At 31.4% G+C, this 72,089-nt stretch overlaps 1 protein-coding gene across 1 annotated transcript; it reads left to right on the plus strand.

Moving 5' to 3' along the window:
• Nucleotides 1-25,730: 25,730 nt before the first annotated feature.
• Nucleotides 25,731-57,179, plus strand: LOC148271196 (uncharacterized). The gene is made up of 2 exons (XM_088241718.1): nucleotides 25,731-26,848; nucleotides 55,577-57,179. The coding sequence occupies exons 1-2, from the start codon at nucleotides 26,337-26,339 to the stop codon at nucleotides 55,578-55,580; spliced, it is 516 nt and encodes a 171-aa protein (XP_088097844.1). The 5' UTR covers nucleotides 25,731-26,336; the 3' UTR covers nucleotides 55,581-57,179.
• The last annotated feature ends 14,910 nt before the right edge of the window (nucleotides 57,180-72,089 follow it).

The following is a 72,089-nucleotide window of genomic DNA, read 5'->3' on the forward strand; positions in this document are numbered from 1 at the left end:
TAAATTTGTAAAATATAAATAAAATAAATGTAAATAAACCAGTCATAAAAAAAATGTGTCCCACTGAAAAGTCTTGAGACTTAGTGGGTAACAAATTCTTATATGTATATTTTAATTATAAAATAAACGCTGCTCTGCAGCACTGAAACTGAAAAAAAAAAATTAAAATTATAAAATAGAGAAGAGAATAATAAATAAATACGGTGAAGTTAAAGAATAAACATGTACATTTATTATTGTTTTAATGCTTTTAGAAAGACAAATGATAGGTGCTCATAAATGCAACCAAAATAAGATTAAAAAAATAATGAAATTAAAATAAAGCAAAATAAACTAAAAATACCAAATTAATTTTATTTCAAACTATTTTTTTCTGTTACAAATTAAAAGTACCTATTAAGGTTTCAAACTATGTAAATAAAAAAGAGAGATAAAAGAAAAAAAACTAATTTAATTTTACAAACGAAGTATAAAAATATTGTATTTTTTCAAATTAAAGTTACACGTAAATAATAAATCACTAGTGAAACAGCCTGTCTTCTTCGATTTTTATCTCAACAGAGACGAAGAAATTGTCATCAGTATAGCCGTAAAAATATATAGCTTCCAAAAACGATAAAGGAAATCCATTCTGTTCTACACTTCTAGAGTTAAGAAGCGTTTAAAAGTTTTTAAATAAATAAACGTTACTATAATATTAAGGAATATTTAGACTTAACGGATTAAATGTAAATCTTGTGAGCATTATGTATCATTAATATTATAATATTTTTATTTTCTCAACTGTTAATATTTTTTTAATGTTTTTGTTTTGTTCGACTTGAAGAGATTTCAGTGGCAATAAGTCCGCTAATTAATCATATATGTGCCTTTGTTTTCCTATTTTGTATGTAAATATCACAAGATAGACATCATGATTAATAAAAACATTATTATTATCATTTTAGAAATCTCAACTGATGTGAAATAAAAATTCATCATCATTTTTTGTTTTTTTTTTAAATATTTTTTTTTCACAAAATTGTTTTGTTTCAATTATTCTTTTATTTTTCATAATTTGTTCCTACTACATAATTATTGTTTACTGCTATGATTATTTCTGTAAAACAATTTTTGTAAAAGGTTCTTTGAACCGTTGATGTATAAATAAATAAATAATAATTACCCTATCTGTACCAAGTATTGTATAGGGTACTGTGTCGATTGTACTCAATATTTGCTCTATCTTAGATGCAGATAGTATCTATAATAATAATGAGTCTGCTATGTACTCGTTTGTAGGTAAATGTTTTTTTAAATATATTTTACATGATTTTATGAAATCAATTACAAATATATTTTTGATTTTTACTAAACATAATTTAATAAATGATACTGACTGTGATTTTAATTGATTAATGTTCTAGCAATATAAAAGTCATTAATTGAGTTAGACGCAGACAAGAAGTTTAGTTAAGTTTGACCTCTGGTATTCACTGGTCTATACGGAGTAATAATAATTATTAACGGTTTCTTATATAATAATATTTTCAACAGGCATTTCCTTTCAAACTGGACAGATGTTCATAACTACATGTCAGACGCATCAACACTTCAACATGTTTTTATACTCGTATCTTGGGTCGAGATGAAATGAATCACTATAATCAAAAACGAATATGATAGTCAGTAAAAGATTAAACAAAATTCATTTTTATCCTTTTTAATTGTGTGCTAACCTCTAAAAGGATCATTCAGTGAAAGTACATTCCTCCACATACCCGAAATCGTTTTGAAGACCGCAGGTCTTCCTACCGGATTCACTCATACAAAAAAGCAATATTTTTTTGTCAATAAACTGATTTTTTGAAATTTTCAATTTCAAATATTGTTATTTAAACTGAATTTAACTCAACTACTTTCACTGCCCCTTTCACTATGAGTTTGGATATTATATAAGGGGCCCTTTTCGGATATAGTCATTCATCCTATGACCATATTGCAAACACAAATAGTGGCTAAAACTGTGTTTACTTGTATCACAATAGCCTATGTTCTATATTAAAAAAATATTAATTTAATAACGTCAGTAGATTATAGTTATCATTATTTTTTAATTTCCTCACTCAGGCGCCTTTCGAAGTGAGTGAAAGGATTGTTAGTAGATAGGTACTACGTTTGACAATTTCAATATCAAAGGTTAGCAACACTTTTTTCCTTCGATGAGAGACAGCGTCAAATATTAGTTCAGTATGTAGAGTCATTCAAAAGATCATACAAAAGAAAAGTACATTATTAAAAGTATAATCTTTATAAACTATAAACTATAAAAAGTATAAACTTTGTTTTTACTATGTTTTTGCTTCGTTTTTTTACTACTTTTTTACTATGTTTTTACTACATTATGTTTTTACTACATTTTTACTACGTTTTTACTACATTTTTTACCATGTTTTTACTCCATTTTTTACTTTGTTTTTCGCTTTGTCCTCTATCTTTATAACTGTTTCTATATATTGATTACTGTTTTTTATATTTTTTTGACTGTCTTAGAACGGGGTAAATAATCCTAGTTAGGCAGTCAAAGCAACTTTTTATAAATCATAATTTTGTGTATGTAATATAATATGATAATAAATAATAATAAATAAAGAAATAAATAACCAAACAAATCGTCACGCTGTTTTCCCGTAGAGGTAGACAGGGAGGATGAAACGCCATATCACTCTGTCTTTGCATGCACACATCGCTTCTTCACCATTTATACATTTTCTCACGCACGCGCTCTGATCGTTCCGAATTTTCAGTGCCCATCTTCAAGTATTTGTTGAATTTGGTCGTGCCATGTCTTTCTCGGTCTTCCTCGATTTTCGAATTTATCAAAATTTTTATTTTTAACAAACTTTATTGTACCAGCAGCTCAATCACAATGGTCTCACTTTTCAGTAATTACTGATACGATATTTTTTTTTATGGATAAGTGTAGGTTGAGGACTTTTAATCGACGTGCTAAATATCGTGATAAACATTTGTGATCGAGCACATGTAGCTCAATCACAAATAACTATCGACGAGCTAATAAGCAGCGTGATAACGATTTCTCACCATGGTTGTTTATCGTATTCGCGATCATAATGGAACATCCGTGAACACCTAATATTAAATGTCAAAATATTTACGTTTCGCGACTTATAATCCTGCTATGCAATCACATATTTGAATTTCACCGGTGTAAATATGGAAAATATTCCAAAACTGCTATTTTTATTTATAATTTACCATGCTATTTATTGCATTCAGCAGGCGGTTGGCAAGCCAAATGTCAAGAAAAGCAGTCGCCATAGTAATTGTAATTAAATTTTCACTTTTTTGTATTACACTGCTTACTATTTTGCAAATGCAATATATTATTTTTTTAAATAGTATACGCCGATTTTTCGTCAGTGAACTGTTTTTATTTAAGAGTAAAACAAACCGACACGAGCGTTGACTTAGAGATTACACACGCGTTGACGTATGACTGCGATAACTTGATCATGTTCATTATTGTTCATTGTGATCGCTCAAATGCTTAGCATGTTTTTAAGCACTTCGATAGTTATTTTTGATTGAGCTACTGGTAAACTGATGAAAAAAAAAAATAGTTTTTGATAAGCTTATTTTGTCCAACTTCATAGAATTATGTGCCTTATGAGGCGGAAAATGCTCGAGTGAACAGCACCATACGATTGGAATTCCCTTGACTGATTTCTCTCAACTTCTTGGAATTTGTATTCAGAGAACAACGTATAAGGAGTTGTGAGGGACATCGCGCAACTTACAAAACCATTTGACAGCGTTGAATCCACGATCTGATATCACAAATATAACAGATAATGTGCTGTTTTTTTGGGACTTCACGCCAACGAGGCTTTTGCAATTAATTAATTTTAAATCCATTTTTTGTTAGCTGCTGACGGACGTCTTAATGCTTAAGCATAGAGGATAAAACACAGGAGTCCACTTTTTGCCGTTTTAAAAGTTAAAAATGCAGAAATTATGACAAGAAGCTATTTTATTCGTGAATAAAACACTGAAGTCCACTTTCGTCATAAAAAAGTATTTATATGAGAATTCAGATACCTAAGTTTATTCTACATTAAAAAACTAAAAGTAAATACATTTTAGCTATATAAAAGTTTTAAGTATATATTTGATAAAAATACCTTGAAAAGTTATTGTGTTTATCTAATTTATAATTTTTTATTTTTGGGCGATTTTTATAAAACATTCGTTTTAAAATGGCAAAATCGTATGAGTTCCTCCTTTTGCGTGCGTTTTACCCCGACTACAGCCTTAAGTTGAAATAAAAATTTAAAATCTGCTTTGTTTTGATGCAAAAAACATCAGTAGTCCCAAATATACTATTTCAATATGTACTATTATTATCAAAAAAAATATTATGTTATGTAAAAAGTTATTCATAGATTAAAATTATCTGATTTGGTTCAAGAGTTACGATGTTTTGGAAATCGCAAGATCTTGTTTCCTGAATATATCGTTCAATGTGACTCCTGTGGTTTATCCTTTATGATACAGATGTTATCTAGTTCTCTCTTATATCGACAAACATCGATAAATTTCTTACCGTCTTTACGTTAAACAAAAATACAACTTCTGCGAGTAGACTACACATAGACACAAATATTACACTAAACTAATAAAATTGTTCACATTACGAACATAAAAACGACAATGGTCGTTTTCTCACTACCGTAAGAATCGACCCGGCAAGATAAAAAATAACATCGGGTGGCTGAATTTTAATCGTTTTAAAATTATTTTGTTTATTTAATGGCCAGGTAACGCATAAATTAGAACACCACGAGATCGACTAATCTCCACTTAATTTCCTTTTGCATTTTTTTTACCTCAGAGTAAAAACGAAATTAATAAAACGGATATAAAATAAGTGTCTACCCACCCTAATTTAACCGTGCTGTGTGGTTTTCAACGATACGTGTGAAATGGGCCAAACACACTTAGGATTTTTTTAACAGATTACCATCAAATACGTCGGTAGTCTGGTAGCAAAAGACTATATCGGTCACTGTTTCCAAAACAGACATTTTTACATTAAAAATGCTCAAATATGACACTCTTTCATATTACAAAAGGATATATCTGAGCTTCTTTCACAGTGGCCACACTAAACCATGGGGTCGTCTGTTCTTTTCACATTTTAAGAGAAAACGTGGTCTGACCATTTCTTTATACAAACATATTCTTGTATTTTCCTCCTGGATTATGCCACTAGAGCATTGATTTTTTACCCACTATAGAAATTTATCATTGACATTTGGGGTGCAAAAATCGTGAATACGAGACCTCAATTTTTTCGAATTAAGTTAAGGCGTAATCAGTCCGATGTGTAGTTGTCTTTTTCGCATAGTATCGGAGATGCGTCTGCGCAAGAGCGACAGAAAAACTATTTTCAAATACCTTTTGTGCAAACTACTCTCATACCGCAAATCCTCTTTACCAACTGGGTGCTTTTAAGGGGTTTTGAATGGTTCTAACTATCATAAAATAAAATAAAATGTTAAAACGGCAACGATGGGACACGCCTAAATATCTATAGTGTGCAAAACAATCTTTGATCTAGTGCCATAATCCAAGGAGAAAATATGGTAATACTTTTGTATGGAGAAAAGCCAGACCCCAGTACATGCAGTCTATTCAAATTTTTAATGGCCTTTGTTGATGTGTGCGTAACATAAAGTTTTTACATAAAATATTCTAGTGTGCCTACTAACACAAACAAAATTTGTTCGTTTACTTGGTTCACCGACAGGCCCTTACACATTGATTATTTATCATAGGATTATTGAACACTCGAACGCACTGTACTTATTTTGTATGCAGAAGTAGGAATAGGTACTTTAACTTATTTTTAACACTCGAACGCACTGTACTTATGAAGAAGAAGAAATTTAACTCATTTTTACCATCGAACGCACTGTACTTATTTTGTATGAACAAGTAGGAATTCAACTCATTTTTAACACTCGAACGCACTGTACTTATTTTGTATGAACAAGTAGGAATTCAACTCATTTTTAACACTCGAACGCACTGTACTTATTTTGTATAAAGAAGTAGGAATTTAACTCATTTTTAACACTCGAACACATTGTACTTATTTTGTATGAAAAAGTAGGGATTTAATTCATTTTTAACACTCGAACGCACTGACTTATTTTTTATGAAGAAGTAGGAATTTAACTCATTTTTAACACCAGAACGCATTGTACTTATTTTGTATGCATAAGTAGGAATACGACTTTAACTCATTTATATGGCTTTGTGGATATCAGATCGGTTGGGCGACGCCTCCGCTGTAGAATCTCGGGATCGATACCCACGCACTCACACCAGGAGCTCAATCACAGATGGCTATCGACATGCTAAAAAACGTGCTAAGTATTTGAGCAATCACCACGAACAATCATGAACACGCTGAAGTTATCGCGGTCGCGTTGCAAAACGAAATTCAACTTCGGTCAGTTCAAGAGGATTGGTTGAATCTCGCACACGCCTTCTTTCAATTTTTCTCGATGCATTTAGCCGGCGGTCGGCAAGCCAAATGTTAAGAAAAGCAGTCGCCATAGTAATTGTTTGTAACTTGAAAACGAAATAACAAACCGGCACGAGATTACACGCGTGTTGACTTTTTTGATTTGACGTTTGACCACGGACTACGGATACGGAACTTATCTATGGCGTTTTGCAACGCGACCGCGATAACTTCAGCGTGTTCATGATTGTTCGTGGTGATTGCTCAAATACTTGGCACGTTTTTTAGCATGTCGATAGCCATCTGTGATTGAGCTCCAGGTCTACTAAACCTACCTGAGAAAGTTGAAAGACCTTTGTTACACACACTTAATGTTGATTGTAAAACCGTATAAACTCAATCAAGACTGGTGATATTTAACTAAAATGTTTTATAGCCTCTAGATTGACACCAAAGCCCGTGTTTAGCGGATAAGGAACATAGTTCTGTGTGTGAAATAGACCCAGAACCTTGACGATGGCCGCTCATGTAAAAGCCCTGGATAAGGGAACCGAGTAGAGATAAAAAAACGGCAATGTTTGTATACAAATAAAAAACAACCAATTGAAAGTGTAAATATTAAATATAATTTAAAAAAAATCATAAATATGAGGGTATAAGAAGTTAACTTAAAAATCTCCATTGAAGGAGTTACTAAGATATTTGCGAAAAACATATAAAAATGAATCGTGAGATTTCTAATTATGCTTCACAAATTCAATGAAGAAAGCCAAGTTTGCGGTGTCAAGTAGTATAATTGAACGTAGTTATGTAGAAAGCAGCCAGTCTACAATAACGAAAAAATGAGATATTGGTGTTATCTGGTGCAGAAGGGTCAATTCAATGTTTTGCTAAACACAGCCAGACCGCTTTCATACGAAAAACTGTAATGATAACCTTCTAAAAAATAGTGTATCACAAAAACGGGATTTCTCAATTTACAGAAACACCCACAGCACTAGAAAAAATTAACGGTACTTTAAAAATCATTAAAACTGGTCAAATATATAATTAGACTCTTGTTTGTCATTTGTCAAAGTCAAAAATATTCCTACTGTTGTTTAGATTTGATTATTCACCATTTTCACAAAGGTGCTATTATCTCAGTTTCACTTTTCAATAGATGGCTGCTTTCTGCGTAACTACATTTAATTGAAATCTGTTTTTGCAAGATTTAGAGACGGTTTTGAATTACGCTATTTTAGGTAGGTAGGTATTTGTACATAGTTTGTTTTGGCATCGATAGTTAATTTTCCGTTTTTAGTTGAGATTTTTAAGTTAGCTTCTAATACGTCTTGACTAAATAGAATTTTCATATTACGAAAATGTCGCTATACACATAAGTTATCTATAAAATTAAATTTATAAAAAACATGTTATTGTCCATATTATTGAGGATATTTTTTTTTTGAAATGGCAAAATAAATAATAGCAAATAAAAGATACATCAATGTTAATATACAAATACACAGATACATTACTGATTGAAAATGTAAAATGTTATTATTACATTTAAGATAATTTTCAAATAAAAAAAACACAAATAGAAAAAAGACCTGATTAAAATATGTATGTGGTTACGTGTTCGCGAGCGTATATTTGATAGTAATTATAAATATGTTTAAAACTTCAAAAATGATACACATATTTTTTTTAATTCTATTTAATGTTATTGTACTTTTCCAATCTGACGTTTAAACGGTATTTTATTACAAATTAGAGCAAAATTATTATTTTTAAAACAAGTTATTCGACATGTTCTGACTTTTGACAGTTCCATTTCTGCGTTATGTTTGAAGTTATGAGCGAGAAATTTAAACTCTTCCCTCACACAAAACGTATTTTCTCGTTACGTTAAAATGAAAAATAAATGCATACTGCAAATAAATCATGTTTTCGTAATATCAGCATATGGTAATTTGGTTTTTCTTTTCTTTTTCTTTTCTTTTCTTTTCATGGTCATGTCATACCATAGTTATATGCTATAAACTTTTTGATAATTAAAAAAAAGAATGGCCTACGCTCAGACGCTGAAGTCTTTGTGGGCATTTTTTCCAATTTATGTTATAGCTTAATTTTAAGATGTATTTATCTAAAGTGTATTTTAGTTATTATATTTATATGTTAATAATATGTGTATGGAAAAAACAATATTTTTTTTTAAAAAAAAGTTCAGCGAAAAAATTTCAACAGACGAAAATGACTGATTTGCAACGATACTAAGGCTCGAATTAATGTGCTCGAGTATAGCTGTTTTCACAACACAACAAAAATCCATCTAGGGTGGATTGATAAATAGTTTTTGCTTTAAATTATTTCATTTATTAACTGGCAGGTAAACACACAAACCAGTACACCATCAGGCCGACTAATCTTCACTTGATTTTTCTAAGTAAAATTTTTACCCGCGAGTAGAGACTGCAAAAGTAAAACGAAAAAATAACATTTGGTTCAGCCGGATGAATCTCACCCACATGATAAACGTTTCAGCTTCTTTACTTCACAAAAGTCGGCAGATGGAAAGGAAGAGTTGAGGAACTGTGGATGTTTAAACATGTTAAGATTGGGGAATGTTACATAGTGTGTAAAGTGTTCACTTAAACCAGCCAATGACAGGTCATAAGCCCTTAAAATGCCTAGACTTCCACATTCCCCACGCTGAAACGATTTCTCTCTGTTGCCACAAATTTAGAAAAAATAAAACATTAAATAATTATCCACCCATCCTCATTTTACCGTGGCGAATGGATTTGCACGGTTCATGAGTGACAAACGCGATCAATCGTTTTTGGAGTATTCATTTTATAGATTATGCCTTATTATATGTCTAGGTATATCACTGATAAAAAACTTGTTCATGTTAAAACTTTGTTTTATTTTCTAGTGATTCCGGTTATCCGAAAATTCGTTAAACCGAACTGGATCGGTTTTTATTGTAATTAATTTAAAGAGTGACAGGTTTACATAAGATAACGCCATCTTGGTGTTGATATCTCTCACTTCTGTTCAATGTACTTCATAGTCCTAACGCTCCTATATACCTGCGTGAAAATTTTTATCGCTTATTAGTTCGTGGTTAACCTCTTCGTTCTAATTCTCAAAGCACTTTCTTAACACCCATCCACAATTCCTCTTTCTTCTCTAACTCATATAGTGTCATGCGGCTCGACTGTAGAATCATCTCCCATCCACCATCAACGATGTTACTACAGTATCTGTGTTTAAATCACGTCTGAAAAAACATCTCATTTCTCTTCCTTAATCTCTCCTCCTTTCTTTTTTCCTATTTTTTCCCTTCTCCAATTGAGTAATGGTATTGTTTTAAGGTAATTTATACACAAATAAATTTATTTATATTTTTAAATATCTTAACCTTTTTTTTTATCTTTATTTTCTATTGAATATGTTTTCAACTTGAATTATAAAAATAAAACTTTTATTTTATTGGTTGGTTGGAAGAAATTGCCTTTGAGCAATAAGCTCGTTAATGTACAATTAACATTATTTACAAAGAGTCAAATAAAAAACAAAAAAATAAATAGATTTTGTCGTTTTTCGCATAAGCGTTTAAACTCTTGTAGTACCCGATTCCTCGTTGGTACCGAGTAAAAGATTTAGTATGTTTATATCTAGTATTTATAATCAGCTGTGTACAAGATCAGTGATGCGTTACACGTACATTGATCACTGTAGATCCATTATTTATTCGGTATCTTCGCTTGGCCATCTTGCCATTGTACGAGGTGGAGATACTCGTTCAACTCACAATGTACAAAAATAATAAAATACAATAGCTTCATAAGTATACAAAGATTTGAGTTTATATACAGGCTGTTCAATAAACCCTGACACATCCGAAACCATGATGATTAAAATATTTTTTTAGAACGAATAAAATTTGATAAAATAAAATATCAAAAAAGGAAATGGTTGCTTACTTCTGCAGGGGAGTAACAAGGAGGGGGAAGGGGGGATTTCGATACTGCACCGCGCTCCTCTCACTTCTCCCCTGCAGAAATAAGCAACCATTTAAAAAAAAAAAAACAAAAAAAAAATCTTTCTTCCAAATATTTTTTTTAATATGCTAATATGTCTTCTTGCACAAACTGATCATTGTGGTTTCGGATGTGACAGTGTTTAAATAACACCCTGTATTTATAATAATGAAGGTTGACTTAATTCAGAGGTACCCAGCAGGAATGCGCAAATTTTTTTTTTTTGCCTAAGTTAGTGGGTCATCTAAACTGCCTAGCTAGAGAAAGCTTCCCCGTTCTAACACAGTAAATAATGTATGTTTAAAAGTTGTTTTTGTCATAAATATCAATAAAAAATTCTTATACATTTCGATACTTTTATAAACTTGAAGTTAAGTACATGTAAAATTATTTATAAATGAGATACACGTATATAAAGTATTATTACTGGAGCACACAAAATAATATGTTTATGTGTGCGCTACTAAAAGTAAATAATAAATGTACCACGAATGTTAAAACATTTTTTTTTTTTGTCAAATAAATATTTGCGTTCCTATGATTTCCCTAAATATTTAATTTTGAGGGCCATTTCCAACTAGTTGTAAATAACTCACTATTAGAAAATAGGAATCAAGTTGGGGAAGTGTGGAATTTGAACCACGAACTAGCCACGGGACCACAACGATAAATAAACCAAGCGATATCTAAACGAACTATAAAAAAAAATATACTGTTCCGTTACTATTTTTTCTTTAAATTTAAAAATTGACATTAATTTGCAGTGACGACCGAAACAAAATTTTCAGCCGAAACCCAAACCAAATTTTGGCTTCTGTTCTAGTTCTGGCCGAAAGCGAAACATATTATAATAAGTTAAAAGTCACATCAAAACGCATACGGACGTAATCTTCAAAAAAAGTCGGTTCCAAAAATTTTTTTGTATTTTTTTTCAGAATATTTTTGTACATTAATTTTTGAGCATCGCTTTCGCTTCAAATGTATAAATATCACTTTTATTTGCACATAAATTTAATGTTTTTAAAAAACGAAATCAGTAGCCGCAAAAAAGATGTACATAAATTTATTATAAACATAAATACGAAGTGTTTAAAACTGTCTGAACATTTTGTTAATTATTTCTGTTTATTAATTTAGTCTTCTTTGTTTATTATCAAATGTAAACATATTTTAAAAAAAAAGTATACTGTCAAGTGTCCTCGGCACGGGACACCCCAACCCCAGTGAGGTCACTTTGTTTTTTCTATTAATTATAGTTTGTAAGAGAAAAAATATGAATAAATAAAATTTAAAAAAATAAAATACATATTTGTTTTATTTCAATATTAAAATTAGTTAAAAATAATCAATATTTTGAAGACTGTCGATTATGAACGGCTATCTTCATCGGTATATACTAAGACGGTATAAACTGATGTTGATATTTATGTATGAAAGTGTGTATATTTGTATGAAAATTAAGTATCTTCGTCGCTAACCGGCAGTTGAACGTTTTTAGAAAAAAAAAAGGAAATATATTCTATGTTTCATACAGACAACTTAGTTTTACTGTGTAGATAAAATTGAAGATAAATTATAACTTCCCATCAGAGTACGGAGCAACTGTAAAATCCATCACGAATAGTTTACAATTTCACTCTGACGCTATTTAAATTATGAATGAAGTATTTACAGTTTTTTGTTAAGCGTAACGCATCGGAGATATTCTGGTCACTGAGTCTGCAGTATGGAAGGCTTACATATTGGTATTTTTACAGTCTGTAAACTGTAATGGTCGAGATTCGTGACAAACTGCGAGTCATTTTCCGCACAAGTGCGGCGGGACATGATACATTTACAAAATAGAGGTCTCAACAGAGATTTTACAAATGAATATGCAATCAGTCATCGCGCGCAACGAGACGATGAATCCCGATTAAGTTGAATCGGGTTGTGTTTCCGTGCGTAGTGTCGCGGACTCTCAGGTCAAATGTACGAGATTTAAAGAAAAAAAATATCTTTATTTATTGTTCCTTGCTTATACATTTTTTTAATATTTTTTTTTGTTAATTTTTTCATACTGCTACATATTATGCATGTATTAAATTACATATTTTATACATTATATTTATTAAACATTAGAAGAGAAAAAGAGAAAAAATACATATTCTAAAAATAAACATAGCCTTAAATTTGGAAAAAATGCCCACAAAGACTACTACTACATACAAGGATTTAGCGATATAATACATGGGTTCATTGAAATTACAAATTTTACATTTTATGAGTATTTAGGTCGAGAAAATAAAAACCAATTGAGTGCAGTAAACCGCATTTGGCCTTAATGCTTATAAAATATATTAAGTTACCTTATTTATTTACTTAACAAATTTACGTACTTTTTTATTTATTTTATTTTATTCGGGAAAGCAACAGTTCTACATTCATATTTATAGTAAACAAACAGATACAGTGTATTAACTCAGAACTAATAACAGATTTCCACAAAGTATACAAAATTAGTAAAGAAAGTATATTACATTTCAAATAAATACATATAAGTTTATACTTATACATATAAAAATGTTATTTTCATGTACTCAAATATTTTTTAATAATCAAAGAATTTTTTATATAGTTTTAAAAACAGTAAGTTATTGTAAATTGGGCGTAATTAGGCCAAGAATGCTTAAAGAGAGGATAAGGAGGGGAAGGGAGATGTACATATTTATTATTATTATTATGTCTACCAAGTTACATAATGCATTTTTAGTGTCAATTTAAAATCTGACAGAGTGATGTTTGTGTAATCTATGTTCAATATAAACTAATTATATTACGAAAAACAATAATAATAGAGTAAACAAATAATAGAACGAATACAACAAAGAAAAAAATCAAAGACACGTAAATACATTAGGCCATCCAGGTTAATTCTAAAAATATATAGTCAACTTATTGGGAATATTTATTCAGCCTATTTGTAAAAAAACTCAATTTACAAACAAAATAATTTAGATATTGATTTTCATTTACAAATCTAATCATTCTGGGTAGAGGCGCATGGAAACCATAATTAGTCTTATTATGACCGAGGAACAGAATTTTATTATTTCCGAGTCTACGTGAAGGAAAATTGAGAGATATTTGTTGGAGAATAGTGGGGACATCAAATAAACTATAAAGTATCTTAAACATGCAAATTAAATCTGCATTAAATCGACGTTGTGAGAGAATTCAGGAAAAATCCATGTCGGTATAGTTATGTTTATCTCTTGTGATTTCTAGTTTAAACGCAATTTTTCTTAATTACTTTAAAAAAAAGGAAAAAAAAAGATCAACAATTGTAAAAACAAAACCTGAGCTATTTATATAAGCAAATCAAAAGCCTGCTTTACCAACTTAGTTTCCTAGTGTATCACCAGGTTTTTTGAGAAATCTTTTCAGTTAACTCATTAAGAAGTATATAAATCAAAATCATAAAAATAATATTTAAGAATTATGTTCATAATGTCCGAGGTTTTAACCCCACTCTACCTCAACCTAATTCCCATTTACTAAAAGTCAGTTATTTACAACTCTAAATTTGTTGCAACAGAAAGGGAAAACATTTTTGCGTAGGGAATATGGAAGTCTAGGCACTAACAGGGCTTATGACCTGCCATTGGCTGGCTGAAGAGGCCACTTCACATACTGTTTAACATTCACCATTCTGTCTATGTTTAAACTTGTGAAGCAAAAAAGCTAAAACCATAATTGTGTGGGTAAAAATTCATCCGACTGAACCATTTCACCTACTAGGCAACGCATGAAAACAAATTTTCAATTTTCATACTTCTTTTTATACCAGTTCATAATTGTTGTAAATGCCTAGACTTCCATATTTTCTTCTCAAAAATGTTTTCCCTCTCTGTTACAACACATTTAGATCTAAGCGTCTTCATAGGGAGGAAATCCAGCCTGTCTACGAACATTTGGACATACTCAAAACATTGTTTATTTGAAACTTGTTGAAAACGGCCGCAAAACTGATATACTTGGGTAAATTGCAAGATCGTATTTGCACCATGCAACATGCACCATTCATTTATTTTTATTTAACACTTCATATACATATAAGGGCGGGAAAATTAAATTAGCATTTTTAAAAGTATTTAGATAAATATAAAATACAATTCACCCAAAAAACAGGCGATAGGAATACGCCAATTAGAAATATAGTTTGCAAACAAATCATCGCTCTAGTTCCACAGTCCGGGGAAAAATAAAGCAATATGTTTTTATTAAGAAAAGTCAGACCGCGCATTCTCTTAACACCTTTTGTAATAAAAATGGGCCTGACTGAACACTAGAACCTAGCTGTCAAAATCTGAAACAATAAACCTATGTGTGTACATTGCAAAAACTGTAAAATAAAAATATTTTGTATCACGTTTAGTAAGATGTAAGATGGCGGACGGTAAAATGAACACAGTGTATTAATGGCTGAAAATCGACGTGAAGTCGTTCACGCGGCTGCTTCAAAGTCAATTATTATTAAATTGTATTAATCAAACGGTATATTCAATCACGCGATGTTTAGTAAAACATAAATGCCCGGCTTTTTCTAGAATTTTATCAGTAGTCCACGATTAATAGATTTCATTTTTAATTGCAGATACTAGATTACAGCACGTTACAGAATTACTTCGTGATCACTAAATGGTTACGAGTTACGAACTCATGATACTATGTGGAATGACAGCCCGCGCATCGGAACCAGATCGGAACGTTTAATCGGCCATTATTTTTGTTTTTATGCTGTTTTTTTACGCACTAACATTGTACGCACACTGTACGCAATTAAATCACATAATTTTTTACCAATATTCTGTTAGTACGCATGTTCAAAGTGATGTTGCAAACGAACTACATATCTGCGCATGCGTCGGTACTGCACGGATTATGTATATTGTCTGCTCCCTCTATCACATAATTTAACCGCTATAAAGTCATAGCCTATTTCGTTTATGCTACGGTTTTACCAGGTCTGATATTTTTTAGACCAATTTAGGGTAAAAGCACGTGCGAAACAAAATATGCCAGTCAAAAATAAAAATAAAAGCCGTCCGCTAGATATTTTTAATATCAATGATTTATTTATGCATATTTCTTTTGCAGTGCACTGCGCTTATGTACATCCATAGAAACTATGTCTGTGGTTTCTAAGTAGGGTATAATTTTGAAAGAAATTTTTTTTAGCATGTTTTTTTCTGTTTGACTCCAATGAATCTTGTCATTGAACGGAAGCGAAACACAACACAACACAACTTCTTGCAGCTACTGAGCGCATAGGCCGATTGGGATTTTAGTTTCTCGCTTACAAGTAAAAAAATAACACAACCGATAAGAGTCAAATTTCAACAATACTTACAGCTAAAGAGCGGGTATGCGGTTTAAAGTTCTGGTTCCTATTTACATTAAACATTAAGATACGACTACTATAGTAGGGCCAATTTAATAGGTCACATTTGACATTTGTCGGTTTTAGCTTCATAGTGAGGTAACCTGCTTAAAAACATCGATTAAAGTGAATTAATCGATTCGGACTTCAAACATAATATATGTCAATTGAAATCAGTTGCTATGAAAAAGTACTTATAGGTACTGTAATTTTATTTTCAAAATCATAAGTCGAATCCCTGTCCCATTATTATTTTCTATCTTGAATTTAAGGAACAAAATAAGATATGTACATAATTTAACAAAACTATCTACATTCGATTTTTCTGGGTAACATCCCTAGTGTTCAAAAAGAAAAAAGGTTCACTGATGCAACATTGTAACGACGTTTAGAACAGAAAAAGTTTATTATGTTTAGAATGGTTTATTAGTGAAAGTAAATCATAAAATTACCTTATTTTGTCATTATTACAATAAATATGTAATCGTAATTGAAAAAAGTTAAGCAATTGTGCAGTTCTAAATTCGAAAAAATAAAATAATATTTTACTACCGCCCTTACAAGGTTATGTTGTTGAATTTTGATGAAGTGTCAAATGTGAACTATTAAATTGGCCCTACTATAAGTGTTTTTTTTATTTGAAAATTCATTTATTAACCCTTACGGATTATTACATTCGTTTTACAAAAATGATATAAACATTTTTTATTCACACTCTGCTGTTGAAAACAATATTTTTTACATCTTTTGAAAAGTTTGTCTGAGTCTTTTGTTTAGTTTTGTCTGGTAGTTTATTGTATAATTTCAGTCCCTGGTTTATTAGTCTCGACTGTCTATGTCTCGTTTTAGAAGGTTGTATATGTTTTTTTCTGATATTCTCGTATTGTGCCCATGTTTACTACAATTGTTTTCAAGTTTTTGTTCTTCGTCTACAACTACATCAGTGGCTAATTTATGGATAATTTTTAATGATTCCAGTTTAAAGTGTTCAGTTATATTTAATTGCTAAGTTTGTTTAAAGAATTCTCTAGTTGCTGTTGGATAGGGAAGGTCATAATATACTAACTGTAATATTTAATCTGTTAATGTCATTTTGATTTCCTGTTCACAATAGTAGTTGCATATAACATATTTTATATATAAATATTATACATTTGTACACTATTTAAAAAAAAAATAACAAGAATAATACATAATTAGAAAATAATTTGAAGGTAATAAGGGTCTATGAAACACTTTCGCGCAAAAAAATATATTTATGCTGCTTGTTAGTACTCGTAGCATCAAACATATTTTTTAATTTATAATTTTGAATCCCCGCGAAAAAAGTCATTGCATTGGCCACGCCCCTAATACCTCACGATTCATGTTCAATTCGAACTTTGTAACATCAAATCAAACATGTCGTGATTTTTAGGGACATATTTAAAAAAAATTATTTATGTAAACATTTCTCCACAATATCCATTTTGATTTTAAAAATACAATTGATTTTTCTTATCCATTTTATATATTCGTAGTATGTGAAATTTCTCTATTGTTTTCAAGCTATGAAAAACATTTTTTAAAAAGATAAGGTTTAAAAACTCTACTAAATCTGTGTTCAAGGATCAAAGAGCTGAAGATTACAACTAGGAGGGAAAGTAAAGAATGAATGGGGAGATTTATAAACCCTTTTCATAAAAAATGGCAAAAAAACAAGAAATAAAAAATCAAAAAGGAATCGGGTTTGATATTTGAAATCAAGAATTATTCTAGGTAGACTGGGCAGTCGCGGATGTAAACCGACAACCCACGTTTCCGTAAGGGAAAACTCGTTCTGACAGCCAACTGTACCTACCCAACTCTCAATATTCAACTCTCATCGATTGAGTTAATCTAACGACTTGCTAGATAAGCAAAGTGGCTTTATCTGTGCTTATTTTATGTAATCTTCTGTGACCTTACTTAGTACGTAAAATACTCACATATTTATCTTACGAATAAATAGATAGTAAAGTTGAGTAGAAGTAAAAGGATTGTCTCATTCACCCAAACCAATAAAAAATCACCTGCTCCATAAACGTAAAGTTTGTGTTATGTTTTTGTTCTTTTAGTGTGCGTTTTATAATATAAATAATATAGGTCTACATAAATGAAATATAAACATAAATACGTAGTGTTTTAAACTATCTTTAAATTTCACTGTATATTGATTCTTTGTATATTCTCACATGTAAGAGAGTATATTGAAGTAAAGAATAACCTTAGTGAGATCACATTATTTTTATAATTAATCATTGTTTATAATGTGAGGAAAAAACTTGAACAAAATGAATAAATAAACAACAATTTTTTTAAAAAAATAGTTTTTTTTTTATTTGTCCACGAAGACTTGGAAATACCCAAAGCATTGTTAATATTAAGCCCGGTTAAAAAATCGACGTTTAACAAATAGACACGTTATTGCCTTACCAACCGCATTTCACAAATATTACGTTTCCCTCAACTATTCGAATTAAAGAGACAGCAAATCACGATACACTTGAAAACATTCGTGTAAAAAGGGATACACACATTTTTTTGTAATTCGTTGCCAAAGCAACGACACTAGCTGTCAGTGTATTATTTATTCACTTTATAATCATAATTTTTAATTTTTTTTAATATTACAAATTATCTACATATTATATTTACTACCTTTTACCCGCGGCTTCGCTCACGTGGTACTCAGGAGAAATTAGATAGGCAATATATTAGTTTTCTCGTTTAGCAACAAGTATTTTTCAGATGGAATGATGTATTTTTCGGGACAGAAAGTAGCTTGTATCGATTGCCAGTCCTCCAACTATCGCTATATAAAAAAATACGACGGTACGTTGTCTATGGCGACGTCGCATCGTTATTCTGTTCACTAATCCAAAATCCTACTACAAAGTAGATACTCTCTTTTTTGGAAAGTTACAGTTATACCATTTAAAAATTATAAATGTAGATTGTAATAGAAAAAAACATGTCCCATTTATTAAAAAAAATAAAACGAAAAGCAAAACCAAACTAACCATAGATAAAGATACTCAATTAAAGAAATTTAAAAGAATTCATTTCAAATTCATTATTTTTGACATCCCACCTTATCGCCTACTCATTTTCAAGTAATGTTGCTCATTTTTGCTATATTTATTGTTTTTTTTCGTGTACTTTTTTAATTCCGAGATAGAAAATAAGTACCCTGTTTTACTTCTCATCTTTTCGGGTATCCCTATGCAAAAAAATATGCCAATCGGTTGCTCCGTTGAGACGTGAAGGAAACACAAACAAACTCACTTTTGCATTTATAATATTAGTATGGATATGGTAGTTAGAGGGATGTTTTCACACTTGAATCTTCATAGTCCCTGGACTGGTACCTGAAGCATAAAACTGATCACCTTACCTTCATATAACAAAAATGATCAAGATACGCTGCGATTGGTGTACCAATGCAGTGTCTTATGCATCATTCTTTGCGGAAAGGTAATGATAATAATGATGTGGATATTCAAAGCATTAAGTTTGCGGACAAGTATTTTGTAAAATGTCAGTAAATAATTATCTGCTTATTCATAAATTTGATTGTGTTTACAAACGTAATAATGTATCTGTTGTTTTTCACGGTAACAGCGGAATTAAAGCATTTTATCATCACACGAGACGATATTTTTCTGCGTAGCGTCACGTCTTATCATGATGAAGGCCCACGAACAGGGAAATATCACATACTACGAATACCGATAAAAATATTTTAAATGGATTTTGAATAATTAATTGTATTATCAAAATCAATATGGATATTGTGAAGAAATGTTCTCATACTTTTTGAACGTTAATAATAATTGAACTAACACATTAAAAAAAACATTGAATTTAAGTAGGTGCTTGTTTATGGTTGAATTCCATAACATAAAATAAATATTTTTTCAAATATGCCATTCTTTTTGCAAACGTCAAACTCCGATCGTCTCACCAACAAAGAGGAATACGAAGGAATACGATTTTTAAAAATGTATTGAAATTAATATTATTTTAGTGTTACCAAAATTACAATATAAAGAAATAAATGGGTGGAAATTATAAGGAATTTAAGAATCTTATTGAGATCCATAAAAACAAATGCTGTTTGTAAACATTCAAAAACAATTTTTTTTATACACAAAAAACAACATCTTTCCATTTTTTTTGCAAATGCATTCTCCTCGAATTCAACCCTGGGGATCGATGAATAAAACATTTGTGCTCCTAACTTATTTTTTACATATTCGATTGAAAATTTTAATATCTACGAACACGCACAGCGCAAAGATCTATATTTCTCTGAAAACTGCACGTAAATCGGTTAAGCGGTTTAGGAGGAGTACGGTGACATCACAGGTACAGAGGAATTATATATATAATGATATGTAGATACTGTAAATATTCGTTTGTTTACTACCGTGTTATGTAAAATCGCTTGTGAAATAAATAAAACATATATATATATATAATTGAAAGTTGATTGAACTATTGAGGTACTTGATTTTGACTGTTATGGATATTGTGACGTCATTGATAGGTTTTCAAAGATAATGGTTTGTTTTAGATGTATGTGTGATATGATAGTACCTATGTATGTGTGTGTTTGTTCAGAAGAGCGAATTGTCGGTGAATGTACTTAGTCAAGGTCGTGTACCTTATAACACAAAAGTGTACATTCTGTGCGTACATTTCACTGAAAAAAATGTGTTATTCGTTTAATACAATTTTAATGTTTTTGTTTAATTCAATTGTTGTGAGCGACTAGATATTTGTCTAATTTTAGATGGAGCTTGTGTATGGATCACGTATCTATTTATTATAAATTATGTAAGTGTTAAAAATACAATTCTGTTTGTAAATATTAATAAAAAGAATACTTTTAAAAAATGGTGTGTTATATTAAATTTTATGCTTTTGCCAGTGTCATGTAAAAATAATTATCTTTTGATATAATATAGTCTAGATGCCAAAAAAGTTTAATTAGAAACTATGTTTTCGACAAAATATATAAAATACGATGCATACAAAAAAAAAAAAAAATATATATATTACTATCACAAACAATAATGTATTTATTTATTAATACATTACAAAAAATAATAACGTATCCCTTACTCTATAAGGTCAAGAGCCCTGTGTTGAGTTGGAATTCAACATAATGCAAAATGGAAGCATGCATATTGTTAAACCATACCATAATGTCTTTCTTGCTTACCGTAACACTTTATTTATTGTTTGCCTTACAGAATTTATTTCATAAGCTTATATCTTTGCATTTTTTGTTTATATGCTTACTGTTTTTTCTTGCATACCTTTGTTATTATTGTTTTTTTTACTTTGTAAAACTTTTTATCATATTCTTTCTAACTAATTTCACATATTTTTTCTGTATATTCTGTTTATTATTTAGTATGTTAGCATGTAATTCATTTTTATTTTTTGTAAATGCCTTTTGGGCGTTAATGAACAAAATAAATAAATAAATAAATAAATAAGCATGTATTTCAATAAACATCTGGACAACACGATTAATAGTATTTATAAATCTATGCAATATTCCGCGGCAGTCTCCTGCAATAGCCAAAATCCAAACATGTAAACTTCTTTTAAAAAAAGGATTTCGTTTTGGAGAAAAAAAGGAAAAAAATGGTATGGAAAAGAAAAACTACTTTGCCAAATGTATGTATTACTCCGTAAGGGTTTATGAATCTTTTCACACAAAATATCACACCTCCGATAAAATAGTCATAACTCAAAAAATCTGATTTTGAGTTCAATGTTTTAAATGAGTTAAATGTATAGACCAAAATTATTAGGAGAAAAAAAAACTCATGTCCTAAAAAATAGGCTAAATTCTAGCTTCACGGTTTAACCATTTAACGGGTTTATTTTATAATACACATTAACGCTTCTTTGAACGCGGTTATTCTTAAACAGTCATATTTTCACTATTTTCTTTATGACAATAGGGAAATATCACGTTTTACGAATACCGATAAAAATATATGAAATGCATTTAGAATAATTAATTGTATTTTGAATATCAATATGGATATTGTGGAAATATGTTTTCATATATAACATTAATAAAGAAAATTAAAAAAAAAATATGTCACTAGAAAAACGAAACATGTTTGGCATTGATAGTTGTGACGTCAAGATTCGTGACGATGTTCTATAAAATTTTGAATGGTTTGGAACAAAGCTGAAAACAAACATGAATCGTGATGCATTAGGGGCGTGGTCAATGCAATGACCGTTTTTGCGGTAATTCAAAATTACGAATTTAAAAATATTTTTTATGCTACTAACAAGTAGCAAAATTTTTTTTTTCTGGGCAGTATTTTATAAATATTATTTAATATTTTTGTCGGCCTCGTGGTGCAATGGTCAGCACGTTAGCCTGCCACGCAAGAGGCCTCGGGTTCGATTCCTGACATGGTTGAAGTGAAATATTTATTTAAAAGGGTGTTTTCACATTTCGTAGTCCCTGGATTGGAACCTAAAGCGCAAGACTGGTCATCTTACCTTCATGTAACAAAAATGATGAAGATACGCTGCGATTGGTGTACCAATGCAGTGCCCTATGCACCATTAGGTGCGGAAAGGGAACGATGATGATGATTTTATAAACCTTTATTGCTTTAAAAATGTATTAAAAAAATGAAATTGGGTTTTCAAGATAAAAAAAAATTGCTTACAAAAAATGTTTTTTTTTGTATGCAAGTAACTAACAAGTAGGTACTAGGTTCCAAATAAATATTTAAAAATAATTTCAAATAGATCGAATAAACATGTTCCGCTTAATAAAGAAACGTCAAAGTATGCAAACAAAAATGACAGTTCGTTTAGTAATAAATAATAATTAGTATATTTCCCCAACTTTTGTACATATTTTTTTATGCAGATTTTTTTTATATAACATGGTTTTTCAAAAATCTGTACAATCGGCGAAAACGGCACAGACAGGAAAGTGCAAATCTATGAAAGTAAAATCCCGCAAATTGACAATTTTGCCAATAAAATATTACATATGCCTGGTGCTCATGCACATCGCGATTTTTATGTGTGTTTTTTCCATGATCTACACGTGCACAAGACTGAGCTATTTGCTCAAAAACTCCACGGCTCTCATTTACTGTTTCTGCGGAGTCGTGACTGTTTTCGAAATTTACGTCAACTTTTTTCCCGAAGACTTTGTCAACATAAGTCGCTCGATCAAGTGGCCATCGTTCATTATCGGAAGTCTCTTTTGTATCGCAGTTTTGATCGGTTTTCGGTACTTTGTCGACGTATCGAAGTATTTTGTGGAAGACGCTCTGAGACATACGAGTCACGTTTACAAATGGGCGTTCTTAAACGACGAAAAAGCGATGGCGAACTTGATTTTAATAGAAAAAAATGTGCGGTGCTGCGGGATGAATGGGCCGAAAGATTACCAATATGGCGTCACTGAAACGTGCTGCCCTTCGAATGTCTGTTACGAGATTGGATGCATAAGCGCAGTTGAAAATTATGTAGAAATATATATTGATACAACCTTTAACATTTGTCTTACATGTATAGTGCTGGTTTTCCTGTGTATTTTGTACACCGTCGAGTTGTATGAAACTAAGGGCAAAATTCAAGAAAACATCAAAACTCACCAGCAAAAAGTTCATCTTTAATTGTTTCAAAAGTATGTCGTTGTTATTTTGATACCAATAAACTGTTTATTTTGTATGCTCTTATTTTTTTTTTTTTTTTTTTTTCAATTATTTTTATAAGGAGTCGTCTATTCTGTTAGTGTTTTCTTTTTAACAGGTACTCTTGTGTCTTGTTTTGTTTTTACTTTTATTTTACACGTCTTACCGTCTTTTATTGTACACAGTAATACAAAAACATATATACCTACTACATTGGTACACGTCATGACAAATTCAAAATAAAAGTTAACTACGTTAAAAATTATAAATTTTACAAACCGAATACAATTGTATGCCCAATTAAAAAAAATTGCCTAAGTCAATTTTTGTAGTTCTGAGATATTTCAAGTTTAAGTGTTTATTTTGTTCCAGAAATGTTAAATGACAGAATTTCGGAAAATTGATAAAACGGTACGAAGGTTTTCACGGTCACTGTTATCAATTTGTTTCTTTTTCGGGTGATACCGTGTGTGTTGGATTTGTTCCGACGTTTCGGCTACCATTGCAAGAGCCATCTCCAGTTTCATTACTCAGTTTACCCTGAAGATGGCTCCTGCAATGGTAGCCGAAACATCGGAACAAATCCAACACACACTGGATCACTCAAAAAAGAAACAAATTGATAATACGGATTGTAAAATTTTTCTTCTTCTTTATTTTCAGATAAAACAATACAAAATTGTTGCATGTTTAGTTACTAAATGATTGCTTGTAAAAAAGTGGACTTTAGCCTTAGGTCAGGACTTTTTAAAAAGTATTTTAAGGGCCAAGGGATTATTTCTCAGGGAAAAAACTCTTGGGCTAAGAGATTTTTAGGACTTGGGGATTTTTTGAAATTGAAATAATATTTTTAAAATCATTTTTTAGATACGAAATTCGATATGGGTATTCTTTATTGAAAAATTAATTAGGTAAATGTACAGTTTACAAAATGCTCTGCACGGCAGTGTTGCAGTGAACCGATAAAATTGGACTAAGACATTTTTTAAAATTGGGCATCCAATTGGAGAACAAAATTAAAATGGAAAACAAAAATTAAGATAAGATGCCAAACACACTTGTATATGAAGAGACAACTAAATATTATCAACGTAAATTTAAAGTAGAAAGTGAGATTCCAGACATTAATTCATAACATTCTTCTCACAAGTGCTCATGTAACTACTGAAATTAAATCTCAATCAAAGCTATTTATATTTTTAATAAAAATAAACGTTTTTCACAATGTAGAATGACATTAGTAACCTCGGAACCGGTGGATGTTTAATTATAATTTAATGTGGTAATAGAAAATGAAAAACTTAATGTAGTCACTGAAATTAAATATTTAGGTGTAATGTTGGATTCAAAACTTACATTTCACCAAAACGCTAAGATGGTAATAAATTAGATTTCAAAAAAAATATCAATTTTGGGAAGGATCAGAAGATTTATTGATAAGGACTCCTGCAAAACTATTTACAAAGCAATTATTGAACCACACGTTAACTACTGTAGTAGCATTTTATTTTTATCAAACAAAGAAAACATAGATAAACTAACTGTATTACAAAATAAAGCCTTTAGAATCATTTTGAAAAAAAACAGATATACGAGGGTTAAGTCGATGGTAAATGAAATGAAATTATTAACATATAAACAAAGAATATTTTACAATACAATGATATTTGTTCATAAAATTATAAACTCTAATAAAAAAACAGAATTTTGGAAAAAAATTGATCGGAACCAGCATGAACACGATCACAATACTAGAGGAAAGAACAAAATTAGACTTCCATTTAGGAAAAAGGCAAAGTCACAAAATTCAATTTTATTTAAAGCAATTAAAAAGTATTACGAAATGGTAAAAAATATTTATGAAGAAAAAAACATATCAAAATTTAAAATAATATAACATATCAAAATTTAAAATAATGGTCAAGACATATGTGATAAACAATTTATAAATTAAATATATTTGCAATGTTATTATTAGAACACACATAACAATATGTATGATATGTGTGCCCTACTTTAAGATATAAATAAAAAATATTTTTTTTTTAACAAATCACTGCAAAATGATTTTATTTAATTATAGTTAAAATGCAATCCCATTTGCATGATAATTATGTCAGTAGAGTTCCCTTCTTTACCACGATATTATCGTTTTGAAAATGATGTAAATAAATACGTACTATTAACCCTTTATAGGACACATTTTGTGTTGATTTACGTCTTGCAAACCTAATAAAATATTTTTTTTTAAAGATAATTAACCTATTGCATTCGAAAAAGCTGAGTTGAAGACTGATCTATCAGTGTTATTAATTATTACGATGCGTTTGTAACATAAGACTTGTCATGAAAACGAAATATTAGAAAATAAATACATCGATTCTACTAGTCCTACACAGGGCTAAGTTGCGAAGAATGAAATTTTATTAAGAATTAAGCAGTAAACAATGAAAATAATTATTTATTTTTAAAAAATGTACGTTCGTCAATTGCTCAATTTTTAACACGTTTTAATTTATTCTCCTTAAATTTAGTGTTTATGAATATTATACATAAATAAAACAGTAATAAAAACATGTGAAAAGTAAACTTTAAATGGTCAATACTCCGCACGACAGTATCCAGTCATGGCGAATCACCCAGCACTAGTCGCCATCACTCCTCAAACGCCGCACAACAATTCCAACAGCTTCATCAAGAATATAACATCGAGAAGCAGTTTTTGCGGTACACCAACATCGAGTAACAAAGCATTCATCACCAATAGAAAGAGCTGGAATGGCAACGGAACCCTTCCTCTTCAAACTACTAACTGCCACATAGACATATCCCCTGTAGACAACGCTTCCCCGCCGATTTTGGCCACCTTCAAGTCTGGCACGGGCACCTTTCCACGCAAAAACAGCGCCAACCAAAGAGAGATAGACCAGCGCGAATCTTACCAAAGAAACTTAACCAACTTCGCCGCCCAAAGAAACGACTTGGAGAATTGCAACGATACTGAGTGCAGAAGCAATCTCCCTCGCGATGAAGTATTGACTCCCAACGGAAACACGGGAAGCGGAGGAAATGAGATGAAAAGGGCTCCAGGAAATAACCACGCCAGGAGGTACGCGGAGATTGGGAACTGGAGTGCTAGGTAAGTCCAATTCCATTATTACTGTCGCCTTTCAACTGACGTGACTTGAATTGTCATTATTCGTCGTCTTCCTTAATGCCCTTTGCAGGCATAATGCCAGAGGTGAATGGACAAAAGGGGTTTTTTTTAATTAAAAAGGAATATTTGCGTTTTTTTCATTTACCCAAATATTTCATTTTGAAGGCCATTTTCAACGAGTTGTAAATAACTCACTATTAGAAAATGGAAATCATATTGGGGTAGAGTGGGGTTCGAACCTCGGACCTCTGATCCCTGAGTCCGCACAAGCCACGGGACCTCAACCCGATTCAAATAATATAATCAAACTTAACAAAAGAGATTTTTAATGATATTTTCCATCAAATTATTATTTAAATTTAGCTAGTACTCTCAGGTAAAAATTCGGCAAAAGGAAATCGACTGGAGATTAATCGGTATCACGGAGTACTAGTTATTGCATTTGCCAGGCATTAAATAAAAAAATAATTATAATATCGATCTACCGTATTGTATTTTATCGTGCCGTGGTGTGAAATGGGCCAATCATGCGATATCACGCAGTGGGCTCGTGGTTTGCACGCGCACAGCAGTCCAGTCTTCGTGAATGTACGATACGTACGAACGGCGTCAGTCAGAGCTTCCACAGCATACGTCATGACGAGTCTCACACATGTCTTGCACATTACGTATAACCTTACTTTCGGTACACATATCCTTATTATTTCTCCTTGTTACATTCCTCAGACACCTCGACACGGTTTGTGATGCTTTGTTGGCCTGTTCTCGGACTTCAGTGTACAAATCGCTATGATTTGAGATTTCCACTCCCATACATCTGAAACTCATGTTCCGCTGGCTTTTTTTCATCTTTATTCAATGAAATATACACATTATTACAATATTAATACATTATAATGAAAACAAAGTATTAAAATATATTTTGTCCCGGTGCTCAGACATAAGTTTAAATTAATAATCAAATAAAAAGAGCACAGACATAATATAATACATAACAGACAACTGTATACGTATAAAATAATAAACATAAAAAATAGTTTGAAGAAATATTTATTTTTTTTAATGTAAGAAAATAGAGTAAAATAATACAATTATAATTAAAGAATAGCAATTTATTTGAATATATTTTAAATACAAGAAAAAAAATAATCACATATATAAATAGTTCGGGCTCATACATGTAATCAAAACAAGATAAAAAATAAAACAAAGTAAATCAAAAGTTTCAATTCATATCTACAGAAAAAAAAATAATAAGAAAATTAAAAGTACCTATTAAAATTAAGATCTAAAAAATGTAAATTAAATAATAATGTTTTAAATATTATACATTAAAGTATTTTGATGTGTTTTGACCGGCCACTTTCTTCCTTAAAATAAGGTAAATACTTGAAAATTGTAACGTAGGTACGGTAATTTTGTTATTCTAAAATTTAGAACGACTAGCATTCTGCTCTTCGCCATAAAAATAATCAAGTTGACTCGGCGTTAATTGACTTATTATTTTTAAGTGATTTTTTTGTTATTGATATTATTTTCTACTGATATTTATTTACAATGCTCAAGCGATTCCTTTTTTGCATAAATTTGCACAGACTCATATTGCTTGTTTTGCACGGTGGACTCTGCTATTTTGGCTTTGCTGTGTATATGTCGGCTGATGAATTTGAAGACACAATGGGAAATTTATCGCAAATGGTCGGGAGAATGGATTTTCCTCCCGTGATGCTCAGAGCCGTCGGCGGAGCGACGATGGCGGTGACATGCATATTTGGTTTTACAGCTTTGTTGAGCGGTAGGAGAATTCTGATCAAGATCCACATGGTGTGTCTCATTTGCTTGGCTAGTTTTATGGCTCTGTTCCTATGCGTGTTGTATTCTGGCGCCGAGAGCTCGACTATCACAGACGCGAATAACAAGTACATCGATGCGTTTAAGAAAGCCAAGATGAATGACGCTCTGAGCTTAGATTTTGTGATGGGAATCGAGAAGCAGTTGAAATGCTGCGGAGTCCATGGCCCAAAAGACTACAAGCACGGAGTGTCGGAAACTTGTTGCGTGGAAGGCGTCCGCGAATGTAAAACATCCTCCATCTTTAAAATCGGTTGTACCAAGGCTCTAGACAAAATGCTCGGCGAAGTTCTTAAACATTTAGTGCATGCGCTGAGCATCGCCATATTCTTTATTCTCGGTTTAGTATTGTATCTTGGGTTTTTCAACATTTTGTTGAGAAATAGAGATTACAGAAAGTTGGAGAGAGACAGAAAACTAGCTTTGGCTGAGCTGAAAAAAAACTTGCAGAATAACGAAAGCTAAAATATTAAACGGGATACATACTGGCTTTACAAAATAACCGTGTTAATTGAGTATATTTAATTTCAGTTTTATATTTTAATATATACGTGTGTTGCGTGCCAGAAACAATTTTTATTTATTTTGAATCATAAATATACTCGTAACCATAGAATTGAAAATGGTCCAGAAGGAGCGTAGAATCATATTTGAATACATCGGACTATGTCCAATAATTCCCCCACTTAGACACACTTTCGCCGCGCGCATACTTGAAATCACTGCGTAATATTGTCAGATCGCGAAGAATATAACCATAACACAAATGTAAGGTAAAAAAAAAACAATTTGTTAATTTTTCTAAAATTTTATTCTGCACTCGGAAACATTGATTGACACAACAGAGTAGATAAGTAAAGGGTCATTTAATAAGAGTACTTGAATTAATGAACTTTAAACTTAAAATATGAAACAAATTTTATTTTACATAAAACTGATATTTTTATATCATGTTAAATAATATTTGATATTTTAAAAATAATGTCGGCTAAATGTCCACCACGGCGTTGTTTAATCCGAGGTTCAATTTTTATTATTTCTCATATTATATGAGCAAAGTAGGGTAAAAAAATTTACTACCCTGGCAGCACTAACGAAATTTCCATTTTGTTTCTTCGACAATCTGACAGATGGAAAAATAATTTAATTTTTAAGTAATGCATTTGTAACATACACCTTCATTTGCTAATTACACATGAAATGTGATTGAATCCTGTTTCTTTGAGATACGGGCAATATTTCTACACTTTAAAAGGACACAAAACGGCATGGTTAAATTCGAATCAGGAGTTGCGTACTGAGCGACGCGACGTCTACAAAGAAACTAATGGGTCAAAACGTAAACCTACTCATTTTTTAGTAGTTTAGTCGCATTCTGTTTGATGTGCGTATCTGGTTTCTGGACTATTCTTAATTCTATGCTCGTAACATAGGATGTTTTTTAAATAATAATTGTTTACATATAAAATTTACTCAGTTTATTTTTGCATCCCAACAGGCCAGACGCCCGATTAAAAGGTAACCATGACGTAAAGTATGACAAAAATAGTTTACTAATTTTTGTAACGTTCTCTTTAAAACGGGTTGCTTTTATTTCCGTACAACTGATTTTAAATGCAGATAGGTACTTGTATGCATTTTTAAACATGTTGAATTATTCTAAAACAATCGGAATACAATTATTTGTCAGTGAAATATAAAAAAATATAGTACAATGGATATTGCACGGTATATATTTTGTATAAACGTAAATCGATTCATATTAGTTCTTTTGCATTGTGGGCTGATATATTTAGGCTATTATGTGTTGCAGTCGGGGTTCGAGTTTGAGGACAAAATGCAAGAGTTGAAACAGGTGTCTCCGAAGATGGAGTTTCCATCGGTGGTGTTGAGGATAGTCGGAGGAATAACGATGGCGGAAACTTGCGTTGTCGGCTTCCCTTCACTATTCAGCGGTAATAGGATATTCGTGAAGCTCCATTTGGCGTGCCTCATTCTGATAGCGGGGTTTATGGCCCTGTTCTTGTGTGTGATATACCCCGGCGCTGAACACGACAGCATAGTGGAAATGAATGATATGTACACAGCTTCTTTCAAACGCGCTACGCAGCAGCAAGACACAACGAGCTTAAAGTTCATTTCCGGTGTTGAAAAAAAGCTTCATTGTTGCGGCGTCAATAGTTTCCAGGACTACGCCGAGGGACTTTCGGACTCTTGCTGTTCTGGGATTCCGCCGTGCGAGGGAAAAACAGCTTTCGAGAGCGGGTGTATGCAAACTTTGAATATGGTTATAAGTGATGTATTGCGGCGTTTGACAGATGTTTTAAAGGTTCCTATTATCTACATCCTTTTTCTCGTTATTTACCTCGGTTTTTTCAACCTACTGCTTAAAAGTAAAGAGCACAAAAAACGAGAGGAACCTAATGACACTCTTCCTGAAATAGAATTATAGGAATCTAACCAGTGCATATTATTTATAGTTCTATGGTAAAACACGCATAGTATTTAATGGTCAGTCAAAACGCAAGATATAACATAAATCTAACTTTTTCCAGAACAAGATGCTTACACAGTGAAATTCTGTGAGGTCCTACTCTAAATAATACAATAAAAGTAAAAAATAAAAGATTTTAAAAATAATCTTATTAATTATTAATATTTATAGCATTTCCTTTGTGGTCAAATATTTTATTTAATGTTTAATTATATTTGTATATAACCACTTACTGACTTTTTTATTTCTACCGGTTTCGAGACGTACCCGTCTCGTCGTCAGAACATCAATAAAACCAACATGCAAAACCCACTATACACCTTCACCATAGTTTTTGCACAAAAATATTAAAACAACTTACCATGCTTTTTTGTAGGCAACCCTTACATGCTTAGGTTTTGCAAATGTTTGATGTTGTGGGAGAAATAGTTAAATAAAAAGAGGAAAATGAATTAGAAAGGCTTTTAAAAACAACGATCCTTTGATCAATAACCAAACAACCTTTCAATATAGCATATTGTACGATGTTCCATTGTACTGGTCACCCTATTAAACTCATGCCCCTCCCTTCACCCCCTCCCTCTTAGTTCAACTATTTCTCCCACAAGATCAAACATTTTCATAAACTAATTAGTGCATGTAAGGGTTGCCTACTAAAAAGCATGGCATGTTGGTTTTATATTTTTGTGCAACAACCATGGTGAAGGTGTATAGTGGGTTTCGCATGTTGGTTTAAATAGGTGTCCTGATGAAGAGACGGTTATGTCTCGAAACCGGTAGACCTAGAAAAGTCGGTAAGTAGTTATATACAAACATTAATTAACATTAAGTAGAATCTTTTTATACTTGCATAACTTTTAAGTATTTACAAAAATAATTAACTAATGAGTACCCATCTCACATTACGCTTTCCATCCTTTAAGGCAGAGGTTCCCAAACTTTTTTGTGTCGTAGACTTAATAGCAGGGAATCTATATAAAACCAATTAATGTAAAAGGAATGGAGACTATCATAAACGGAGTGTTCTCTGTTTATGATAGTCTCCATCTAACATGGCACAGCCTGTTCTAAGATGGAGATTTTCTATCTTTAGAGCATAAGTAGTCCTTTACTAATAAAACAATAACATAAAAAAGAAAAAATAAAAGTACTACTAAAAATGCCCAGCTAATCAAATGTAAAAAATTAAAAATCGTTATTATACAAATATAAAGTATATTTGTATATAACCACTTACCGACTTTTCTATGTCTACCGGTTTCAAGACGAGCCCGTCTCTTCGTCAGGACACTAATTAAACCAACATGCAAAACCCACTATTCACCCTCACCATAGTTGTTGCACAAAAATATATAACCAACATGACATGCATTTTAATAAGCACATGCATTGCACGATGGTTTGCATGTTGTCTCGAAACCCGTAGACATAGAAAAGTTGGTAAGTGGTTATATACAAATATTTAATAACATTTAGTAAAATATTTGACCACAAAGTTAATGCTTTAAAGATTCTTGGACTGGCACGTAAAGCATAAGACTGATATCCTTTCTTTATGTAAGAAAAATGATCGAGATACGTGGAGTCCTAATTTCGTTGCCTTTCCTTGGAATAGTCTATACAAGAATATAAATATCGAATTTATTAAATAATGTACTTAGCGTATACTACGTTTGATGTAATAGGGAAATATATATTTTTTACATTTTAAAACTTTTTAGGGTCTATAAAATACAGTCGAATAAAAAAAAAAAAAATTTGTACTACGTCTGTTACAATATTTCTTTACGTATTTGTGATAAATAAATAGTATACAACATTTCGTCATGTTTTGAGATCTTTTTATTATATTCAAAGTTCCCACACTTTACTTCTCATAAGCAATGCTTTTATAGCACTTCCGTTGGGGTGGATTCAGGCTGTATTTTTAGACTACACCTTGAACAATAAAGGCTATATAATGTAAGTTAGCTGCAGTGTCGTGGGCACAATAAGATGAGTTATGTCTTGGGATACACATCGATCCCTCCCTCACTCTTCGGACATTTTGTGAAGGGGCTGTAATACAAAATGCAACCCTCAACTCAGTTTCCGAGCTGCCCTTGCATTGTGCAATAGAGCCTTCCACCCCTTGTGAAATATGAAAGAAATTATTAATAAGACGTTCCGAGTTAAGTGAAATATAAGGATCGCAAAGTAAATTGTATGTTTAAGGGTGGTTTCTTGTGTATTCTGAGAGCTTTGTGTCTGTTTTTTATTTGTTTTATTTTATTTTGTATTTAGGACGCGACTTAATGCGTTTTTCGACATCAACACGAGGACTGTTAATAGGCCAATATTTGTGTTGGCCTATTAACAAAGTTCACAGATATGGTAGCAGCATTGCTGAACTATGCACTATATTTTTAGTGTAAAAATTATATGTTTAAATTTGTTGCAACAGAGAGGGAAAACATTTTTAAGAAGGGAATATGGGAGTCTAGGCATTTACAGGGCTTATGATCTCTATGTTGCAACAAATTTAAATATGAACAACTCCCTAGAGAGAAAATCCAGCCAGTCTGCAATCATTTGAACATACTTAAACATTGTTGAATTAACTACCTGGTAAAAGAAGAAGAATAAAAAATGAAAAATTGTTTTCAGGCGTTGACTAGTTGGTGATTTGGTTCAGCCGGATGAATCTCACCCACATAATAAAGGTTTAGCTCCTTTACTTCACAAAAGCCAACATATTTTTATTATTTATATCAATGATAAAAGTTTATGCATTCAAAACTCAGATTTTTTGCTATACGCTGATGACAATAAAGTATTTAAAGTTGTGCCTTCAATAAATGATTGCGAAGTTCTTCAAGCTGACTTAGACAGAATCTGTTGCTATTGCAAGGACAATCAGTTATTATTGAATTCTGATAAATGTCTTGTCATGTCATTTACTCGAAAGAAAAAAAGAATACTATTTGACTACAAACTATCCGGGAAAATTGTCAATCGTTCAATGAAAACGAGAGATTTGAGAAATTTAAATATGAACAATTTCCTAGGGAGGAAATCCAGCCAGTCTGCAAGCGTTTGGACATACTCAAACATTGTTAAAAATTATATACATATATGCCTGCAAATCATATATGTGTATTTTTTTTAATTTAAATTTTATTGATAAACCCTTACGGGTTACATACATTTAACAAAATGTTTTCACTTTTAAAATTCACATTCTACTGTTAATAATAATATTTTTAACATCTTTTGTAAAGGTTGCCTGAGTCTTTTGTTTAGTTTTGTCTGGTAGTTTATTGTATAATTTCAGTCCATGGTTTATAAGTCTCGATTGTCCTTTTCTCGTTTTAAAAGATTGTATATGATATTTTTCCGATATTCTTGTATTGTGTTCATGTTTACTACAATTTTTTTCAAGTTTTAATTCTTCGTCTACAATTACATCAGTGGCTAATTTATGAATAAATTTTAAAGATTCTAGTTTAAAGAGTTCAGTTACGTTTAATTGTAATTTAAATTATAATTTTTTATCGCTTTTGAAATAAAACAGGATATTATTCGTTAGCTAAGTATACCTTTACTAAGATGCGTGTGTAGCTTTGAAACCGATCGGTAAAAAAAATAATCCATTAATAGTTAAAAACACAGATATTTTATATTTAATGAATAACTACAAAGTTAGTGCTTCCAAAATAAAATTATAAATAATTTGTACTTCTTTTGTTCATATACATTCAAAAGAGTTGCCTACATATGTTTGTCGCGTTCAAGTTTTAGAAACATACAAATTAATTTTTAATTAATTATGCTTTAAACAACGTCATTTTATAAGTTCTGTTTGAATTTATTATGAGCATTTTCCATGGTTTATTCTTCAGTGAAGTCTAGGATTACAAATGATACAATATGTATAACTTCAGAACCATATTCCAGTGTTTTCATGAGCAACATTGCTCTTTATGGCCTTGTTCTACGTGGCTAGGGGAGACCACTTCAAGATCTACTCAAATTGTTTGTTTCATACTCTAAAGTCGCAACAGAGAATAAGTAAAGCCTCTCTTCTTGTAATAATTTATTTATAAACTGGGTCTCAGGTATAAATGTTAATGATTTATTTTCCAGGTAAACTTTTTATTTCCTTTTGTAATTTTTATTAATTTAATTATCTACTTTAATTTAATTATTTATTTATCTCTCCGTCTATTCCTTATTCTCTTATTTTCCGTTTACTCTTATTAAAATAAAAACTGCATGTAACTTTCCAATTTTATTTTTCATGTCTCTATTTTTAATATTCATACACCTGTTTAAGGGCCAGACCGCGAAACTATAGAGGAAACTTCCCTATGATAAACATAAAAAACCGTATTTGTTTTAAAAAAACTTTTTTTTTGTTTTTTTTTGGCAATTTGAAAATTGAGTATTTTTTTTTCTGACTAGCATAGAAAAAAAAATCAAAGTAAAAAACGTATTTGACCAACGAAGCGATACCCACCGGACGCAAACAAGGTAAGTGACTGGATAGAAAAGGGGTAGGGGTTTGTGGAGGGGATGCTAATCCGAGAAATCAAGGATTAAACTCCATTTTCAAATTATATTAAAAAAAAAACAAAAATAGATGTTTCTTTTTTGGGTGATACCGTGTGTGTTAGATTTGATCCGACGTTTCGGCTATCATTGCAGAAGCAATCATCAGGGTAAATTGTTTTTTTTTTATTTTTTAAAACAACTTTTAAAAAAAGTTTACCATGAGGAATGTTATGTATATACGCACCACGTGTAATCTGGATTAAGTATACCTACGCACAGGATCATCATCAAAATGTTTAATAGTGGTGAAAATATTAGTCCTTCAGTTCAGTCAATCTCGTTTGAAAATGCTCAAACAAGGCGATACAGTTGTCAGATTTTTTTCGTGTGTTTCAAAATAAAATAAACGATTTTAAGTCGACCCAAATCAATGTTTGATTTGGATGTTACCATAAAAAATGTTTTCTTACACGGTGTAAAAATTGGAACATTTAATTGTATGGCTAATTTTCTCAAAGAAATTCATAAAAATGATTTTGATAATGAACTACGTCACAACTTCTTGCTAATTAACCAACCAAATGCAGCGTTGGATAAATTTCTGGTTTCAAACTCACCAGTCAGGACAACTCACCTCACTAGTGACGTCACGGGCGGAGTAATTTAAATATCACAAAACTTCATTGCGTTGATAATAAATACGATACATAAAAAAAAATCAACGAACTTTCTTGTTTTATATAAAGCACCACTATATATTTTTGCATTAAGAAATGTTACTTCGTAGTTTTTTTTTCTTATTTAAAGTATTAGCGAATATTCTGGTAACATAAGGCGATGGGACGGGATAGGGTGGAATTTATTCACAACCCTACTGACCTTGTATAGCTAAGATAATTATAATATTACTTTCATAGGATAGGGTCACGAACCTTCACGTAACGTCGCAATCAATAAAATATTCTCACTGGATAATGCCACCATGGTTGTTCAACATATACATCGATAACTATATGAAAGAACTAAAAGATTTTAGAATAAGAGCATATAATAAGTGGTACAACTCTTAACTGTCTTCTGTATGCTGATGATGCCGTGCTTCTTGCTAGCAGCAAAGAAGACCTGCAATCCTTGATAACAAAAGTCTCGATGTATGCAAGAAAAGCGATTTGCTTATGAACGTTGATAAATCGAAAGTGATGGTTTTTGAAAGGGATGAAAATATAACTAAATGCGAGATCAGTGTGAACGGAGTGATTTCCAAATCAAGTAGAAGAATTTATGTATCTGGGAAGTATGTTTACTAGGGATGGAAAGACTGAAAAAGATATTGAAAGGAGATGGAGTGCCGGGAACAGAGTGAACGGTGCACTGAAATTTACTTTGGCAAACAAATGTTTCTCGATGGAGGCAAACCTAGCAGTTCACAATGGAGTTCTAGTGCCAACTCCAATGTATGGGAGCAAAGTATACAATTGGAAAAATAATGATGAAAACTGGTTAAATGCTGTCGAAATGCGATCCCTCGGGCGAATGTGAGGTAAAACGATGCATGATAGGTGCACAAATGTCGAGATCCATGAACTGTGTAAGGCTAAGACACGCACTATCGACAGAATCAAGAAAAAGGTGCTGCGTTGGTTTGGGCATGTAGAGCGAATAAACAGTGAAAAAACGGTTAAAGGATCTACGGTGCAAATGTTGATGGATGCAAAAAACGAGGAAGTCCGAGTAAGATATGGCACAATATGTCCATCAAATATTTGAAGATGGACATGTCAAGAGTAGGAAAAATCGGCGTGCGTGCATGAAAGAATGTATGAATGTAGAGGAAGCGAGGTCTGTATGCAAAGACAGAGTGATATGGCGTTCTATCCTCTCTGCCTACCCCTACGGGGAAACGGCGTGATGGTGTGTTGTCGTTGAATAATTATTTACATATTTATTCTAACACTATTTTTATACATATATTTTTTTAAATTTAAAATTTCATTTGTTTACAAATTCACGACCTCACTATGGCATTTTAGGCTATGCCCATATTAAGCCATAATAATTAGCAAGAAAAAAAGTAGTTTTCCAAAATAAATAATCATTTCATTAAATACAATAGTTATACAAAGATAAATAATAGAAAAATGGAATTACATTAAAAAATAATCAAATTCAAATATTCAAATTTAACTATACATATTTAGTTACAAACATAATCAAATATACAAAATAATAGAATCATTGAAATTATTAGAAAATCAGGATCACCGATGTTTTCACATATTGGTTTGAGGTCATCGCCGGATTTCGTCAAGGTTGCGTCCTTGCACTGCTCCTTTTTATAATCCTAATTTTATCATAAGGAAGACAATCAAAAACCAATAATTGCAAAGATTTTTTCTTGAGACTGACCACCGAGTCAAAAACGCCTGCCCAGGGTCACGCTGTATTCTTTATCCGCCCGGACACAATAAATGGCTTACTGAGCCATAAAATAATCGCTCGAATGTGAAATATTTTTTAAAAGGCACGAAATAAATTTCCGGCATTTTATATTACAGTGCATCGATAAATCCTCGTATCTGGAATTTCGGCACATAATTTACAGGATTCGAAAACGCTTTTGTGAAAGGTTTAGCCATTGTCAACTTTCTCATATCCGGAAAATGCCTTCCGCCTGCCCGACCCCTACAATAGGGTACTAGAAACATATAACAAATATTCCTTTTATCTCTCCTTTATTAGATTCCGCTTTGAAGCTGGTGCACCTAGATGCATCGAAGACCAAATTGTCTCTGGGATACTGTATAGGAAGAGATTTCGTATTGCACAATTCATGTATTTTGAAATAAGTTTATTTTTCTTTAAGAGGGTATTGAATTTTTATTCGACTTATCAACTCAGTATTCTATTGCCCATAAACGTGCACTCAAGTACAGGGGTCGGCACTCGAAGTGTTACCAATTAAAAAGTCTGTAATTTTGTCAATTTACATTTTTTTAATTAAAAAACTTCTATAAATCGTAAAAACATTTAAATTTAAAAAAAAATGTTTTTTATAAAATTATGAATCAAGTTACCAATAAAACTTCTTGGTTTAGTTTTACTTTTTTATTATTTTAACCAACGAGCGCTTTTGTCTAAGTAGGCATCTTCAAGACTGGTAAATTGTTAAAAACGTCGTCTTTTAATTTGCACTGTAACCATACACGATCGTTTTGTTTGTTTAAATATTGCTATACCGAAAAAAAAAATTTTATCAAAAAATACTAAATTTTCTATCTCGCCACCAACGTGCAAGATTTTTAACGCCTTCGCTCTTGCTACTCGAACTGCTTTTTGTGCTGACGTTAAATCTTGCACTTTTTTAATTTTGTAGGGCTTCAATCGTAGTTATTTTTTTTAATGCGCTCCATGAGATTTTTCGCCAATTGAACTGCGCTTTGTCGTGGACTACTTTAAATTCTAGTTTTAACCTTTCGAACCATTTCTGTCGATGTTGCTGTTTTTGGATGTCCTCTTCCATGGAGTGTTTTAATGCTATCACTGTCATTGTTACGTGAAATGGTCCAATATACAAAAAAATTGTTCACATGTAAATGTCGTAGCTCATTAATAATGGTTCGTTGCGATTTTCCAGACAAATATATAGCAATAACACTGTTAAGTTTGAATTCCATTTCGATAACTTTTTTTAACTGTGACGTAAAGCAATATGCTTCGGTAGAATTATTAACAATATAACAGACTGACAAGTATCAAAACATGAGCGCATTGTCATTAGCCGTTTGGTTGCTACAGCAGTGTCAAGTTGGTAACGCTTCATGCGCCTTCCCCTGATACTTGATAAAACATAGTAAATGCCTAGACTTCCATATTCCCTTCTCTAAAATGTTCTCCATCCCTATTGCAATTTGTTTAACTTAGTTTTTATTTTGTACATACTCGTATTATATGTACGAGTATATTACTTGGTATTCGTACGTCGCTCGTAATAATGCAGTAACGCGCTGTAGACTAGAAACTTAAGCTTCACACGAGGTGGTTTTCCAAACGATGTTCTAACAAAGCGTTCCCCCGAGTCATCTTGCCGCGTATATTATTCGACCTCCGTCAAAGTAGCTCGCAGGAAGGGATAGGTACTCTGAAATATTTTGACAGTAGCGAACATAAGGCACGCAAGGCCTTGGGCACCGCACAGCCCCACACCCCTAAAAATAAGATAAAAACACAAATACTCGAAAAAGAAAAACAGATTTTTTTATTAACATTCCGTTTACTCGAGACGTATTTTTTTTATGTAACGACATATTTAAATATTTTGAGGATATTTAATTTTTCTTTTTCTTGTGGATTCTGGACTAAACCATGCGGATAATTTCCGTCCATTGTCTAATCTTTTCATCAGCCCATTATTTGTATGGAACTACAAGGCAAAAACAAATACAACCGTTTGTAGTTTTCAACAAATCAGTAGGTACCGAAATGGTTGCGCGCTCGAGTGATCTGATGAAGGTCTTCGGTTTCTTCGCTCTTTAGTCTATGCAATGTAATTTATTTATTTTATTTATTATCATTATATTACATACACAAAATTATAATTTATGTAAAGTTGCTTTGACTGTCTAACTAGGGCTATTTACCCCGTTCTAAAACAGTCAAAAAAATATAAAAAACAGTAATCAATTTATAGAAACAGTTATAAAGATACAGGACAAAGTGAAAAACAAGGTAAAAAATGGAGTAAAAACATGGTAAAAAATGTAGTAAAAAACATAGTAAAATTGTAGTAAAAACATAGCAAAATTGTAGTAAAAACATAGTAAAATTGTAGTAAAAACATAGTAAAAATGTAGTAAAAACATAGTAAAATTGTAGTAAAAACATAGTAAAATTGTAGTAAAAACATAGTAAAAATGTAGTAAAAACATAGTAAAAAATGTAGTAAAAAAAAACGTAGCAAAAAAAATAAATTATTAAAACAAAGTAATAAATGCAGTGAAAACATAAAAACAGAATACATAGTAAGAAACATATTTAAAGTCATAATAAAAAAATGAATGTATGTTGTATAGCAAAAAGCATATTTAAAGAAAGAAAAAAAAAACAGCATATTAAAAAATAAAGTAAAAGATGTAATAAAAATTAAAAAAAATAAATACATAGTTAAAACAAGTTAAAAAGTCATGAAGATCTTAAAAATTAAATCAGCTAAAAACTAAAAATATATATTAACAATTTAAATTAAAACATGTGTTGGCCTTCTTTATTTACGTCTTCTGTCTTTATTTCTATCGTATTATAGTGCATAGGACACTGCCAATGAAACTTCTGTTACGGCAACATTTATTTCTATTGTGTGCTTGTAATTTTAAAATCTAAAAACGAATCGTTCTAAAAAACAAATATTATTCCGATATTTCCTGTAATCAAACTTGAAATTTGAAAATCATTGCAACATCAGTTTTGAGTTTCGTTTATTTTTTATTATTTATTAATACAGCTTATTGTACTCTCAGCGCCGTGATTACAAACGATATCTTAATCGGTACATATCGAGACGGTATAAACTAACATATATATTTATGCACAAAAATGTGTACACACAGGGTTACTGATTAAGTCGACCTAGATCTTTTAAGATGTTGTATTTTCCATATTTTTTTACAAATTTGACTAAGAAACACCGTACCCCAAACTTAACCGTTTTCGAGATATTGCATATTGAAGTTTTTTTTTAAACAGGATTTTTTTCTATTGGCTTATTTTAAAAAAAAAAATTGCCTCTATAATTTATTTGTGTTTAAGATTTTGGTGTAGTAAATATGTTGTTTTGTTATTCTTAACATAAACAGCAGTTTACTAAACCGACTGGGTCGTAGTAGACGATTGATAGTTATAAATTAAATTAAATTCGTAAAAAATATGTTTTTGTTTCCGAAATATAAAAAAAAGTATACAACAGTTATGCTGCAGATGTATTAAAAAATATCTGCGTTTTATCAGCTATCTAACAAGGTATAACAAGCTAGGTTATTATCAGAATTTAAAAAAAAAAAACTTTCAATTGAAGATTAATTTTGTGTGTGTACAAAGTAAAACTTAATTTTCTGGATGAAAAATAAAATATGTTTACAATTTTTTTCTGAACATGTTAAATTACAAGCTACCGACGAACATACTTTGAATTTTCATTCAAATATACACTTTCTCGTACATATTTATTTACGATGTTAATTTCTACCGTCTCGATATGTGCCGATGAAGATAGCGTTTATAATCGCGGCTCTTGAGTTAGAAAAACTTATTTGGGACGGTAGGTACATAAAACAAAAATTTTGGTGACAATACATAAAATAATATGTATTTATGCTACACTCAAAGATTTACTTGCCTTTTCGTTGTTAAGTTGATCGGGCAGTTTATTATTGGGAGCGGCCAATATTTTCCAGACTTTTTGCCAAAATTTGTCGAGCGAATTTGAGACACGTGTAGATTTTAACCGTTCACTTTATTTTTTCGGACAGCGATAATACTTGGCCTTAAAAAAACTTTTCAAATATCCACTTATTGTGACATTATTGGTTATTGAACCCGGAACGCTCTGTGTAGGGCAAGCATTATTTCTATTGCAAGACGAGAACCTCGAATTTTCATAGATTTATCAATTTATCAAACCCGAATTTGCATGGAAAAATTTAAGGTAGATAAACATCTGAATTTTGGTTTGTTTTTAATAGAATCAGAATCCTCGACTAATGTTTTCAACTAGGTTAAAAACTTACTTTTTAAACTTTTACTCTGAAAAATTCTAATGAAAAAATAAAATTCTGAAAAAGGAAATCGATTGAAAATCGAAGTGTTTGGCGCATTCGCCTACCATACTTGGGGTCGCGGGTTCGATTTCTGATAGGTCAACATGAAATATTTGTTTTTGAAAGTGGTTTTACACGTATTTCATTGTTCTTGGACTGCTACCTGAAGCGTCAGACTAATCACCTTACCTTCCTGTAATGGATGGTTGAGATACGTTGCATTTTATTTAACAATGCATCACCGTTTGCGGATGAAGTTTCGATGATGACAATAAAACATCCGATTTCCAAATAGAATCTGTTTCAAATGATGTAAGTTTGTGAGTTAGGTTCAGATGATTATTATTTTGTAGAAAGGGTTGAGTTTGTAAGGGATGCAGCTGAAATATGTCGAGACAAGGGTTTTTGTTGACTACCCTTAAAACATCTGGGCTGAAATTGCTCTTTGGTGTTTTATGAATTCCAAAATTATCTTAAACAAGAAATTTTCTTAAGATTTCTGTAACTTCAAAACATTTTGGTATTTCAAAAACTCGTTTTATAATATTATTTCTGACATCCAACAAAGTACGTTTTCATATATAATGTTATGATACCCAAGTTCGATTACCGACTGAATTTAAATGAAAATTAATATTTCATAAAAGTAATTTAAAAAACAATAATATTAAATATTTAAGTAAAGTAAAAGCACACCCTTATTTGTGCCTAATGGTGCATAGGGCACCAAAAACATTAAACGATTTAAGCAAAACGATGATCGTTTATTTACTGTTCTTATCAAATCCCCTTCTTGTCTCTTTTTCCACAGCTATTGTCATTAGGTACCCTTATTTTTTAAATGTGAAAAATTGGTTGTGGTTTGTGTTATGTCAATTATTATTTATATTTGTGCCTAAGCACCAGCGCAGTGTACAAAATATTTAATAAATAATGCTTTTCTATTAAATAATGCAGTGACACAAGGGAATTTTATGTATAAATTATTTGAACCTATTACAATCTCAATGTAAAACCGTAGTTTTAAAAATAAAAATATAAATTATTTTTCCTAACTCGAAACTTTTTTTGGTCTCAAAACAGACGATTTAAAATCTGTGTATCATTAATTAAATAAATACTATCATAACTTACTCAAAGTACCTATGTAGTTATGTGCATTGTAAATTAGCAATACATGAATATAAAAAGGATTTTCGTTAATTTATTCGTCAAAAACACCACAAAATGAACCAGTGCATTATCGTGTTTTAACGTTTCACAAATTGTGTCGCGGCAACGAACTTTTCGGCAGTCCCTCGCCGCATTTTGTATGCACGTATATCTCTTCGCAATGCGTCGATAGGCAGTGAGGAGGGGCAAGCAATTAGCACGGAACGAATTAATTGTGGTTTTGAGCGGGGAATAACCGCATCAGTTACATCTCAATTAAGCTCCAATTACCATAGATGTTTAACTAATTGCAATTGATGGTCACGACAATAGAGCGATATGTATTTATGTACATACTATTACAAAATAATTTATCGGCTTGTGGTACCCACTTCAGAAAAGTTACTAAAATTCAAACTATAGTATTCTAACTTTGTCCAAATGTAGTGAATTATATATATATATCTCGTATATATTACACAAAACTCTCTTGTTTTGTGAGTCCGGGAGGATGAAAAATGCAGTTATATGTGTAGAAATCATTTCAAAAGTTTTGTTATCATTTCGGCGAATTGATCATGTCCAATCGATTTAATCCCAGTCAGTAAACAATCAACTTTCCTATTTTCTCAATCCAATGAAGTGTATATTACGTATTTCTGGATTACCTTCTTTCAGCACAAATATGCTAAGACTGCCAGATTACAGAGAGCTCCTTCGGGCAGCTTTTCTCGTTCTGCAACGAGCAATTTTTCCGTGTATGTGGGCACCGCCAAGGAGACTTATACCCGTATGCAGAGACAAAAATTAAGGTGAGGAAAGTACACTCTACTCTCTTCACCTTTGGGTTATTCTCCGCATTTGAGATTAGAATGTACTTTCCTCACCTTAAGTTTTGTCTCTGCATACGGGTATTATGTCCTCAGGTGCGGTATGTGGTTGGCAAGCTGTAGAAATTGAACCTGAATCCTCGGCGACTATTTTCGACTCGATGGCTGCTCTCAGGTAAAAATTCGAAAAAAATGGAGTGGAGATAAGTTCACCGTATAGTTTAACGGTTGGCACGTTCGCCTATCATGTTTGAGGTCCTTGGTTCGAGGGTGGGCGTGAAATTTTGGTATGTTCACATGCTTGTTTTTTCCATTAATTGTAAATATCGTCGTGATCGTAAAACAACGACGGATGTGCTAAAAATGCGACATTGACTTTATTTTATATTTGATCTTGAAAAGGTTTTATAAAGGCTTTATATTTCATGTTTGAAAAAAAAAATATAGATAGCTAACCCAAGTATCAAATATACGCCTTTGCGTGTACTGAGTTGTGACATTATCATCATTCCCCTTCTGCACCTAATGGTGCATAGGGCACTGCATTGGTTCACCAATCGCAGTGTAGCTTGATCTTTTTTTCCCATGAAGGTAAGATGGTCAGTTTTACGCTTCAGGTACCAGTCCTGGGACTATGATATATTATAATGTAAAAATACATTTTTTGAATAAATATTTCATATCAACCATGTCAGGAATCGAACCCAAGACCTCTTGCGTGCTAAGCATGCTTGCTGACCACTACGCCACGAGGCCGACAAAGTGTCAAAAAGTGAAAGTGTGTGACATAAAGTGTCAAAAAAAAAAAACCGCTCTCATATAAAGTTTGAGAAAATACCTTCATACTCGTAGTTCGGTAGTCAGATGGCAGAAGGGACTATCTGTATTTTTTTATGTGTTTTAGTTTTCAAAAGTTTTAGTAAATATTTCAGTAAATACACATAGAAAAAAAATTATAAAAACAGCATTATTTAGAATGGTAATTTGTTATTTTAAAATAACACTCAAATATTTTAGTTTCTGGATTCGAGTCTTGAAATTCAGTCTTATTTCAGCTCTCCTGAACATTTTTGGAAATTACAGATGGTCCCTTCTGCCATCTGACTACCGAGTTGTTCTACGATCGTGACGGTTTACACTCCTTATTTATTTTATGTATTATATTATTTGTACTTAATGATATTTTTTTAATTAAAGATTTATTTTTATATTTGTTTTTATTTTATTTGGCACTGTCATTTCGAATATCTGATGAACAAGTATAATATTATACTCGTATTTAATTATTCTTTCTTTTGTAAAACATTTCCACTCATCGCATGTTTTTACCTCTAGACCTGAAATGCACTCAACCCTATGAAAAATGTATTTTTTATATCGAAATCAGTAAAATAACAAACTCTAGAAATCCCCGCCTCTCTTGAGATACTAATCGATATTTAAAAATGTGTACTCATGTATCTATACTACTCGTATATAGACGCAGAGTTTGGGATTTACTGATGACGAGCCATTTTTATTATGTCATGCTGCTTTCCAGTGAGGATTAATGAAACATTTTTCTGTGTTCAAATTTGGTAACAGATATTTTTTTTATGTCTGAATTCATGAAATATCTCATTTAACCGATTGTTGTCACACCGATTTTAACTCCTCTTTTATCCACAGCCTTTGTTACCAATCGTCGATAAATAAATTATAAATTAACCCACCCTTCACGTACAATACATATCGCACCCTCGCTAGAAATGCGTCTCAACTCAGCTTTTGAGAAGAACTGTAACTTTTGAGTTAAATATGCAGCTGATTTCGGAATTTTTAAATCTATTTTCAAATTAATCGCCACTTTTCTACTTGGTCTACTAACTGCTATATGACCGAAATGACTCTAACTCTATACCTCTATAACTTTTGATTGCGGCTGTGATCGACAGTAGTGTCACAACAGACTTATATCGCAAGCGCGTGTGTTTTTTGCATCACGTCGTTGAAGAGAAGTTTTACGTTTTGTATTTATTTATTTTTACATAAACGTTATAATTTACCTTAAACATACCTTTACATTAAACATAAATATGAAGAAATGAATACATATATACATACACACAATAAAGATAATAAAATTGTATAACTATAACAATAGTAACATATGTAATCAAAAATATTATCGAAATATGTACATAAATATACAAAAGCAAAAAAGAAAATCATTTTTAAACATTTAAAAAGTTTAAGAGTTACATTACGAGAAAAAAAAATCAGACTTTTATAACTATCAAGTCCAGAACCAAATATATCAGCCTTATCCTCATACTGATTACCATATCTGTGGAGCCTATGGAAAGGCGAGTGCATGTGATAGTTGGTCCTAGAAATTGCAGAACAAAAAGGAGATCTGTGACGGGTATGTCGAACAGGAACACAGAAACACACCAACTCCAGCAAATCTGGACAGTCAATAAATGAATTGATTACTTTATAAAGTAATATTAGGTATGTTAGAATTCTTCTATCGGAAGGTTTAAAAAGATTTTCTAAAGATAACAATTGATTTTAATTAAATTCATTATTGTAATCCTTTGTATTTCCGGAAGTAAATCTATTATCGGAGGTAAGTGAAAAAAACCGTTCCATTAAGCATTGTGACTTTTTTTCGTAAACGTAGGATTCAACAAAACACACGAGCAATGTAATTCTACCCATGCATTATCCACGTAAGCGATACGCGCCAAGTGGCTCCCCAACACACCACTTCACAACACACTAGAACAATGTTATCCTGCTTTAACTTTTAATTAAAACTGATATCGGAATCATGTAAAAAAACATTTTTTTTTAATTTAATGGTTTTTTGTGCCTTTTTAATTAGAAGTCTTATCAAATTTCAGTTAAATACTGTTACATTTTGTGTTGTGATAGTTTTATGCAATACTTAACACTGAAATAAATATTAGCGGTGTATGAAATACTGTTACATACAGTACGTTTTTAAATATTTTTTTAATAATTGTGTATTTGAAGCAGTTTATCATTAATTAATTATCACAAATATAACAAAAAACATTAGGCATAAAATAAAAATACTTTTTATCAACTCTTTCATTGTGTTTGTTTCAAAATCAATGTCAGAAGTTCATCAATGGCGGCCTCCATGGTGTAAAAGCTAAGACACTGGTTGATTTTTTATACAATTTGACTCACGCACGGAAGGTGACGAATTCGATTCCCGGTAATAACACAAAAATTTGACCTGATTTTTTTTAATGCATTGTTTAGTGCTGTATGTAACTCACCACTGTAATTAGGTCATCTAGCGTGTTGTAAAAAAAATACTAAATCGCTTTTTTCTCAAAGCTTAATTTTTTCATTATTACACTTTTCTAGCGGGGGTGCGATGTGTGATGGCGTCCTTTGTCGTTCGCAGAACTGTTACACTCTAAATATTTACCCTTTGTCGCACATCGGCATGATTATTTGTGACCGTTCATCCATTTTTAAATTGTCGGTTGAAATGTTTTCATGTATAAATTTGCGAAAAGCTGGAATTTATATGAAAAACGTGACCGCGTCAGAACACCAGCACAAAGAAGAAATTGTAAACAATTCAAAATGGATATGTTTTATTTTGTATTTTTGTTGTTGCTTATCAATTTCCGAGTTTATTTAGCTCCTAATTTTAATTCAAAATACATAAGCCATGAAAATAGTGTGTATTTATTTCAAAATGAAAATTCACAAACAGTTAACAATATTATTTTATTACGATTGGTAATTGTTTTATAAACGATTATGCGTTGATTTTTATCTAAATCTTTTTTTTAGTTTAGTGCCAAATTTTTGTTTTTATTTTATTTTATTCAGAAAACATACAGTTATACGTAATAAGTATTAAAAACAATGGTTGTCTAACATAAAGAGACAAATTAAACAAACAATCACGCTGCTTCCACGTAAGGGTAGGCAGAGAGGATAGAACGCCACATCACTTTATCTTTGCATACAGATCTCGCTTCCTCTAAATGCACTCATGCACGCGCGCCGATTATTTCGGATTGGATTTGGTCATGCCATGCCTTTCTTGGTCTTCCTCTATTTCTGCATCCATCAACATTCTCACTGTAAATATTTTTGGCCATTCTTTCGCTGTCCATTAGCTCTACATGTCCAAACCAGCGTAGCTCCTTTCTTGATGTTGTCGATAGTGCTTATCTCAGCCATGTTTATGAATTTTTCGCTCCCAAAATAAATAGACTGGCATAATATTTTTGTATAATATAAGAAAGAGAAAAGAAAATATTATGTTAAAAATTAGGAGGTTCTTTATTATTTTTAAGTTATTAAAAAAGAAAATAAAAATAAAATACGGTATAAAAATATTCCTTATTATTAAAGGGCAACAAAATATATCATAAAGAAAAAGAGTAAATTGTTATGTTATTAAAAGTTTAGATGCTATAAACTACATAATTTAATAAAGCATAAATATATAAAAGTACCCTCACTATACGTTTTTAATTATATTTAAGAAACATTTAATAACAAATAATGCTATGGGTAATTATTAAGTACACGATATGATATATATTTTATGGAATTTATATAACTTTTACAGATATTTACAATCTAATTTTAGTTTTAGAGATATATTTCGTAAAATAAATATCGTCCCCCGACGATCGGATGAATTCACGGTACAAAAAGGCTTTATTGCAGCACAAAACGGTTGTAGTTGGCTAGCAATGGCATCCAGTCCCAGGACACGAGTCTCCGTGCATCCACTAGCGAACCGGGCAGGCCCTGGCTATCGGTACTTTCCAGTCTATGGGACAACAATGCAATCATGTTCCATTCATCATCCTGCCATGCTCCAGACTGATGGCTACCGTAATGGGATGCCATGGGAAAATGTCCACCGTTGGTTACTAGTTATATTACTATCATGGCGGTGCTTTTACTGAGGTCTGACCTCTGTAGCACGTTTATCCTGTTAAAATCACCATTTTAAATCAATGTTTTTTTTGCGAAATTCTTCAAAATATGTTTATAAAAAATTAATATGAATAATTCTAATATATTTCATATTATGAACTGCATAATTATTAAAATAATGCAACAGAGATAAAGAACATTTAGGAGAAGGTAATATAGAAGTCTAGGCATCTACAGGACTTATGACCTGTCAATTAATGGTTTAAGTGACCACTTTACACACTGTGTAACATTCACCATTCTGCCCATGTTGAAACATCCACATTTCCTCAACTCTTAAATCTGTTGACTTTTGTGAAGTAAAAGAGCTGAAACCTTTATTATGTGGGTGAGATTCATCCGGCTGAACCAAATCACCTACTAGGCGACGCCTGAAAACAATTTTTCGATTTGTATACTTCTTCTTTTACCAGGTAGTAAATTCAAAAATGTTTGAGTATGTCCAAATGCTTGCAGACTGGCTGGATTTCTTCATAATTATTGTTGTTCACTGCTTTGATTATTTCTATAAAATATTTTTTTGTAAAAGTTTTTAAATCGTTAATGCATAAATAAATACATACTTTTTATTGAATCGGCATTAATATTTATTTCAAATTACATTTGTTGAAATATTTACTCACCTATTATGGATTTTTAGGCTGTGCCCGTGTTAAGTCATAATAATCAATAACCAATAAATATAAATTAAGTCGACACCACGATGTAATGGTCAGCCCGTTTGCCTACTATTCAAGAGGTCTCAGGTTCGATTCCCGACATGTTTGATGTGAAACATTTATTAAAAAGGGTGTTTTCACACTAAAATGTTTCATAGTAACTGGACTGGTACCTAAAGCGTAAAACTGATCATCTTACCTTCATGTAACAAAAATGATCATGATACACTGAGATTGGTATACTATGCAGTGCCCTATGCACCATAAGGTGCGAAAAGGGAAAAATGAATGAATGAACTTATTAAATTAAATACTAATTACATCAATATATTTTTTTTTTATAAAATTCCAAATAAAAAAAATAACATAAAATACTTTAAAAATAATAACATAAATCTCGCACGTCTAGTTTTTTTTATTTTTACTTCTCAACTGGCAAAAAAAGTTACAAGCAAAAACCAGTATAAAGTAATGGAATTATTAAAATTAATAGAATATAATACAAAAACATAATTGAAATACGTTCTATAAAGTGTAAATTAAGGTCATCAATTAAATAATAAAATAACAGTTTATACGATATCAAATAATATATCATTGTGGAATAAAATGATCTTATTTATTAAATAAAACACTTTGTTATGAAACCACTTTAATATATTTTGCAGCACATTTATAATATAGTTTCAGAAATCACAGATCTTTCCATCTACTAGCGTAGTTTGAATTTTATAACTATTATTATTATTATTATGGATAACTTATATAGCGCCATTTTCGTAATATAATACCTCAAAGGCCCTCAAAAATCTGGAATTCCAAAACTATAATATGGTAGTTGCTATATAATAATAATATATGTTAACCATATTTTATGTTATGAATAAGTAAAATTTTAACTTTGTCATAAAATTTGACAAGATTGATAGTGTTTTACTGTCAATTCACCCCTTTCACTATATATCTGTGAATATTTACGAGTATACCAATTTCGGTCTATGGTACACATAATAACAAAAACAATAAACAATCATGAAATAGATAGACAATCATAATAGGGGTCGGCGATTATTCATACGGAATGCTTTGATAAAAGGACACCCTTTCGGCTGACAATTCAATTTCCCTTTGCGTCTGTATCCATACCTTCACTACTAGTCCAGAATCATCCCCTAATTCAAAGTTCTTCGGAAATGGGATCTGTCGTGACTAACAAATCTTTTCCCAGGAGACAAAACTTGTACACAATTGAGATCTATTACCAACTACTATTATTGTATCGAAGTTTTAGCATTGAGTAATTTATTATTTATACATTTTAATTCTGTTTTTTGTACAGAAGTGTTTATGTTCTTTGTTCAAAGGATATGTGGTGACAGAAATTTTATGAATGGCCTTATAAACGTATCTTCACTGAATCCTCTTAATGTCAATGGTACTAATATTCAATACAGGAAATCAGTAAAAAATCTCGGAGTACAAATGGATGAACATCTCTGCTGGCGAGCTCATACTAATGAATTAAGCCGCAAAATATTTTTCAGTCTACACTTACTTAGAAAGTTGCAAACATTCTTACCCATTAATACTAAATGCACCCTTGTACAAGCATTACTACTACCCATTCTAGATTACGCTTTTGTTTCCATGACTGATTTAAGCTGTGAGCAACTCGATAAGCTTAAACACATGTATAAGGTACATTTTTGGTCTTCGGAAATATGACCACATTTCTGATTATCGTAAGCGACTGAAATGGCTCAAAATTAGACAGCGGAGAGAATATCACTCCCTCTCACTTCTGTTCAATGAACTTCATAGTCCTAACGCTCCTTAAATACCTGCTTGAAAAATTTCAATGCTTATCAGTTTACGGCTTACCTCTTCGTTCTAATTCTCAAGGCACTCTTTTAATACCCATTCACAATTCTTCTTTCTTCTCTAACTCATATTGTGTAATTTTTTTATGGGACCTCAGTTGATCTTCATCAGTAAAGAGGATACACGGTGTGAGAGAAGTTTGATTGTTTGATCAATAGTTATTTGAGCAAAGTTTTTCTTTCACTCTCGCATATGCCTCCCCGATACTGTGCGAAAAAGACGACTACACGTCGGACCGATTATGTCCAACCAAAATGGACAAACTTGAGGTCTCGTGTTTCCGATTTTCACATTCCAAAACTGAACCGAATTGATTCTTTTTCACATATTTTGTAATATATTTATTTTTAAAAGCTGTACAAAAAAAAAATAGTTTAACATCTAATTATGCCCTTACTTATAAACAATATATTTACATTTTTTTTTTCTAAAACCAAATATTTTTATTAAATCCAGACGCTTTCCGATGACACTCCATCTTTCTTTATGGATGTCTGCTTTTAAGATAAACCATCGCCATCCCACCAAACGAAGCGATAGACCCAGCATCCCTTATTTCTTTTGGCAACTCGTTAAAAACCTCCTACAGATTATTCTGAGTTGCCTGGATTTTTCATTTTTGGGAGTCTGAAACATATATATTTTAAGAACCTATGTACGAGGTGTGTTCAGAAAATAACGGGAATTTTTCAATTCGCGAGTTCGGAAAGTCTGATTGTGAATGTTTTTATTTATTATGTTCGTATAAATTACCTTGAAGTATGCAAAAATTTGTTTGTGGCAGCCGCTAAGATTAGATTAACGATTTTCGTTTGTTAGAAAAAATCGATCAAAAATCATTTGTATCAAATTTTGTGTAAAAAAATATGTTCACAAAATCCTATGGTTAGTCTGTTATGAGTAAAACAAGAGTTTACGAGTGGTATAAAGGTTTCCAAGATTGCCGTGAAGACGTTGAAGATGACGAACGGCCCGGACGCCCCAGCACATCAACAACCGATGAAAACGTGGAAAAGAAAATGAAATGGTTATGAACGATTGCCAAATAACAATCAGAGAAGTGGCTGATGATGTTGGCATATCGATTGGCTCATGCCATGAATTTTTTTTGAATGTTTTGGGTATGAAACGCCTGGAAGTAAAATTTGTTCGAAAATTTTTGAATTTCGAACAAAACCAGCATCGGACGAAAGTTGCAAAGTGAAAGGTGTCAATAAATGAAGTCAACGACGGTGCAAAAATACTGAAACGTGTTATAACAGGTGACGAAAGATGGGTTTATGGATATGATATATATCAGTGGGGGCATTCTGGATCGCCAAGACGAAAATCGCCGAGCACGCCTAACACATCTATCCTTAGCGGCTGCCACAGACAAAGTAAACCATGAATACAGTCAAAAAAATATAGCATACTTCAGGAGCATGTTTACCAATTATTTTTTTAAAATTTCACGATCGAACTATCTTTGGAGTTTTTTTCCAAATTTTAAAATTCCCGTTATTTTCTGAACACACCTCGTATTTGTAAATGCTGGTGTACTGTTGTTATTTATTTATATTTGAGAAATAGCTGAACTGTATTTATTTGTTTGTATATTTTAAAGAATGTATTTGGCTTCTTACATGTAAAGAGCACAATTTTTTGTTTATATTTGAATGAAAAAAAAAATTCTTAAGACTTTGTATACCGGTCCCGTGTTTTCACGTGTTTTACCAGCTGTCTAAAAAGGTGCATTTTATTAACATCTAGTGACTTTTATTAGTACCTTTTTGCTGCTGGTAAACCACGTGAAAACACGGGACCGGGGCACAACTTATTGTTATTATATTCACGTGTTTACACGGCTCCGGGATACAAAGCACAATAAAAGGAGTGAGACCCTGTATATGTGCGAACATTGTAATGTAGCTCTCCATAAAGGTCAATAATAGATAAACTATCATATAAAAGTGACTTATTAAATTGTTTCAAATAAATGTGAAAAGTTTAAATTGATTTAACTCAGTATTTTCATAATTATGACACTTTTTAGAAATCCTTTACAATTCATAAAATTTCACAAAAATGGGCCGGGCACAGGGTAAATTCTATGCGTATTTGGCCGGTGCTCAAAGTGTTCAAGGCAGTTTTGTGGACATGTTTACTGGCAACCTTAAACATATCCAAAGATGTTTTTGTATCATATCCCTAGCTTATTATTTCGTTCTATTGCTGATTAATATAATGCAAATAATAATAATTCGAATGAGTAAACACTTTGATAATCCAAAGGCCCTTATTTCATTATATTATACATTTGTCAGAAGCCATTTGGAATACGCCTCTCAGATATGGAATCCCCAGTATGCCATATATATAAGTAGAATAGAAAATATTCAAAACAAATTTATAAAGTACCTTAAATACAAAACCGGTATTTCTTATGTATCTACTCTCACTGCCTCCACCTTCCATGGAATCATTTCTCTACAATACCGCAGAGTGTGTGCGGACCAATGCTTTACAACATTATGACAGGAATGGTTGACTGTATAGAGCTGCTTGGTTTAATAACAATACATGTGCCAGCCAGGATTTGTAGACGGTACCACCTGTTTCATGTACCAATAAGTAAAACATCGTATGTTAAAAATGCTTTTTTTCGTAGGACTTTTTCAATGTACAATACAAAATTTAAAAATATAGATTACACAAACATCACTCTGTCAGATTTAAAATTTACACTAAAAATGTATTATGTAACTTAGTAGACATTATAATAATAAATATGTACATCTCCCCTCCCCTCCCTTGTCCTCTCTTCAAGCATTTTTGTCCTTATCCCGCCCAATTTACAGTAACTCAATGTTCTTAAAATTAATATTTAAAAAATCTTTTACTATTGAGTACATGAAAATAACATTTTTGTATGTATAAATTGTATGTATTTATTTGATATGTAATATATTTTCTTTACTAACTTTTTATACCATGTAGAAATCTGTTATTAGTTCTGAGTTTATACACTATATCTGTTTGTTTACTAAAAATATGTATGTAGAACTGTTGATTTCCCTAATAAAATAAAATTAAAATAAAAATAAAGTATATTTTCTTTTTGTAATTTTTTTTAAAACTACTTTCAAAACAAATTTGTCTATTAACTTTTTATGAAATGTATTTTTAGCGAGAGTTAATAATAACCGCCTGAGTTGGGTTTAAATACCGGGGTTGAGTTTCAGGCTGCTTTGATTAATTCCTGAATAATAAAGGACGTTTACCCCTCGCTTGTTCAAACCTAGAATATTAAATATCTCAACAAATATTTACCATTATATTGCAACAGAGATGGAGTACATTTTCAAGAAAACCATATAGAAAATTTATCATTTATAGGTCTTGTGACCAGTCAGTTGTGCATTAAGATTCTTAAAGAAATATAAAAAATGTATAGGTTTTTTATTATTTTATTTTATTAAATTTTATTTAAAAATACACTTTTATGTATAATAATTTTCTTTTTTTTGCAGGTAAGTGCCCGATGCATTCAATTGGTATCAAGCTTGCTTTAAGTCAGTAAGTAAAATAATATTAAGCGCTTATTATAAATGTATATTTTACTAGCTTTTAAACGCAGATTCACTCGCGTCGTATAAGGGAGAAATTAGTTGATTAATTAGTTTTGTTGCTTGACAATAAGAATTTCCCGGGATTAAAAGTAACCTGTATCGATTGCCGGTTCTATTACTATCGCTATGCAAAAATACGACCGCTTATATGGTGACGTAGCATCGTTATTCTGTTTTAATATTAATTTATTTTTCCGATGGAGTGAGATTTTTTCGGGATGTAAAGTATCCTATAACACTTTTCAGCTCTCTGGCTATTACTATGCAAAAAATAACGTCGATCGGTCTCTCTGTCGTGACGCGAAAGAAACACAAACAAACAGACAAACACACATACGCATTTTTTTATATTAGTATGAATGTACAATGTTGAATATTACACCTTTTACATTTTCAACCACAATAACCATCTTTTCATGAGATAAATTTATTTTTATTCTTGTAAATAGGGTCAGTGCCAAAAAAGCTCCTGACGCCACTGCGACCTGTGTAGATCTATTATGACGGGTCCCCGTAAATTTATTGTTCAACAAATCGTACCTCAAACCGAAATCTTTGAAGAGCCGGGCTACTAAATATAGGGTGAGTGCTTTCAAATATTTTGTTAATCTCCTCCTCCGTGCCCAAGTCCTTAAAGTATCATTCTATTAGGTCGAGGCGAACGTTCTAACATCCTCAGGTTTAACCTGTCGTCCCCCGAAGATGCGACTTATTTTGTCATATAAAGCATCACATTCACATATAATGTGTAAAGGTGTTTCATTTGCACTGCAAAACCTACATCTAGTTCCAGAAAGGTGCATTCTAGCAAAGTGTTAATTCTATCTGCAGTGCTCTGTAAAGGCTCTAGTAATAATTTTAACTCGATTTTAGCATAGCTTTATTAGGTCAAAAGCAAACCTTTGCGAGTACTTCTTTATCAGTTCCTTCGCGTGGTGCTGACCAGATACGTTTTTCCAAAGCATTATGCTCTGCTTTCTGGCCCATGACCCAAACTCATTGCGAGGAGCAAATTTGGGCAACCCACAGTAGGACTTTGGGCCTATTGGGGCTGTTTAAGCTCCCAGCTCACCAATTTATCAGCTGCCTCGTTCCAGTCGATATTTGAGTGTCCTGGTAGGTAATCAGTGTTATGCTTTTGCACTCACCGACACAATAAAGCACATGTAGGCATCAGATACCTACCGGCACTTTATTGTGTCGGTAAGACCATCGACATAACGCTGATATTATCCCGAGCTCAGGGCTTTTAGAGCTGCCTGACTATCAGAGATAATAAAAATATTTTTTTGTGTTTTGTCTGCGCAAATTTTCATGTGCTCAAGCAAAGATGGGATAAAGTTCCGTTTGGACAATGAAAGCATCCACCCCTTTCCCGAAACTGTTCATAAAGACTTGAGTCTTTCTTCAGTTTCGCATATCAATATCAATTTTTTTTAAACCAACTAAGCGAAAATTTAATATTTCTCTACAATCAAACCGCGGAAATAACAAAACAAAGAAACTTTAAAAGCTTTCATTGTACCCCTCACTGCAGTATTGTCAATTTGTGATCAATCAAATACACATGGTCAGCACAATCACCTTTTTCTAATTTCCCAGTATGACAGTGAAGGAATACAGTGTTAGTTCCAAATTGAGACCGCAGCCGCACGCTCCAGATCCCGCCTCGGAAGGGAAGAAGAACGTAGTAATACAAACAAATCAAACAACGACACAAAACCCAAATTCCGTTTGGACAGTGGGATAGAGCCCTAGGCTAATAGAAAACCTTGGGCTTGGAGCGGGAGATTAAGCATTATGAGAACATTTGCCCTCTATCAATACTCAGGCTCTTTAAATTCCAGGGCTTGGAGGGCGAGAACTAATTGACGGGGACCCATCAGGTCTCAGTGACGTCAGAAGCTTAAATAGCACTGACCCCTATTCTTCAGAATAACAATACGAATGGGTGTATTTATCTATACTTTTCTATTAATAATTATTATTAACAAAGCGTTCGTTTGGAATTTTAATCTGGCTTTTAAATTTCCTATTACGTTGTTATATAATTGCAATTGTTAAACGATTTTAATATATTTCTTGAAGAAGCCTTCAGGTGAGCATAAATAATTGATTAATTGATTTGGCCTACGAATTGGCAGTCAAACCTGTCCGTTAATGTATCAGGAATATATAAATACCGTATCCTAACGTTGTGGTTCTATATTATATTACGATTCCGTTGCTTCTTATCTTTTTTATGTATTTTTTGTCCGGTGAAATAATCAATATGTTGTAACCCCGGGCTTATCGCGTAAACGACTACTCGGCAATCAAAATCGTTATTAATTTTGCGTAACATTAATGCATTTTAAATTATTGATGTATTTCCATTTAATTATAAATATCCAGTTAACTGAATTGTTTTGAGATTGCGTAGTGACCTTGTTATTTTTTAATTACTAGGCATTAGGCGCTATTAGAGATATATTTGTAAGATTTCGTTAGACAGTTTTGATGAGTATTTGAAATCTATCGTTACTATCGAGCAGGAGAACAATAAATGGTGGGGTTGTTACTACATCTAGGTTACTTAAAATCAGGATTTTTTAGTTAACCAATATAACAGTTGTTTGTGTCTTCCTCCATTAATGCTTCAAATATATAAGTCGTGATACGTTTAAAAAAATGTAATTACATTATTAAATGCATGACTTGTCTAGTTGTACTGATCGCGCCAATGGCCAGAAGCTGATGGGCTCTCGAATAACTGGTTCGCGGATCTTTACATTCTTTGCCACTAAACCCTAATACAAATGAATGCAATTTCCTTCCTTTTACTAGAGTTCTTAGTATCTTAGTGTTCGACTTCTCTCACGGCAGGCAGGATCAGATCCTGTGGTCAGGAAGGATCGGAAAAAATCCAGTAAAAAGAAATTAATGGGAAGAAAGTATAAGGAATGTACGGAAAGAATCTAATTGGGATCCATAAAAAGCGAATGTTGTTTGTAAAGTTCAAAAACAAACTTTTTTAAACACAAAAAAACAACGGCCTTCCATTTTTTTGTATACACATTCTCATCCAATGCAACCTTGGTAGGTCGATGAGATATAGATTCATACTTTTAACTTTTTTTTTACAGATTAGATTGAAAATAATATCTACGAACACGCGCAGCTACAGATCTACATTTCGCTAAAAACCGCACGTAAATCGGTTAAGCCGTTTAGGAGAAGTTCAGTGACATCACACGTACAGAAAAAATATTATAAAATAGGATTTGTAATAATATTATTGAAATAAAAGACGAATGATACTTTAATCCACACATTTTAAATATCCAGTGACCGGTTTCATCGCTTTCGCGGCATCTTCCAAACCGGTCACTGGATGTTTCTAATTCGAGGATTAAAGTATCGCTCGTCTTTTATTTCTATAATTAATTACAACGAACTTCTATCAAGAATTTTCACTAACAAACTTAAACATTTGTAATAATACAAAAAGCTTCTGGTATTTTTAGCGGCTATGTATCGCAAAATAAATTCAAACCGAACTGTCTACTAACAGTGAATTTAACATAAGCTGGACCATTTCCTTGCATTTTATTGCACGTTGGAGCATTTACAAGTCATACCGAGTTGAATTTGGTGAATTTCTCGCTACATTTTGTGGCGTCATCAAACTCCGTACCCTCATTTGGTGTCCATTATAGCTACCAGGCTGGCGGCGGTGGTACGCGAAGTGTCCATTAAAAGATTTGTCGTGGTATTATAATCTCCCACCCTACTGAAGCTAACAGGACCGCTCACTGAAGGGTTGCACGAAGATGCTGTGCCCTGAATATCTGTGGCCAGATTGATTAATGGCCACGCATTTACCCTAAATTGTTTTGCTTTGATTTACGACAAAGTAATGTTATTTATTGCAGAAATTTAATCTTAAATTGATTCACGGTATTTTCGGTGCTAGCTCCGAATAAGGAAATATCACATAATACGAATACAGATAAAAATATATGAAATTAATTTAGAATAATTAATTGTATTTTCAAAATCAATATGGCTATTGCAGAAAAATGTTATTATACATAAATGTAAAAAAGAAATTTAATGCAAATACGTTCGTAGAAAAACGCGACGTGTTTATTGTTTTACACAAATTTTAATGGCAGGAACAAATAAACATGAATCGTGACGTATTAGGGGCGTTGGCAACGAATTCACCGTTTTTGCGGGAATTTAAAATTACAAATTAAAAAGTATTTTTTATGCTACTAATAATTAGTAAAAAAATATTTTTTTACTGGATAATATTTCATTGACTTTTATTACTTTAAAAATGTGAAAAAAAGGTGATATATCCCTATTGTTATAAATGTATATTTAACTCTTAAAATACTGTGCTAAAAAACTCATCGAGAGACAGAGCTGTTATGTCGTTTTACATTAAGCAAAAGATGACTAGTTTTTAAATACCTGTACTATTTGATAATCTATTTTCCATAATGTGTAAAAATAATATATTATAATTTAGGCCTGTTTTATTGAAATACGACTTCATTATTTATACAAATAAGAGACATATAAACGGTGTTCCAAGGCCAGATCGCGAAACCTACAATTTATATATTTTTTTTGAAAACTCGTTTTTATTGTAATTTGAAAATGGAGTCAATCCTTCTAATAATAATAATAAATTTGGCCGATTTATATATACCCATTTTCTGATTTAAAATTGAGGGTAAGATAAACGAATGAAGTGAGATTTTAGTTAGAATCTGAACTGACTGGGGACTGTCGATGATTCGTAAGTTTGAAGGCAATTGATTCCAGGCAGAGGGGCCGGCAACGGCAAAAGCACAATCTCCAAATCTAGTATTTTAGGAGCGCCGGATTTCAATAAGTTTTCCTCTGCCTGAATCAAATGCTGATCTAAGAGTAGATTTTCTTTGACATGTATTTTCCCTAATGCAAAGGTCCGATATGTGTATCTTGGAGCCATTTCATGAAGGGATTTGAATACTATCCAGCAAAGCTTGTATTATATTCTCTTTGGGCTTTTTAACCAGTGCAAATCTCGAAGATGTGAGATGTGAGAATATTTTTTTACTCCAGTAACAAGCCTTGCTGCTGCATTGAAAAAAGATTTAAGTTTATCAGTTTGGTATTTTGATATTTTGGGAGATTTGCGTAAATTCTATTACAGTAATCTAAACGCAAAACGACATAAGCATTTACAAGAGTTTTAGTTGCGCCTATATGAATATTTCTCCGTACGGATTTGATTTGTCAGAGATGGAAGAAACCAGCACTTACCATTTTACGGACCTGAGAATGAAGAGAAAGATCTGAATCTAAATAAACACCCAGTAGTTTAACATTAATACTAGGGGTAAGATCACAACCTGTGATTAAAATTGGAAATCGGTCTAAAAGGTGTTGTCGCTTTTTTCTTGCTGTCAATAGAAACTCAGTTTTAGATGGATTGAGTTTGAGTATGTTTGATGACATCCAGTTATTAGCGGTTTGGGTGCATTGAGACACGCGATTTTTCAAATTGATTATATCTTGAGGAGAGCAGTAAAAATAGATGATTTGTTGACCATCCGCACTACAGTGAGAAAGTAACCCGAATGAGTGAATAATTTTGAACACATCGTTGATGAACAGTGTGAAGAGCATACGACCAACCTTAATGTCTCGGCATACCTTCCAATATTTCAACTTAAACCTGAAATGTTTATTTACAGGACATTATTTAGGAACAAATATGTTTTAATACCTTATGTTTTTTATCTTATAATGTATTCATATTTAAATAACGTGTGTATTTTATTGAATAAAGACTCCTATAGTAAAAAAATTGAAAATAAAACAAAAACAGTGTATTTAGCGTTAAGTTAATAAACAATTTATTGATTGCAATACATTGCAAAAGTAGTTTCTTGCGTAAAAAAAATGATTACATTATAATTTTAACTTTCAAAACGAGAATTTAATTGATATGTTTCTATTCTAGAATTGAGAACACTTTATCATTTTCTAATTTAGTTTGATTGTTTGTCGTTGATATGGAATAAATGCAAGTTGAGTTCGTTCGCTTTAGTTTGACAGGTGCGGTGCACAATAATTAAGGCTTCACTGCTCATTCTAACTAAAAAAAATGTTTGTGTGTTTTTTTTATGTGGATATTGAGAAAAATAATGAAAAGTTTTTTTTTTGGTTTTATTTTCATTTTTGAAAAAAAAAATATTTGTTTATTTTTCCTTACATGTATTTACATAGAAATATAATTACAAAAATAAATCTTAAAATTAAGCTATAAAATAAATTGGAAAAAATGCCCAAAGACTTTATCGTCGGAGCGTAGGCCATTCCTTTTTTAATTAAATATAAGTTTAAAGCATATTCATATTTTAGGTATGTAGACGATATGCTACATCGGGCATAAAAGGTTCGAAAATATAAGGAAATAAAACAATAACGTTTTGTATGAATATCTTTTTATCTAATAATAAAATTTGCTAAAGAAATTATTATAACTTCAATTCTTTAAAAAAAACAAAGAAATCACAATTTGAACATTAGCTAAATTACGACTTAGGCAGAAGATGTGCAACGGCCCTTTTAGAACTGATCACTTTACCTTCATGTAACAGATGATGATGTAGGCCTCGTGGTGTAATGGTCAGCCCGTTTTCCTACCATGCATGAGGTCTCGGGATCGATTCCCGACATGGCTGATGTGAAATATTTATTTAAAATTGTGTTTTTACACCAGAATATTTTATAGTCCCTGGACTGGTACCTGAAGCGTAAGACTGGTCATCTTTCCTTCATGTAATAAAAATGATCAAGATACGCTGTGATTGGTGGACCAATTATTTATTGTACCAATTACCATTAGGTGCGGAAAGCGAATGATGATGATGATGAACAGATGATCGAAGTACGCTGTAATTAGTTTACTAATCCAATGCCCAACCCCCACTTCGTGCAGAAAGGGAAATGATGAAATGTGTCATTTTTTGTATAGATATTCAAATAAATTTCATAATACAGTAAAACTCCAATTATACGGATTGGTGAGTGCTAGATTTTATTACTTTTGTACAATACAGCTAATCGGAATCACATTAAAATCTTACTTAAAGGTTTCCAGCAAAGTTAACTAACTAACCATCACGCCATTTCCCCAGAGGGGTAGGCAGAGAGGATAGAACGCCACACCACTCTGTCCTGGCACACTTCCTTTGCTTCCTTCACATTCATACATCTTCTCATGCACGCACGTCGATTATTCCGACTTTTCACATGACCACTTTCAAGAATTTGTTGTACTTGATCATGCCATGTCTTTCTCGGCCTTCCCCGACTTCTACAACACGACACATTCGCATCATAAATCTTTTTAGCCGTTCTTTCATCATTCATTCGCTCCACATGACCGAACCATCGCAAAAGACCTTTCTTAATTTTGTCGATAATGCTTAACTCAGCCTTGCATTCTGCTCTAATTTCGACATTAGGGCACCTATCATACATTGTTTTTCCGCACATTCACCTGAGGGATCGCATTTCAACAGCATTCAGTCTACTTTCGTCCCTTTTTTTCCAACTCCATGCTTCGCTTCCATACATTAGGGTTGGTACCAGAACTCCATTATGAACTGCTAATTTAGCCTCTTGCGATAGACACTTATTTGCTACGACAGACTTTAAGGCACCATTAACTCTGTTACCGGCACTAACCCTCCTTTCAATATCCTTGTCCATATTTCCATCTCTAGTAAACATACTACCCAGATATACAAATTCTTCGACCTGTTTCAAACTATCTCCATTTACTACAATCTTACATTTAGTCATAGTTACATTACTTTCAAAGACCATGACGTTCGACTTTTGCACATTCATTAGCAAATCACTCTCCTTGCACACTTCGTAAACCTTTGTAACCAAGGATTGCAGTTCCTCTTCGCTGTCAGCTAGGAGGACTGCGTCATCGGCGTACAGAAGGCAACTGACAGTTAGTTAATTGCACAATAAGATTAAAATCCAAAACTTCTTTATTTTTCGTTCGACTGTACCTGCCTTTTTATATACATTCACATAAATCGCTATCAAATCATATTTCGCCTTACGATTCCAATATTATTAAATTTCCTTTCATTTGTACTCAGTTGACATGTCATTCGTAATCGTCTAGGCTTAATCAATTTTCGTTTTGTCCGCTTCGCGAAGCTCGTTCTGGGAAGCTTTCAATTTTTCCCAGTTAAGATGATTCGATTCATCACTAAGCTTGGAGCAACTTGTACACGATGGATGCTATTTATTTCTCTTGCTTTTCTTTGGTAATACTATACGTCATTCTCTCTCTAAAGTGACTTGAAGTACAATGTCTACATAAAGATTACGTACTTATACGCTAGCGGCGAACTTCTTAGGAATTCCGTTTTGTTGCGTTCCTGCTCGTTTAGTTCAGTTTTTCAAATTTGTTTTTATCGAAAATTTGAACATTATACATTTTTATCGATTTTTGCGCGGTATGATTGATAATTGTGAGATTATGATGAATAAAATACGTCTCAGACACTTAATTCAAATAAACTAACTTGCTAACTCAGCTATGTCAGAGCGGTAAAAATTACCTTATTTTTGGATTTCGATAACAAATAGAATCAAACAAAATATCTGTACCTCAGAGGCAGACAGATGCAAATCCAGAATTTGGTGAAATGACATTTCGATTTTCGTATCCAGTTTATGATCATGTCCATTGATTTTAAAGCAATGTCAGCCTTATAATGAAATAACCGATGTATTAAGACACTGAAAATACAAATTAATGCTATTAATTATTAGAAATTACTCAGAGAAAGTAGATTCTTAAGGCTTGTTTTAAACATTTGATGTTTGGATTTGCATCCGTCTGCCTCTGAGGTACAGATGTTAAAACACGATGCGCAACAAGTGCAACGATATTAATTAACTAGGATACCTAAAAGTGGAACTGCTTTTTTTCAGAGGCATTTCACTATATTGGGCCCCAATTATTTTTAACATTTTAAACTCTGACATAAAGACGTCTGTCAGTTAAAACGCATATGCAAAGATGGTACATGTGTTCTTTATATCATGTAAGTTATTTCTCTTTGACGCAATATTTAAACCAATTTTTTTTTTATGTTATGAAAATTATGCTTTTGGATTTTACTCGGAGGTCTAATTTATTTGTTTTTTTATATATACGCTTAATGGACATTTTTATGGACACATTTATACATAGAAAATTAATATAAAAAAAGTAGAAAGACTCAATGGTATATAGTTTACTTTGTGGGAGTGGAAGCGGGAGAGAGGTGTTTATAATTGAATTCGATTCAGTGATCGTTTGAAAGCAGATAACTTGTTATCAAAGAAATCAAGACTGGTATGTTTGTTGGCAGACCTAAGTATTCTGGGCATAGGGGAATGAAAACCATAGATAGTTCTATGGTTATCAGTATGAAAGAGTAAGTTTTGTCTGAGGTTTCTAGTTGTAAATGGACATTAATTAAAGTTTTACGCACATCAAACGATGATCGAAAATCTTGTCCCTCACGTAGATGATAGTCTCGTTCACTATGATAATAACTGCAATGCCGGTAGCAAATTTCCTCCTTTAAGATGTGTAGCCTTTCTGCCTCTTTATTTCATTTAGCACCACTTTCTGTATATTGACATTGGCACCGTACTGTATAGTGAACTGAATAAAGTACTAGGCAGTGTTTCTCAACAATTGTATTTCTAGTAACCCTTCTTGGGTCTAAATAACATTTTAAATGGTTACGAAAAACGGGTATCAGGGTAACCCCTAAATGGTGACATCGTTAAAATACACGTTTTTAGTTTAAAAAATAGTTTTTGGTTATTTGTCAAAATAAATAGTTTTTTTTTGTTGTAAAAATTTATTTTATTCTGGTATAAAAATAAACGATGTGTATGTAGATATAGGTTTATAAAGTAATGAAATAATTATAAACATTAAACAAAGAAACTAGATAAAAAGTATAAATAATAAAAATGAAGGAAATAAAACATTAAGCAAATTCAATAACATTTCAAACAGTTGAGAGTTATAAAAAAATTATGTCAATAAACTAAATAATAAGATCTGATTGTGGTTCTGTGGATAGTGTCTCGGACTCACGGCTCAAAGGTCCGTGGTTCGAATCCCACTCTACCCTAACTTGATTCCCATTTTCTAATAGTGAGTTATTCACAACTCGTTAAAAATGGCCTTCAAAATTAAATAATTGGGCGAATGATAAGGACGAAATTATTTATTTTTTACAAAAAATAAATAAATAAAAAGAAACAAAATAAAATAATACAAAATAAGTTTAACATGTGATACAATTTTATGTGAAGAACATGCCTTAAATATGATAAAGTAATTAGTTGAGATAATCAAAATATTGTTTTTTTTGTTTTTTTTTTGTTTTATAGAGTCTTTATTCAATAAAATATACATATTATTACAATATCAATACATTATAAAGAAAACAAATATTTTGTCCCGATAAACTATTCAATAATAGTTTGTCATCGGGTGCTCAGACATTAGTTTTAATTAATAATCAAATAAGAAGAGTACAGACATAATACTGTATACGTATAAAATAATAAATATAAAAATAGTTTAAAGATTTTTTTATTTTTTTTAAGTAAGAAAATAGAGTAAAATAATACAATTAAAATTAAAGAATAGTAATTTACTTAAATATATTTGAAATATAAGAAATAAAAATAATAGACACATATATAAATAGTGTGTAATCATAAATGTAATCAAAACATGATAAAAAATAAATTAAACAAAGTAAAGTAAATCGAGAATTTTAATTCATATCCACAGAAAAAAAAAATTAATAAGAAAACTAAAAGAACATATTAAAATTAAGATCTAAAAAATGTAAATGAAATAAGAAAGTAAGAAAGTAATAAAAGAAAAGAAATGGTTAACCTAAGAAAATAACAAAAATGTATTCAACGAGGGATTAAATTAATAATTAATAATCATATCTCTTATTCGTTGTGTTATCTTTTAATCACACTGCTTTGCGAAAAATTTAATTTTTTTATCACGAAAAGAACTGTACAGTCCGAAAATAAATATATAATTAAAAATTTAGAAATTTGATTTCACCATTATTGATTTAAAAACATCGTATTTCATTAATTGCATTTTTTTATAAATAAAAAAAAACTTAATGTCAGGATGGATAAAAATACAGTTCTTTGTGTGAAAAGAACCAGAACCCTGGACGAGTGTTTTTGTCTCGATGGATGCTCTCAAGAAAATTATACAAAATATAATCGAGTGAAAAAAGTTCCGCCACGTAATGTAATGGTTATTCACCGTACTTGAGGTCTTTTGTTCTAGTTTTTATTGTGTGGACGCCAAATAATAATTGTAAAGGTGGTTTAAATTTTGCATTGTTTCTAGGGCACCAAAAGAGTAAGACTTATAAATCAAAACTGATCAGATACGCTGCAATTCGAGTACCAATGCAGTGGCCTATGCACCACTGCGCGTGGATAGTGAAATAATATTGAAAAATAAAACAGCAAGATAAATGTAACTTAATAAACTAAAAATAAAGCTTTTTCAGCCAGTTCTTTTATACTTATCTAAATATGACAAAAGGTTGAGAAACTCTGGAAAATGGTATCGTTTTCATGCAGCCAATTTCAGAGTATTGCGAAAGCTTCTTAAATTTCTTGGCACCTTACACGAAAATTCAAAATGGGCAATTTCACTAGAATATTTAACTTATTTATCGCTTCTTCGTTACTCAAACCCCACAACTTTATTCTTTGTACTTTCTATTTTTCTTATTTATGATGTAGTTATCATTTAAGTAACCTAAACTAACTAAACTAATTTGGTGATAAAGCTTTTGCAATAGCCGGACCTTTGGCGTGGAAAGCTTTACTTCCAGAAGTTGGAAATTGTGCAACAGAATTCCTTTTCTGAAAAAAATTAAAAACTTGTTTATTTGTGAAATCATTTCCTGATTTGAAAAGTGCCACCTTTTAGTTGTAATTTTTAAAAATACCATATTATGTGTATTATTACATGATTTATAAAAATTGCCTGTGAGTAATTCATTTATTTTTTATTTTATTTTATTCACAAAACATAAAAAGTATTAAAAACAACGATTTTCTAACATTAAAAGACCAATTAAGTTTTTATAAATTATGCAAAATATTTAAACACTAAATGTGACAAAAAAATAAATAAATAAGAAACTCAAGTGAGAAAATAATAATTGTTAACAATTGCCTTTTCCATGTAGGTATTATTAGTATTATTGGTAATAAATAAAAATACCAAATGCACACCCCGAGTCATCCACGCACACACATGAACGCACATATAAAACAAACACAAACATATACATGCGGCACATATACATAGCACAAACCACTCAAGATACATTCAGCAACTATCCCAAATAATCAACTCCATGAAGAAATTTTCTGTACCAATGTGCAGTTAAAAATGTCTACATCAATACTGAGTCCATTATAATTTCTACAGGCACGTCCAATTAATGAATTCGTGGTATACTTGTTTTTACATGTTGGTATATAAAAAAGGGAATTTAATCTGGTATAGCGAAGAGGACAACGGAAACCAATATTTTTTCAAGTAAATAGTATTTTAGAGTTAGCCTGTAGATAGACCTTTTTAAAAGTATAATGTACAGCGCCCCTGAAGTGATTAATCATGAAAACGGCGCTATAAAAAAAATTGACAAAATTTATTATTATTGACCGGCACCCAAACCAAGATCATGTCTTAAAGCAGACATAAAGAAACATCTCTAAATACGTCTAACTTCAGGACGTTTTAATAAAATTGATTAAAATGCTCTGAACTGAGACGCTTGTTAAATTCTTACACAAGTTTATCTTAATTCAAAGAATGATAAAAGTTTTAAAACTAAATATTAATATTTATTTTATAATAACATACTTTGTGACGCGTTTCACCTCATTGCGATATTATCAAACGAACTTAAACTATTACATGTTAATCTTTATATTCTAAAAAAAAAAAGTTGCAATTGAAAATTTTAAATCAATTTGAAATTACTAGTTTATGACAATATTTTTATGAACATTTTTTTATGTTTTATAATGCCCGTAAAAATATATATAAAGAATATTAAAGATGTGTTCTGTGTTTTCAAACAGTGCGTGAAATTGTGGAAATTTTCAGTTTGTTTATAAAGTTTTCTATCAGAATTCTCATTTGCAAAAAAAAAAAATATTCACTGTAAATTTATTGTTCTCGGCACGGGCTACCCCAAAAAGAACATTTATATTATTCTTATTTAAGTTTTACAAATATGTATATTACAAAACTTTCAAATATCTTTTTCTCTTTGTTCACGTCATATAATGTTCATTTAATTTTAACTCTTAATAGTACTCTTGTGGAAAATGTGTATAAACTTTTTTTACAATTTCAGTTTCTATTAATTAATTTTAATTTTGTTTGCATTTTATATGGAATTTGTTTTTATTTTCTCGGAATAAAATATTTAAAAAATAAATAGTAATATTGCATTCGTCTATTTTTATAAAAATAGTTGAATTCATCTCCATTTTTTATTTTAGATACCACGTAAAATTCATTTCGAATATAATATTCTTCTTAGTTATACTAACACTTTGAATAAGGCCATAAAAACTTGATGCCTACAGCGGTAAACAAAAAAAAAATAGTTGTGGAGAATTGTTTTCTCTTATCTTTACAGTAAACACAAAATTGCCCCTGGGCCATAATACAACACTTCCATCACTTGTGCCATTTTGGCCCCCATCCCCTACTGATTTCGTGTAGTTCTGTACAGTTCTGTTTAGTTCGTGATAGTTATGTACAGTAATGTATTGTCCCATATAGTTTAGTATTGGATGTCACCCCCGTGAACTTGTTAACTTTGACGGGAATCATTTGTTACACTTTGCTACAGATGGGGGTGACCAGGCTTCACCGATCTATGAAAGAATACTGACCAGAAGGTGCAATATTATTAAGGAAAAGTTTTTGTGTAGGTACTTATTATGAAACTATCCAATAGGATTATTGTAATCATATTTCTGAATGTGGTTTTTGGTCTTGTTGAAAAAGTTTTCGATTTTTCATCGATAGAGATGTTCAAATTATAAACAATTGGGGAAACCAAACAATTTAAAAAAGTGTCAAAAAAAGTGTTTGTTTATTATTTTTTATATATTTCGTTATCAAAAAAGACTTGATTTACTTGTATTTCATTTATTTAAACTATTGTTTTATTGATATTTTTAAGATTTTTTAAAAAATATTTTATGTAAACATTATTATATTGTGTTACAAAAATGTTTAAAGAGAGAAATCCCTGCAAAAAACTGCTTTTGCAGTTTGGCGGGAATTAAAAAAATTGTTTAGAATTAAAAAAAATAAATAAATAAATAAAAAAAAAAAAATATGGGCAGAATGGTGAATGTTGCACGGTGTGTAAAGTGGCCATTTAAACTAGCTATTGACAGGACATAAGCCCTGTAGATGCCTAGACTTCTATATTACCTTCTCTTAAATGTTCTTCATCTCTGTGTTAATATATTACTGTGTTATGTTTTTTTAATACTAATAATACTTATACCTACTCCAAGCACAAGACCTTGTTTTTTGGAGAGGAATAGCTTTAAAATACCAAAATACCAAACATGAAATACTATTTTTACTATGTCTTTTCCCTATGTTTTTTTTTCTGCGTATTTTACCGTTTTGTTTATTTTTACTATGTTTTTAATGTTTTTTACAATGCTGTTTACTGTGTATTTTACTATGTTTTTTACTGTGTATTCTACTTTGTTTTTTACTATGTTTTCTTTTTCCTAAAAATATTGTTTTTACTTTTTTTTCTTTGTATTGGTTACTGTTTTTATATTTTGACTCTCTCAGTTAGACAGTCCAAGCAACTTTGTATAACTAAATAATTTTATATATGTGATATGATAATAAATTAATATGTAATGTATTTAAACCTGTAATAAATGTTACTTAGTTGTATGTAATATATTAAATAAGTAGAAAATAAAAAATCGTCACCCTACAAATCTTGATTTCCAATGACCCTGGGCGACAGACACTTCGGAAAAATGAAAAAACTTCTAAGACTTTTAGTTAAGTGTATCCTGTTTTCTTTCTCAGTATATTTTTAGTGAAACAATTCTTCAAATTGTTTTCCTTAGAATTTATTCCGAGCTGTTACATTTATATCTATCGATATAATTTTATCGCGTACCGTTATCATAATCCATATTGAGCCTCGATTTTTCTATCTCCTATTTTGAATGGTGTTTTTCCCTTGAAGAAAATTGTTGAGATAAACAGGAAGAGATATAACCTTTTTAACACTTTCACTTGGAAATAAACTACTTAGAAATTCGTCGCTGACCCTTTGTGATGGTCTTATAAGTGTTATGTAATATCTAAATTTGTTGCAACGGAGAGGGAAAATATTTCGTCGTGATCGTAGAACAACGACGGATGTGCGAAAAATGCGTCTTGGCTTTTTTTAACTGGCCCAAGTATCAAAGGATGTACTTTTGTACTAATGAAATGTTTTTGTGTGAAATCATTTTATTTGTCATTGTGTTGTTTTTTTTATTTTTAAATGCAAGTTCACAAATTTCATTTACTTTCTATCAGTTTTTGCCTTTTTATGAGTTTTTTTCTGTACATATATTTTTTCAGTTTCATCAATTTTTTCATTATCATATACTTTGACAGTTTCAATTTTTGAAGTTCCATAATTTTTGTAAGATTATCATATTTTTAAATATTATTCAATTTTGTATAAATTATCTTTAGACATCTCTAATAAAAAATATGTTGTACTTTTTAAATTTAAAAATAATAAAATGCCGTCTACTTCAGAACCGGCAATTACTATATCTAGTGAGAATAAACAGTACCTAACATGCTCGGTTATATTTTATTTGGTTTATTTGCATATTTTTTACCTTCATCACTGTTTTGTAAACAGATCATAATAATACTATGTTTTACTTATAATAAACGTCGATTTTCGGCATTGAACTGAATTGAAATTGTGACATAAAGTGTCAAAACAATTTTTTAATCGTTCGCATGTAAAGTTAAATAAAAGCACATGCATCGTTATTCTACAGAAACTATGACCTCATTGGCTAGCTAGTTGCCATTTTAAGCAATTTGTAACGTTCCCCTTTTTGCCTATGTTTAACCATCTATATTTGCTCAACACTTCCAACGCGGAAACCATTATTTATATTGGTGAGATTCATCTGGCTTATAATTATTAATTTCCTAGGCAACGCCTGAAAACTTTTTTATTTTGTATGT

Source organism: Micrasema longulum, unplaced genomic scaffold (assembly GCF_059751315.1).
Source record: "Micrasema longulum isolate JH-2025_06_02 unplaced genomic scaffold, ASM5975131v1 h1tg003030l, whole genome shotgun sequence".
Classification (NCBI taxonomy): domain Eukaryota; kingdom Metazoa; phylum Arthropoda; class Insecta; order Trichoptera; family Brachycentridae; genus Micrasema; species Micrasema longulum.

Coding starts and splice junctions, on each gene's coding strand:
- LOC148271196 (XM_088241718.1), top strand. CDS start 26,337: ATGGCGAATCACCCAGCACTAGTCGCCATCACTCCTCAAACGCCGCAC.